The sequence below is a fragment of the Pinus tabuliformis genome, chromosome 7 (genome assembly GCF_031772625.1).
Source record: "Pinus tabuliformis cultivar Carrire ecotype Pingquan chromosome 7, CPIR1, whole genome shotgun sequence".
Taxonomy (NCBI): Eukaryota; Viridiplantae; Streptophyta; class Pinopsida; order Pinales; family Pinaceae; genus Pinus; species Pinus tabuliformis.
In genome coordinates this window covers 21,300,397-21,372,485 of record NC_142293.1, presented here as the reverse complement: position 1 = coordinate 21,372,485, position 72,089 = coordinate 21,300,397, and the positions used below count along the sequence as shown (strand labels likewise).

Sequence of the window (72,089 nt, the reverse complement as noted above, 5' to 3'; positions counted from 1 at the left end):
TCCATGTCTTTATTCAAATCTTCGATGTTTCCATTCAATTTTGCTTCTACACCTGATCTTATTGATCATATCTTCTATCACATTCTTCAAATCATCCCTCCAATTTTACTTACTAAGTGTTTCTATTTTCTTGATTCGAGTCATTATTTTCTTTCTTTTAGGAGCTCGATATTGAATCTATTGTATCTCTGTAATTTAGAATCCCAAAAGGCTGAAATTACATCCTATGGTAGCCCTCTATGTCCTCTTTCCAACCCCACAAGTTTGATTGAGATTAGATTCTCCAAGAAAGAGTTATGCTCAATCTCCCACAATGACATGATTATAGACTGGTTCAGTAGAGCAAACTTGTACGAAGTGCCACGTGTCATTTTTTTGACCTTCGGCCCTGAACACGATAACCAACAAGCTACATCATGTCCTATTTTTTATCTTTTTATGAAATTCAAATCTGATGCTCAGAGAGAATGTTATGACGTTTTTCCGAAGGTCACCTGTTTGGGATGGAATTCGGGAGCTTGCAAAAACCCTAACTTCCATGGATCATATATACGAAAATATAACGTGACAAGATCTGAAATTTGGACACGAACTTCATCGTGATTTCCACTCAAATGTGTTTTAGTTTCAGCTTATGAAACTTTGTATAAAAAACATTATAGCAAAAAATTCCACGATGACCTGTTTGAAGCACCGAAACCCTAGAATCCAAAGCTATGATACCAAATGTTATGAAATCACCTCACAAAATAGAAGAAAAGATAGATCAACGACTTCAAAATAAGCCTATTCAAGGGGGAAACCTACTTTAAATTACACAAATAAACAATTCTTCAATGATACAAATGACAAAACCTCCTTTTTATATATAGGAGTCTAAGGAGTTACAATATAATCAGAGCCGACATAAAAATAATAATGTAAGGGCACAACAATAACAATAGTGGGCTTCCATGGGGAAGAATAATAAAAATATGGGGACTACATGGGCATAAAAATTAAGGGGGTTGCACTAATAACAATAAGGGGCTACACTAGTGGTATAGGGACCTAACAGAACACGAAGAGTTTGTGGGCCCCGTTGGGGTTAGTTGGGCAGCTAACTTCCCGGGGTTGTGACTTTGTCATATTATCTCCATTTGGCTGGTACAATATATTATTGGAAATACCTTTCTGAGTACTATAGGATTTGCGGAGAGCCCCTACCCTTAGCCACAAGCTTGCCGTGGACCTCAAAAAAATGCCATTTAGGGGGTCAAAATTGCTCCGGAAGTTCAAGACTTGAAAAACTGCTAAAAATCGTAAGTGCTGCAATAAACAAGGAAACATATGAAACTGACTAGAGGTCTAGGTGGAATAGGCGGGTGGCCACCAATATCCACCTAAAACATTCCTCCCTCATTAGGAAGCAATGGTCCCCATTGTGTGCAGAGCCTCCATGAGGTGAGGAGAATTTTGTTGAACCTGGTCCCTAGTGAACCACTTTCCCTGGTGAAGGAGTTGGCTTGCTTTGAAAAATCGATATAGTTGGGTCCTCTGTTGGCGAGTGTTCTTGATCTGTGTGTCCATGATATGATTAGTTGTGGCCATGCAGTCTAGGTGTAAGGTCAATTTACTAAGTAAACTAACACATGTGTTTTACTTGTCAATCCGGGTTTGTAAACTTGCAAGCATGTCTAAATTATATGGATTTTAGGTGAAGTAAATTTAGGAATTAAAAATTAAAAGGTTAAAGAAAGTGCATATTACAAATATATTCTAAGTTTCAAAAGACTAAAAAATTTCTGGTTCAAGATGCAGCAAGCAAGAGAAGAGGCTCCTAACTTAGGAGGTCTTGGTTGTCCTTCCTCACAGCACTGTGCCCAAGAAGAGAAACTAAAGAGAAGTGGTTTGTAATCTGTAGATAGAAAGAGAAGAGACTCATAACTTAGGAGGTCCTAGTTGTACTTCCTCACAGTTCTACTCCAATAACATTACCATTCCATCAAATAAAAACTGGAATTCAAGAAATAATACAGGAAATGCAAAAATGATGATTTTAGCTATGATTCATAACTTGATAGAAAGAGAATTAAGTTTAAATTCTTTTTTCTCCTTTCATATGAAAATTTGGCTTTAAACTAACATCATCCAAAAATCACACAAAAAGCATCACACATCTAAATAACTGAATCATAAATTTGAAACAAGAAATACTGAAATTAAAATTATACTAATTTAATCAAAGTGTACTTAGCTTGGTATGGGGGCCCTCCAACCTTTCCTTGTACACTTAAGGAACTCTCAGCTACAACTAACTTATGAAAATATCCACAGCATGAAAAACAACTAGAACAGTAGAAAATATTCTTCAAATTATCAAAAAGTCTCCAATAGTCTGAATACAAATTACATACATGAATGGTTCATAAACTCAGTTTAAATAAGCAAATCATCAACAAACTTTGACACAATGGCTCTAACAATCTTATCTATCCTAATCCATCCATCTAGGTCGAACTCATTAAGTTTGGTTCAAAAATTAGCAAAAATCCAAAAAATTAATATTCTGCCCCTTTTTAATAGGGATTTTTGAATGACATGTCAAGTTTGACCAGCATTGATCGGGCCCGTGTTTGCTCAGTTTGATCGAACCAATAGGTGTTACTCCATCCGTAGTTCCCAATCTTTCCAAATATGCACTCAACTCTCACCCAGGTGTCCTGCACATATGACTTTAACGGAGCTATTACGAGAATTTTTAATGTAGTCCAAATTTACTCTTAAAACCCAATTTTTACAAAAAAATTTAAAAATTAAAAATTTTAATTTAGTTACCTAAATATGAAAAATAAGAGTAAAATGAAGCATATTTAGGTGAAATAGGATGGAATATGGTGGTAAATGGACGGGTTTAGGATAGGAAAAAATGACCAAAAGTGAGGGCCAACATCTCCTCGTTCTTGATGTTCAAGCATGTCCTCATGCTTGCTTCCTCCGTTTGGACCTTCTAAGTGATGATGCCCCTGCTGTACCTAAACCTGTAGCCTCTTCCTGTGTAGCTCGAAGTAGAATGTCAATGCCCTCATGTTCCTCTTCTTTGTAGATGGTCGTTTTTACTTTTTGTTTTTCATATTTATATTGCCATAACTTCTTCTCTTTTAGCCATATGTAGGATTGTTTGGAAATGAACATATTCTGAGTTTCAAGCTTTTTGATTTGCTTGTTCAATTTCTTGTTTTATTTGTACATTTTGTTCTCCCTCTTCAAGTGTCTTTCCATGATTTTTTTGTCCTCTAGCTCACTTGTCAATTTTGCTATTTTCTTCAGATATTCCTCATTGTGCAATTCTATGGATTCTTCCCTTGCCTCTTTGGCATATGAATGAGATGAGGTGGCTCCTACCCAAGCATCCTCAAAATAAGATCCTTTTTCTATGGGCTATTCTCGAACTTCCTCCTCCAATCTCTGTATGATCTCATCAATTTGTTTTGAGGTTTGTGGAGGCTCGGTTTCAATAATTTCGATTTATGGGTCTTTCCCTTGGTTGCTTGGTTCTTCTTGTGATTTTATTCTTGATCTCCTAGGAATGGAAAAAAAGGTTTTCTCTTTCTCAATCATAACACCGTCCTTATTCTTTTTCAATTTTGTCCCAGGATATAAAGGAGAATTCATGATACTTTTTGTGACATGTAATTGCTCAAACCTTTCCTCATTCCTTGTTATTTGTTCTTCAAAGTGATGTTTGGCCAAAAAATCATTCCAAAATATCCCTTTGTTTCTTTCCTGATACTCAAAAAGTATCTTTATTAACCCACAATGATAGATATTAGCCTCTTTAGCTTCTATTTTGTTTTTGACATTTTCTATCATTTTAGTTAAGCTCTTTGAAAAGAAGTAAGGAATATTGATTTTACAGTCTCCCTTGATATGTTGAAGAAATTTTATATGGTAAAGGTAGACTATATTGTGCCTATTGTTAAAAGTAAAATATTTTTGGATGATCAAAACTAATTCTGACCATGGCTCTCTGTACCAATCTCTTAAAATTCCTTTGTCCTATGAAAGGTCCCCTTCCTTTTTTTTCCAGGAAAAAGGTCCATCATTTCTCCTTAAAATCTAAACCTTTGTGATATTCTTCTCCTATTAAAGGAAGTTATAATGCTTGAGATATGAAAGTTGGGTTCACTAGTATAGGAAGTTCACCCACTTTAGTTTGCCCATTTTCAAAATTTTCTATAAATTTTTGTGTGATTCTATCATTGTGACCATTAAAATTCTTAAGGAACTCCAGTAGTCCTACTTGGAATAATTTTTCCACTGCATCCTTACTCCAATTTTCTACTTTGAAGTCTTTGGGTTCAATTTTTGTTTCCATTTGCATATGCTCTGTATACCAATTTATATAACCTTGCCCACTAAATAATCTCATTATGAATATAACAAGCAAATTATTCCTTAATCATGCAGTAATAATCTTGGTAAATGCACTTACCAGATCTCCTTATCTTTGAAAACAAATGAGATTACTTCCTTTGCCTATAAATCTTCAATTTCCTTGACTTCTGCTGCAAATAATATCAACACAAGGTCCTCTGTTTGTAAATCTGAGTGAAGAAAAATTTTGACTGTGTAAAAGACCCAAAACAAAAATCTCCACTGTAAGAAAAATCTCTCACTGTTTTGAAAATTGTATTTAAATCTCTCTCCTTTTGCAAAATTTCCTCATAAAAATTTATGAAAATCCCTCTCTGTTTTAAAAACTGTGTATTGTGTTTTTGAAATAACACTCACTGTGCAAATTTTTTGACAAAAATTGCATGAGGAAATCGTGGTTTTGATACCTGAACTGCAAGAAGAGTTGTAGAAAACTTGTAGAAACTTCTTGTTAATGATTTGTCTTCCTGTGTAAACATATAGTTTCAATTAAACTCATTCTCTAGCATCTCGAAAAATCGTGGATTCTACAGGTGGCAGAGGATTTTGAAGATGACAAAGCATTGAAAATCTAGAACTGAAGTCGTATTTTTCTCTCATTGTGACACATCTTAAACAAAATATGAAGTTTAACTTTTTTCAAAATCGTTTTAGTTGTTGAGGAGTCTTTGGAATTGACACTTACCTTATCATTGGGAGTCACTGCGTCAATTGAGGAATTCTTTGCGTAATTTGTGGAATTTGTTGGAGCTCGGTGCAAAGGAAATATCAATTGCTTTCTCCTTCCTTAAACAAGCAAAAATCCTTTAAATTCTCCACGCAGCATAGGGTTCTTCTTTCCTTATTTCTCCACACTTCTCAAGGTTCTTCTCTCCTTATTTCTCCACGCCGCTCTTTCAATTTATCCACTCTTCTCTTTCACACAATCTCTCCACGGCACAGGGTTTCTCTCCCATGTTGTTACCTTTTCTCTCTACGTTTTTTCCTTTGATCAAGGCTTCCTTATGCTGTGGGTGAATGCACAGTATTTCTCTCTTACTCTGAGCTGAGTTTGGCTATGATGATGAAGGAGAATACACAAAGCATACCTTTGAAATGTTTTGACTATTTCATTGTTTAACTATCTTGTCCATTTTCGATTTTGGCTGCCACTTGTGTTAATGCATCATGGTTCATTTACTTATGACCGTGATATCCTTTGTACACTCCTTCGACACTTGTTTTATGTCCTCTAAGGTTGCATCATAGTTTGTATATTAGAGTTTTGAATACTCATGACCATTAGGACCTTAGCTTATGATTTCGTATTGCATGCACTATGTTTGCTTATCCATCATACTTATGTGCATGTTTCATATTCATGTTTTTATCATTGCAACTTTTGTCCTTTTTCATCATATACTTATGTATTTGATTTTGAAATGACCATAATTTTAGGTCATTTCAAATCAATTTTTCTTTATATTTTTACAATGATACTAACTTCTTGTTCTTGTTTTGTAGATGCATAAACTAATCCTTCTAGTTGTATAGACAATTTTTCCATGATGCAACAATTTTTTTTTTCAAAAGGAGATGTGGCCAACAATATTGGTCAAAAATTGCAAATGATATGGTTGAGTAATGAGATGTGAATGTATGGTTAAGTGATGAAATGAATGAATATGTAGGGTGATGTAGGATAATGTATAATGTACATGGCTAGGAGTATTGCATATTCAAATTTTAAACTAGGCTATCAATCATAGAATTTTTTTCAAAATCAAAGGCTTTAAGAACGCTTTAGACTTACAATACTTTCCTTTTATTTGATAGCTAATTGTCACTGCTTTAACTCTTTTGTCAACACTTGACCTTTTCAAAATGAATTCTTGTCAATACTGGATTGTAGATAGATGCTTGTAGCTGCTTCTCAGGTCCCTTTGACATTGATTTCAAACATGTCCCTTATGTATATGATATTGATCTTGTTCAGGTCCCTTACTGATAAATGTTGATTATGATGTCTCATGTCCCTTATGTAGTACAACTGCTTGATATTAAACCATTGCATGGTTTGTTGATTTATTATGAATCTTCCCCCTTGTTGATCCTAAGACTTGTCCTCAAGTCTTTAAATTTTGGAGGATGATCCTGCAAAAATAAAAATGAAAAACATAAAAGAGAATTCATATTGGCCAAACAAGTTGGTTTTTCGATATGAATTCGAATTTGTATTGTGCTAGTATTTTGGATTTTCACAACCAAACTCCTTTATTATTTTTATCTTTTTTTATTTTTATTTTTATTCTCCTGGAAATGGGAAAGGCATATTACTATGTTGTTCCAATACTTCCATATTGTTTTCCGCTGAGACTCTGTTCAGAAAGACTTCTTTATTGATAGGTTTGTTATAAATTTTGAGTCTATGACCATTAACTAGAAATGAAATTGTTGCTTCATCAATTGTTTTTATCTTGACTGCTCCATTGTTAAAGATTTCTTCTATTTCATATGGACCAAACTAATGAGTAGTGAACTTAGCTTTAAAATCTTTGTACTTGGAGTAAAAAATAAGTGTCGAGTCTCCCTTATGAATTTTTTTAATTTTGATAAATCTGTGATGCCATTTGATTCTCTGTTGTTGTACTAGTGATGTATGCTCAACTGCCTGTTGTCTGATCTCATCTAATTCCTTCAGTTGCATAAGTCTTAGTTGTTGAGCTTCTGACAGGTCCAATCCCAAATTCTGCTGCAAGTTTGAATGTATCAATTTGAAATTCGATTGGTAAAAAAACTTCTTTACCATATACCAGTTGATATGGACTGAATCCAGTAGTGTTTTTCCATGTAATTATGTATGCCCATAATGCATCTTTTAATTTATCTGACCAATCTTTTCTATTCATTTGTATTGTCTTTGTCATGATGTTTTCCAGAACCTTATTAGTAGATTCCACTTGTCCGTTTGCTTGTGGATGATACAGAGTAGAATTTTTATGCTTGATTTTGTATTTTTCTATAAGATCTCGGACAAGTTTAGAAGTGAAATGTGTTCCCTGGTCTGTAACAATCTATCTTGGAACTCCAAATATTACAAAGATTTCTTCAAAGAGAAAAGAAACCATTGTTTCTTCTGTTGCTCGTGCCACTTCTTTTGCTTCAACCCATTTTGTAACATAGTTTGTACATACTAAGATGTACTTCTTTCCATTTGAAGGCGGGTTAATAGGTCCCACAAAGTCTAGAGCCCATTGTTCAAATGGTTCTATAAGTACTTGTGGTTTCAATGGCATCTCATCTGATACTACAGGTCTTCCAGTTCTTTGACAGCTATCACATCTCTTGCAATAGGTCTTTGAGTCTTTGAAAATTGCTGGCCAGTAGTAGCCAAGTTTGAGCACCTTGTATGCTATCCGTTTATCTGCAAAATGGCCACCACATGGTTCATCATGACATGCTTTTAGAATATCAAGAATTTCGTCTTCTCTTACACATTTTCTTATCAAAAGATCAGGACTAGTATAAAAGAGGTCACCATTGACCCAAGTATATCTAGCACTCTGTTTAATTATTTTCATTTTCTGCTTGCTAGTAAAATGGGATGGTAATATTCCAGATGATAAATAATTTGATATATCTGCAAACCATGGGGTTTTAGCTACTACAACAAATAGATGCTCGTCAGGAAAGTTGTCTGAAATAGGGATAAGGTCATTAGGAGAATTAAGTCTTGACAAAAAATCTACCACTTGCTAATGCTTATCTTTTCCTCGTCGATCTAGAACAATGATATTGAATTCTCGCATTAGTAACAACCATCTAGTAATTCTTCCATTAGTAATTGTTTTTTTCATTAAATATTTAATGGCTGAATGATCTGTATGAATAAATACTTGATAGCCTATTATGTAATGCCTAAATTTATTGACTGCATGCACAACAACTAGCATTTATTTTTCAGTTACTGGATAGTTTAATTCTGTCGGAGTTAATTTTTTTCTTATGAAATAAATGGCATAGTTAAATTGATTTTCTTTTTGTCCTAGAGATGCTCCTATAGTTGTGTCTGATGCATTAGTAGATATGTGGAATGACAATGACCAATTTGGTCCTCTGAGAATGGGTGCTATAGACAATTTCTCTTTCAGTTTTTCAAATGCATTTTGACAATTTGTAGTCCATTGAAACTCAATGTCTTTACAAGTAATTTGAAAAAGGGTAAAGCTATTTTGCTAAAGTTTTCAATGAATCTTCTGTAGTAGCCTGCATATCCCAAGAAACTTCTTACTTCTTTCTGTGTTTTTGGTGGCATTAAGTTTACAATGACTTGTATCTTTGTTGGGTCTACCTTAATTCCAGAAGAAGAAATGTGGTGTCCCAACACTATCCCTTCAGTTAACATCATAAAACATTTTTCATTGTTGAGGGATAAGTTTGTCTCTATGCATCTTTTTAGAACTTTTTCAAGTTTGTTTAAACAATCATCAAATGTACTTCCATAAACAGTAAAATCATCCATGTAGACTTCAACACATTCATGTATAATATCTGCAAAGATAGCTAAGACTTCTCTTTGAAATGTAGCAGGTGCATTACATAGTCTGAAAGGTAAAACATTATAAGCATATGTTCCCCATGGACAAGTAAATGTAGTTTTATCTTGATCTTCTAATGATATCTTGATCTAATTGTATCCACTAAATCCATCAAGAAAAGAAAATAATTTATTCTTTGCTAATGAGTCTAGTACTTGATCAATGAATGGTAGTGGGAAATGATCTTTCAATGTTTCTTTGTTCAGTTCTCTATAGTCTACACATATTCTCCATTTTCCATTTTTCTTTGGCACCATAACTAAGGGAGAAACCCATTGACTATCAGAGATAGGGTAGATAAATCCTACCTGTAATAGTTTCTGCAACTCCTCTTTCACTATCTCCTTCATCATTGGATTCATTCTTCTTTGTGGTTGTCTTACTGGTTTGATTGTTTCATCTGTGTAAATGTGATGGATACATGTTTTTGGATGGATTCCTTGCATGTCTGTATAGTCCCAGACCAAAGATTTTGAATATTTTTGTAATAATGCAATTACATGTTGTTCGTGTGATGATTGTAGATTATTACCAATATTTAAATTCTTCTCAAGATTGATTTCAATGATTTTGCTTTGAGAATTGGCAATTGAGTTGACAGGAAAAATGATTTCAAATGAATTTTGTAATGATTGAATAGTACAATTTTCCTAGAAACATTGATTTAGAAGATGATTTTCAGCTTCATTTTGTGTTTGTTAATCAAGGTTGTCATTGATGTCAATATGGCAGTGTTTGTGATGGAAAATTCTTCTGATCATCATGTTGCCCATGAAGGACCCAAGGACTGAATACAACATATGGAATGAATATATATATACAGACATAATAGAAGCAATAGACCCAAGGAGGAAAGCCATTAGGGAAGCCATTGGAAGACAAGAACAAGAGCCATCAAAGAGTAGCCATTAGAAATCACAGAGAAGCCACAAGAAAGCCAAGTCAAGAGTAAGAGCCATATCAGAGATCACATGAAATATCGAAGGAGCTAACATAATGGAGGAGTTAACAACGATATCAGAGGAGTAAAGAAGAAAACACTGGAGGAGTCATATTGGAAGTGTCACATGTAATATATGCCCAAGAAGAACCGATAGGAAGAAAAAAACAGAGGAGCATAAATAGAGTTATCGAAGGTCACAGGAAGATAAGCCACAGGAGCAACAACTATTGGAAGAGCGGAAGAGTGAAGAGAAGTCACAGGAGATTAAACCCAAGTGCTTGCGGAAGAAGATTGGCGGAGGAATAGATTTGGATCGTCAGATCGACAGATATGTTAGATCGACGGTGATTAGCAACTGCGGGGTAGGAAAGTACGGATTTCCTTGATCGTGGCTGAAGTCCTGCACTTAATCCTAGCCGTCGATCTCATATTGAACTCTTAGATCACAGTCAACTACGGGGGTTAAGGCTATTTTAATCCGTGTGCCAGTCGAAGTCCCGCAAACCATAGATTGCTATATAATACACGGACTCGATGCTCCAATAGAACACGCCCTAATGTAATATCGTGTCCGCCTCGTCGGAAGTCAATGTCACACTAAAACTGCGATTGCGATAATACATGCAGACCCAAACAGGTTATAGTAACAACCCTAATATAACATTGCATCCGCCATATCACAAGTCTTATAGGGTTGTCACGGTAAAACCTCCGATTGCGATATAATATTGCAGACCTGCTGCACCATTATAACATGACTTTATACAATTTCGCATCTGCAGTATCACTAGTTTCTAAGGGATGTCAAACCGTCGATTGCGATAAGGCTGTGGACTCGACGAATTTATTAACAATTATTTAATATCATATCGCATCCGCTCTGTCAGTAGTAGGGGAATCATCTATGTTATGTGCAAACCTCCGAAAGTTATGATTGTAGGATTAAAGGAATAACTCCCATTTTCATGAAGGTTGCGATTGCGGGGGTAAGGTGATGACGTGGAAGGCCCTTCGATATATTTTAATATACCACCTCATGCACAAGTCGGCCCCTTCACCTTTGAACGAGTAGTTTCGATTCATTGGAAAAAATCATACACACACACACACACACGTATATATAAGTTGAAACACTTCACTTCTGTGAGGCGTATCGGGCATCTATCACAGAGAACAAGGAAAGTTCACAAACTCATGAATTGGAAGAAATAGAGGAAGCCGAAGGTACGGCAAATGCAGAAGGTACAGTAGAAGCTGAAGGTCTGGCAGATGCAGAAGGTGCAGTAGAAACCGAAGGCCGAGCGAAGAAGGAAGCTGAAGATAGAGTGGGAGGACAATCTTTTGACCTAATTCATCTTGAAAGATAGGGTCAGAGCCCTTGGGGTTGGTGCCTCAGAATTGGAAGGATTGTTGTCCTTGGAGTTGGTCCTCCTAAATCTAAGGTTGGTGCCTTGACAAGATAGGGTCGAAGCCCTAGAGGTCGGAGTCTCATCAAAACCAAGTTGGAGCTTGGAACACATTTATATTGTATTTATTATTTTACTCAATAAAATTATACTTATGCATTTCTCTATTTAAATTGTGAAGAATTAAATTGGTAATAATAACAATTGAAAGAAAATACTATTTCACCCCCCCCCTCAGTATTTCCAACAGTTGGTATCAGAGCCAGCTTCTTCATATCAACCTAACAACTAGAAGAAGGATTCTTAGTCACAATGAGAAATCAAGAAGTGTCAAGAAGACCTCCTTTGTTTGATGGAACAAATTTTGGTTTTTGGAAAAAAAGAATGTCCTACTACTTAATGTCCCTTGGACCTGAAGTTTGGCATTCGGTTTTAAATGGGTACACAGCTCCTTCCACTCTTCCAACAGATCAAGATGAAAGGAAAGCTTACATTGCAAATGCAAAAGCCTTAAATTCCATCACTAGTGGAATCACTGATTCTGAATTTACAAAAGTCATGAATTGTGACTCGGCCAAAGAAGTATGGGATAAGCTCGTTAGCTTATATGATGGGTACTCCAAAGTTAATAAGCCAAAGCTTCAAACTCATAGAAGACAATTTGAAAGTCTGAAAATGGATGATGAAGAAGATATTGCATCATACTTTCTTCGAGTAGCTGAAGTGGTCAACTCTCTTAAAGGATTGGGAGAAAACATTGAAGAAAGCACTATTGTTCAAAAGGTCTTAAGATCTCTCCCAGACATATTTGACTCCAAAGTAAGTGTTATAAAAGAAATGAAAGACCTAGATACTCTCAATATGGATGAAATTCATGGAATCCTCATTGCCTATGAGATGAGAAAAGGAAGACCAAGTTCCAAAGATGCAGCATTCAAGGCCTCAAAATAAAAAAAGGGGAAAGATTGGAATACCAGTAGTGATGACTCCGATGTTGAATCTGAATTGGTGCAATTTGTATGAAGACTAAAGAAAGGATCTAAGCTAAAAGGTAAGTACCCTCTTATTTGTTTCAAATGTGGAAGAATAGGTCATTATGCTGCAAAATGTCCTCTTAAGCATGATAGTGATGGCGAGGAAAATTCTAAAAAGATGGTATACAAAAAAAAGCATTCAATAAGAAGAATTTCATCTCTAAGCAAGATGAGTCTGATGAAGATGAATTTGTACTCATCAAAAAGAAATCAACTAATCATTTCCCTCATCACAAAGGAGGTAAGGATGAATCAAATGAAGAAAATGACTATGCTGGAAGCCAAGAAGTATTATTCATGGCATTCACAAATGATGATGATTCAGGTCTACAAGGAAATGTAGATGAATTGATAATGAGTGCCATTGAAGAAAATGAGAAATTACAAAATAAAATGATTTCTCTCAAGGTAGAAAAGGAGGAAGCAAAAAGAAGGAAATACCTCTTGAAAAATAAGGTAAAAGAAAAAGAATAAATTTGTGAAGAATGTGAAGCCAAAATAGTATCTCTGAGGAAGGAATTGGAGCAAGTCAAAAAGGGTTGGGAAAGCTCTCAAATACTTGACATTATCCTAAATGATCAAAAACCTCAACATGACAAATTTCGGATAGGTTTTAAAGGAGAATCATCAAGTATTAAGAATAATGTGAAAAACTATGTTAACATACTTTCCAGCAACCCAAAAGAAGAAAGATTATTTCATCAAAGGCCCATATCAAATCCAAATAATGAAGAGAGAGTAACTCCAAGGAAGAATTTTGATTCAAATCATGGCTATTACAATAGGTACAAAACTGTTTTTTTTGGGCATTGTTTTTATTGTAAAAATTTTGGTCATCAAGCTAAACATTGCATGGCTTGTAAGAATGAAACACCAAAATTGAAGGATCAAACAAACAAACCATATGGTGTCAAAGGGCAAGGAAAAACCAAGACCTACAACTCTTTTGATCCCTTGGCCAAATTTGATCCAATTTGCTCATTATGTAATGATAATGGACATAATGAAAAAAATTTCCCCCTCAAAAGAAGAGAAGAAAAAAATGAGAATCCCAACACGGATAAATGTGGCCTAGCTCTATGTGCTCATAGTGATGAAAATCATTGGTTTGTGGATAGTGGGTGCTCCATACATTTGACAGGTGACAAAAGGAAGTTTGTCTCATTGAACAAAAAGGAAGGAAATGTATCCTTTGGAAGTGGATCTGCCAAAATTTCTAGAAAGGGAATTGTTACCCTTATTAATGGAAAAGGAAAGGCTCAAAATTCTTTGCTAGTAGACGGGCTCAAACATAATCTCCTGAGTGTTAGCCAAATATGTGATCAAGGACATAATGTTGTCTTTAGCACTAAAGATTGTGAAGTAAGGAACTCTTCCTCAGGGGAACTTGTGGTGAAAGGAGTTAGAACATCAGATAACTGGTGAGCACCAGTATTGTAGCAATAATGCTACAACTCTTGGGTTGCCTACTTTACTCTTATCAACCCAGTAGTTTGTAACAAACTTGGAAGCGACGGTGTTGTATGCATAAGTACTAGTTCTTACTGCACGTTGTCACTTGGTCAGCTGGCACAAGATCACTAGGAGCTAAATCCAACTTCTATGGATTTCAGAAGAAGCTCTATATGTGATGAAATGAAAGAAAGATAGATGCTATTCTAATTGCAGAAAGGAGAAAGACTGAAATGTAAAGCAAACCAAGTAAACCCTAATTAACCAACTAACCCTACTTTTGCAGAAATCACTATGAAAACCATGAAAAGAATGCCATTATCTATTCAAAGAAGTAAACAACATCTAACTAAGCTATTTTTGGAAGTAAATGAGCAAAAAACATCTTTTTGGATTTTTATGTATTTTTATGTGAATTTGACATGCATGTAATTTATTGTTTGTGAATGTGGCAGCGAATAGGTGGTGTTGAAGGGCGGTTTTGGGACTTGAGAGGATGTAGGATGGTGTGGTTGGGTCCTAGGAGGTCTCAGGTGGCCTTCTGGAGGCTTTTCCCAAACTCAGCCTTCAAAAGAAAGCCTACAGGAAAATCTACAGGAGGACACATGAAATCTACAAGAGGAAAAACAACGTTCTACAGGAGGCCTACAGGAGGAGGTCGAGAGAAGTTTTGGCTATTTTGAAGGTGTGAGAGTGGGTGGAAAAGGTGGATGAAGGTTGGAATGAAGTGTTAGGGCACCTAGGGTCTACCAAGAATCATTAGGAGAGAGAAAGATGATTGGATTTGCTCAAGGAGAGAGGAAGAAGTTCTATGGAAAATGTAGGAAACTAAGGCAGAATTGAGGGGAGACTTGGGTGACTTGTAGGGCATGGATCAGATGGAGGATGGGATGGCTGATAGGCTAACCTACTGCTAGAAGATATCTGCTGCATAACTGACATTCAACCAATGAGATCAAGCAAGCAATGAAATAAGTGCATCTAGAAAACAGAGTTTTACATCAACTAGTCTAAACTATGATCTATGAAAGGAAATGCTTGAGAAATTCCGCAAGAAAGGAAATCATGAAAGATACCTGTTGTAAATAAATAAATGAGCATGATGGAGAAGTTCTGAAGCAAAGCAAACTAGTCTATTAACCAACTAAAAACACTGCAAACACTAGAAGTCCTATGAATGAGGAAAATCTGTGTTTTTGGGGCAACAAGAGGGTCTTTGCCTCAGATCATGGTCCCAAAGGGAGGAAGAGAGGCCAAGGCACTATTGCTAGCATTTTGAATCTTTTCTTTATCACTACTTAACCTTCTATAGAAAGCACAAATGAAAGCAAACTACCGAATCATCAAAAGTAACCTATTCTTAACCATAAAAGAAATACATCTAACAGCAATCTAATCTACAACTGAAATAAAACATAAAAATACAAGTAAAGAGGATCTTGGCTACTTGGATTGGGCCCTAACCCAAGAGATTCAGCCCTCTGAGGTAACTCAGTGCTAACTCCAAAAGGATTCTATCTTTATTTCCAAAATAATAACAAGATTACTTGAAACTGTCAAAATAATAAGCTCGAAGTTGAGCAAAGTTTACATAAGCAAAAGTACAACAAAAATCCGACCCTAGTGAGGCCCTAGGCCTCTCTACTTATACAAATGAAGCTACTAACAACTTCCTTAAAATCAGGGAGGCTTGGCTCCCAAAACTCGAGATAATCATCAGTCATCCTCCACTTGCTTGACTGCCTTCTAGTGCATGACTTGGCTACTTGTACTCCAAGCTGAATGAAGGGGAATTCGAAGTGAGGAGTGATAAATGAGGGGGATTCCCTCCTATAATTCCTCTCCTTTATCCACTTCGAGTTATTGCTTCCTTTTGTCCACTGGATCCTTGACTTTGACCTCAAAATTCAATAATAATCTGCATTAAACACATATTAGACCACATGGCATCATACCTAACTCAACTCACTCTATAAGCATAAATATAATAAGAAAATCATACAATAAGCTAAGAGAATGGTTGATTTGACTAGGTTAAGAGGTAAAATGAGCCCATATAATTACCCATTTATGAGGCTCATCAATAACGTCTACATTCTGAACAAAATTCAAGAAGATAAATGTTACTTAAGTCAAACAGATGAAAGTTGGCTGTGGCACAAGCGACTTGGACATACAAGTTTCGATAACTTGATCAACATCAACAAGATTAATGCAGTACGAGACATCCCAAAGTTATTCAAGCCAAATCAAGGAGTATGTGGTCCATGTCAACATGGAAAGCAAACTAGAACCAGCCACAAGACCGAGGAGTTTTCTACATCAAAACCTTTGGAGATCATCCATGCTGATTTATGTGGACCAACTAGAACTCCGGCACTCCAAGGAGAAAGTTACTTTGCTTTATTTGTTGATGACTATACTAGAATGATGTGGGCATATTTCATAAAATATAAATATGAAGAATTTGAGTGTTTTAAGAATCTTAAAGCTCTTGTAGAAAATGAAAAGGATTCTAAGATTAAATGTCTTAGAATAGATAGAGGAGAGAATTCACATCAAAAGAATTTGATGAATTATGTAAAGTACATGGAATCGAAAGAGAACTCTATTCTGCCAGAACACCCAAGCAAAATGGGGTAGTTGAAAGAAGAAAGCGACAGTTCAAGAAATGACAAGAACAATGTTAATAACAGCTGACTTGTAGCCAAAATTCTGGAGAGAAGCAGTCGGGACAACTGTTTATACCTTGAATCGAACTCAACTAATACCAGATAATGAGAAGACTCATGAATTATAAAAAGGAAGACCTGCTTCAGTAAAATACTTCAAGATTTTTGGAAGCAAGCGCTTCATAAAAATCAATGATGACTCACCAGGAAAATTTGATTCTCGGGTTGATGAAGGAATATTCCTTGGATATTCTACAAGGAGCAAAGCCTACAAGTGCTACAATAATCGACTGCAGAAATAGTGGAAAGCATTGATGTGAAGATTGATGAAGACCTTCTAGAAAAAGAAATTGAAGATCATGAAGTTGACCCTCTCATTGAAGAAAACGAAGAAGAACCTGAAAAAGAGGAAAAAGATCAAGAAAAACAAAAGGAAAAAGAACCATCTCAAAGCCCTTCAAAGGTGAAGTTTCACCAAAAACATCACCCAGAAGAGCAGATTATTGGCAATATAGATGAAGGGATGCAAACCCGAAGAAGGATGACAAGTACACCAAAGAAAAATGTTGTTGCTCTCCTATCTATGATAGAACTAGAAACATTTACTCAAGCAAGTACGGATCCTCATTGGGTAAAAGCCACGGAAGAATAAATGTCTCAAATCGAGAATAATGAGACATGGGAGCCGGTACCTCGTCCAAAGGATAAAAATATAATTGGAACCAAGTCGGTGTTCAAAAACAAAATGAATGAAGATGGACAAATAATCAGAAATAAGGCAAGGTTTGTTTGTAAAGGTTATTCACAAATTGAATGAATCGACTTTGAAGAAACCTTTGCACCAGTAGCTCATGTGGAAGCTATAAGGATGTTCTTGGCATTTTCTTGCTCAAAAGGATTCAAAATCTATCAAATGGACGTAAAATCAGCATTTCTGAATGGGGAACTCAAGGAAGAAGTCTACATGGAGCAACCAGAAGGGTTTAATCTAGAAGAAGGAAAATACTTTGTTTGTAAGTTGAAAAAGGCATTATATGGGTTGAAACAAGCTCCTAGAGCTTGGTACGCAAGATTGGATCACTATCTACAACAACGAGGCTTCAAGAAGGGGGTGGTAGGAAGAAATCTCTACATAAAGATGGATGAGGATAATTTACTAGTCACTCTTGTCTATGTCGATGATCTGATTTTTGCTAGTAATAATGATGCTCTCACCTAGAGCTACGCATTTCTTTCATGTATTGTCCCTCCTTAATTTTGAGTTGGTATTAGAACATCAGGTGAAAGTTGGGTGAGTGAGTTTGAGTAGAGGGAGGCTGCTCTCTAGAGGATTTCACAGTCATGGATTTGTTGTTGTTGGGAGAAGCACTGATTGGTTGATGGTGTATTGAAAGGAGAGGTCATTTTGTTCGTGTTGTTTCGTTGCAGGGAGTTGTCATTGTCGAAATCCGTGTACCGGAGAAATAAAGAGTCGGCCTTTGTCCAAAGAGAAATGAAATTGATTCTAGCAGTGAACCTAAGCTAAAGTGAAGCCTAGGAAGTGGATTATAAGTGCATGTGGAAGAAATGCTGTGGTATTAGAGATTTTCGAGGGAACCTGTGTAAGGAGTGTTCAACAGAGCCTATGCGTGGATTGAGCCTGGGAAGTCCGTTGAATGTGGAAGTTGGTTTAAGTCGGTCATAAAATGTGAAGTCTACGTAAAGGAATTGAAGTCCGCTTGGTGTGCGCCAAAATTCTTGAATTCTTTCATAATTTCTTGTGTTTTGATCCATGTCACCATGGGTTGCACTGTGTAATCACAAGCTCGCATTTGATTTAGGCCTCCATTTCAAGACACCAGAAGATAACCATTGTTTTTGTACACTCTCTTGGGTGACAAAACGATCTTCGGGCGGACTTGTGATTTCTGGGTCAAGAATGTCTGAGAGGATTCATTGGGATTAGTGAAGCTGTAGGTTTTAAACCTGTACAGAAATTACCTGCATACGAATTCTAAAACACATAAAATAAACAATGCGAGAGCATAACACATAAAACACATATACACAGAGATTTTCCCCTGGATCCCAAAACCGGGACTACCAGCTTGATTTTTCATTATATTCCTTTCAATGTTACAATATTTGTACATGCCGAAGCATCCAATACCATGGACCGAAAACCATCACGTCCAAAACCATGGACCGAAAAACCATAGGTAGGTTTGCCCAACCTAATATAGCGTCCAAAAAAAAAAAATTCGTGGGACGCTGCCCTGGACCCCGTAGAGGGGGGCTACCCGCCCCCCCTCAAACCCCCCGGACAGGGGGGGCTGCCACCCCCCCTGTGACCCCCGCGCTGCGTAATCGGCGCAACGAAGGGGGGGCTCCGCCCCCCCTCTAACCCCCCGGTTCACTACGTAGGTTAGTCGTGGAAAGAATATAACACAACCCAATAATCTCCCACTTGTTGTTTTCTTTCCATAGGGGGCCACAGGAGAGCTTAGTCATTTTTCCAGCCCTCAAATACCCATTGTTTCTCTACACCAAGAGAACTTCTCAGAGCTCACAGATTTTGTCAATGCATCTTTAGTATTCTCCAAAGTGTCCACCTTTACCAGCAACACCTTTTTGTCTTCTATCATATCCATCACAAAGTGATACTGAACATCAATGTGCTTTGTCTTTGAATGATAAGCAGGATTCTTTGCCAAGAAAATTGCACTTTGGCTGTCACAGTCTATTCTTATAGCTCCCTGTAATAACCCCATACTTGAACACAATCTCTGCAACCAAACTGCTTCCTTGCTTGCATGAGTGGCTACCATGTATTGTGCCTCTGTAGTTGATAGTGCCACTACAGATTGTTTCTTACTCATCCAACTGACTGCACCTCCAAATAGGTTAAACACATACCCACTTGTAGATCTTCTCTGATCCAGATCTCCAGCCCAGTCTGCATCAACAAATCCACGAATATCCAACACTCTGTCCAATCCTGGTCTTCCTTGGTAGCACACACCATAATCACTAGTGCCACGCAAATACCTGAAAACCCGCTTCACTGCTGTCCAGTGCTCCTTCCCTAGTTTTGACATAAACTTGCTCAATACTCCCACTGCATGTGCAATGTCTGGTCTAGTACAGACCATTGCATACATCAGGCTACCGACTGCACTCGCATATGGAACACGGGACATGTCCTCTTCCTATTCTTGTGTCTTGGGACACTGTTCAGCAGATAACCTCACACCTACAGGAATAGGAACCTTCACCGGTTTAATATCCTGCATATTAAACCTCTGCAGTATTGTCTCAACATACTTCCTCTGGTTTAACCAGAGCTTCCTCTTTGCCCGTTCTCTTTTAATTTCCATGCCCAAAATATAGTTTGCAGCACCAAGATCTTTCATGTCAAATTTGGAGGACAATTGGGTCTTCAAATCCTGGATGATTTCTTTGTCATTTCCAACCAACAAAATATCATCCACATACAAGACCAGATAAATAACACAGTCACCAATTAATTTAAAATACACACAGTGATCTGATTTGCTTCTGGTGAAGCCAAGTCCCCGTATAAATGTATCAAATTTCTGATACCACATCCTTGGTGACTGTTTTAACCGATACAGAGACTTCTTTAACTTGCATACCAGTTCTTTCTTACCCTTCACTGCAAAGCCTTCAGGTTGCTTCATGTGGATTTCCTCTTCCAAATCCCCATGAAGAAATGCTGTCTTCACATCCATCTGTTCTACCTCAAAATCAAAAGCAGCAATAACAGATAAAAGTAACCTAATAGAAGTTACCTTAGCAACAGGAGAAAAAAATATCACCAAAATCAATTCCCAGCACCTGCGAATAACCTTTTTCTACCAACCGATCTTTGTATTTCTCCACCTTCCCTTCTGCATTTGTCTTCTTTTTGAACACCCATTTGCTGCCAATGGGTTTCCTTCCAGCCGACAACTCCACCAGATCCCAAGCCTCATTTTTGTGCAAAGATGCCATTTCATCAACCATGGCCTCTTTCCAGAGTTTTCCATCCTTTGAATCCACTGCTTCCTTCACAGTTCTAGGATCATCATCAGTAACAGACAAAGCAAAATTTGAACAGAAAGCAGATGGACTATACCTTTCTGGCTGCCTTCTTTCTCGAATTGATCTTCTCAGAGCCGGAGTTTGTGGCTCTTCATCTTCTGATTCCTCCTCTGTTGTAGAGTCTGATTCTTCCTGCTTTAGCTCAACCTCTATCTTCTCAGGTTCCTTTGGTTGGACTTCATGTTTAATAACATCTTTAACCTCTCTGAACACCACATCTCGGCTGTACACAACCTTCCTTGTTACTGGGTTCTAAAGCTTATAACCCTTTAAACCATCCTTATACCCAATATAGATGCACCTTTCAGATTTACTATCCAACTTGGTTTGTTTCTCCTTTGGAACATGTACATATGCATCACATCCAAATACCCTCAGATGTGAAAGAGAGGGTTTCTTACCAGTCCATACTTCTTGTGGAGTCTTATCCTCCAATGCTGATGAAGGTGACCTGTTGACCAAGTAACATGCAGTATCCACTGCCTCTGCCCAGAATTCCTGTCCTAACCCGGCACCACTGATCATGCTTCTTGCCCTTTCCATCAATGTCTTGTTCATTCTTTCTGCGACTCCATTTTGCTAAGTGTATATGGAGTAGTATTCTGTCATGCTATACCACACTTCTTACAAAATTCTTCAAATTCCTTGCTGCAAAACTCTCCACCATTATCTGTCCTCAGCACCTTTATCTTCTTCTCTGTCTGATTTTCCACCAGAGCCTTAAATTCTTTAAACATGTCAAAGACTTCAGATTTCTTCTTAAGGAAATATATCCATGTATTCCTTGAGAAGTCATCTATAAATGATACATAGTACACAAACTTACCCAGTGATGGAACCTTCACAGGTCCAAACACATCATTGTGCACAAGCTCTAATATCTGTTTCGCCCTCTTAGCACCAGAGGGGAAACTCACCCAATTTTGCTTCCCATATACACAATTTTCACAGAAATAAAAATCCAGAGAGCTATTACTCATACCTTCTACCATACCTTTACCATGAAGTATTCGAAGGCCCTTCTCTCCAATATGTCCAAGCCTTTGATGCCACAACATGGTCTTCTCTCCAGAGACCACTAGATTTTTAGCTCCACTTTCAGGAACCACAGAACTGTTGCACCCATCAACAACAGTGCTACCTTGTAGCTTGTACAGAGTTCCAGTCCGAACTTGCAGGTATCCTTCTTGAACACTGTTTTTACACCTGCATCATCCAACTTGCTTACAGAAATCAGATTTCTGGCCAATGCAGGAATATGCAGAACACCTGGAAGTGTTCTAACCCTTCCACCTTGCAACTTCAACTTTACTTTTCCGCGACCAATGATTCTAGCCTTCCTATCATCTCCTAAGAAGACATCACCACCATCGTATTTCTCATACTCACAGAACCACTCTCTATGGGGAGTGAAGTGAAAGGATGCACCTGAGTCAATCAACCATGCCTCATGATCTACATGTGTACTTGAAGAAGCCAAGTACACATCTCCACCTTCATCTGAGGTGGTTTTCGCCTCTGCAGAAGGAGCATCATCTGATCCCTTTTTTTTATCAAGAGCTTTAGATTTACAGTCCCTTTTGAAGTACCCTTCCTTTCCGCATTTCCATCACACCACCTTTACAGGTTTTCCTGGAGATTTAGATCTCCCTCTAGATTTAGATCTCCCACTCGATGACTGATTTTTGTTTCTATTCTGGGACCGTCCTCGTATAGACAAGGCATCACCATTCTGGCTCTCCATATTTTTCCATCTCATCTCCTCTGTCAGAAAGGCTGAGACTATTTCATCAAACTGCAAAGCAGTTGCATTGCTACCTATTGCAATAACCAGACTATCCCACGAATCTGGTAGAGAACACAACAAACTGATGCACTTATCTTCATCTAAAATTTTAATATCAACAGACGCTAACTGACTTACCACAGTATTAAATGCGTTCAGATGCTCTGTCACTAAGTCTCCATCTTTCATCCTCAAGTTATACAGCTTTTTCCGCAGGAACAGTTTATTTACCAGAGACTTAGATTGGCACAAAGTCTCTAACTTGTCCCACAAAGCCTTCGCCGTAGCTTCCCCTGATACATTCAGCAATACTGAATCTGAGACACACAATCATATTGTGCTCTTTTCCTTCCGATCCAACTTCTTCCATTCTTCATCAGTCACTCCCGTTGGTTTAGTACCTGGATCTACCGCGATCCACTGATCTTTATCCACCAACAGATCCTCCATCTTGAGTTTCCACAACTCAAAACTCTGACCATTGAACTTCTCGATCTCTATCTTTCCGCTGCTCGCCATCTTCTTTCACCACCAGAATCAATCTCGCAGATCTCCCACTGAACAGGGTCTACCACAGGCTCGAGCGAAACCCCTCAGCAACAAAGGCATCCCCTTGAAGCCAAAACAGCTCTGATACCAAATGTAGGTTTTAAACCTGTACAGAAATTACCTGCATACGAATTCTAAAACACAGAAAATAAACAATGCGAGAGAATAACACATAAAACACATATACACAGAGATTTCCCCTGGATCCCAAAACCGGGACTACCATTATTTCGGCATGTATAAATATGTTACAATACATATACATATTTATACATGCCGAAGCATCCAATACCATGGACCGAAAACCATCGCGTCTAAAACCATGGACCGAAAAACCATAGGTAGGTTCGCCCAACCTAATATAGGGTCCAAATTTTTTTTTTTCCCGGGGCGCTGCCCCGGACCCCGTAGAGGGGGCTATCCACCCCTCTTTAACCCCCCGGTTCACTACATAGGTTAGTCATGGAAAGAATATAACACAACCCAACAGAAGCAAGAAGGCAGGCCCTTGGGCATGCGAGGTCCCCATAATTATCCCAGTGCAGTGAGTTGAATAACGCACGTCCAGACCAAGATCATCAACGTGGCGCGTATAATCCAAACCTGGGTGCGAGAATGAGGAAGAGTAACCGATGGATGCCTGAATTCTCAGGCTTGATCTGACCCCCTGCCACCAGGCATTTCAATCCCATCTGCCCTCGCCCACCTTTGGAGTTCCCCTTCTCAGTCGCGGGCTCTCCTTTGCACATTTCCACCACCCATACCTTCCTCTCTTTTCATGTTTTGCATACTCCTATGGGTTCGAACCGGGGTTTACGAAGAGCTGAAGCCAAGCCGTTCGTTTTATTTCACCCGAGACCTCGCCGGTGTGACATCACAGTTTCGAAACTCCACCCTCATGCAAAAAACCTACATCTCAACACCTCCGCCATTGCGAGTCTCCAATAAATCCCATCTATTTACAACACCATTGGTTCAGACTAACAATCCAAGCCTTGCAAAATGTCAACTAGGCTGAGACGAGATGCCTTCGACAGTTAATGCAAAAATGAATGTAGAGTTTAAAAGAGTTCTGGATCAGTCCAAATCTGGGGTGAAACGATGCTTGAATCTGCTGTGTTTTTGCAAGATGTGTGCATAAGAGATGCCTCCAGGTGCTCAATCAAATTCATTGAAGACTGCCTCTTGGGATGAGGCTTTTAGAAACCTCGTAAGTTGGACCGTTGTGCGAAGAGCTGCGCTGACCTCACGCTGATTGGTGGATGCTGCAAAGTGCTGGAGAGTTTTCCAGGAGACAATTGTTTGAAGAACGAACATTTTCCAGGAAATTTGCGTTAACGTCCATATTATTGTCTAAAAGGGACTTGCCTAAAGGTATGCACCAAAACAAAAAATTTCAAACGCATTTTCCCATTATTCACTTATGGTGAATGTTTAAAGAAAAAGTTTAATTCACTTTTTTCAAAGTGATTTAAAAAAATCAAGGAGAGATAAGTAGTGTTTGCTTTTTTTTTAATGTAACTTATATTTTGAAGTGATGGAGAGATAAGGTGTAATAGTTTTAAACATAAGTTTTTTTTGGAGGTGTAATAAGGTGTAGTATTTTGTATGAGATTTTGGGAATGGAGTTTAAATTTTATGAAATTAAAAATTATTATTTTTTATTATTGTGGAGATATAAGGTGAGGAGTGCTAAATGTAAATATTTTAATTTGGACTCATAAGGTGCATCTTTTTTAAATTTGGAGCGATAAGTGAATTTTTTTAGGTGAAAGAAATTATTGTAATCCAAAGTAATCTTTTACTTTGAGAGTGATTGAGTCACTACAGGCAGTGTTTTGAAGACAATTTGATGCCAAGGAGTTCTCAGTCTGTGCTTGAGATGCCTCACTAAAGACATTGTCATGATGATGTATCTTGAAGGTTAAAAAAAACATCTCTTTTTGTGGTGATCATGTCCTAGATCCACCTGAAACTGAATAAGGGGATCATAGGTACACTTTGTCTCGTGAATGTTCTTGCATGATTTGAGTCAAATTTGTAAAACACTCTCTTTATTATGCTTAAACAAAACAACTACATGCACATAAGAAAGTTTACATATACAAGTCATCTCATCAATCAAGCTCCTGAAATCAAAGCTCCCATAATCAATTAAGTTCATAAGCACAAAGCGTCACATCATCGACCTGATAAAAGTAATATTCTGCAACAACTTTTCACAACAACTAATTCTCGCGATCAGGTTAAGGACTCTACAAAATCCAGCATTTGAAGCCAAGACGACATCAACATAATCAACACTTTTTGTATCACTTGCAGATAAACATTTTTTAATTGAATTGTATGGGTGCATTCTCGGTTGTGACCGACACCCTAATTTGAGTTGTTAAGGTGAATACATTAAGTCAAGTAAGTCTTCAACTGAGTCATCAAGATTGAACTTGTCATTTGTATCTTGGGTGCATTTTTGACAGTGTTCGACACCCTTCCTTTTTTAATCAGCACATTTAGTGAGTACATTCAAGAAAGCACAAAGTGTCAGTAACCAATCAAGTAAGTGCAAGCAAAGCAAGCGAGCGTGTCATTCAACCAATCAAAGAAAGCGAGCGTGTCATTCAACCAATCAAAGTAAGTGAGCATGTCATTTAAACAACAAAGCAAGCAAGCGTGTCAAAATCAAGCGTGAAAGTTCAAAGCAAGACATCTACAACAAACGAGCCAGTGTGAAGTTGATTGAAGCATTCACAAAGTGTGAGTGAAGCATTCAAGCAAAGCGATCGTCATCAAGCAAGCGTGACATCAAGAGTTCAAACAACCAAGTTATAAAACTCTAGCAAGTAAAGCATCAACAATAAGCAACAGTACAAGCGAGCTCGAATTCAAAGTGAGCAAGGCAACATGGCAACACACATTCAACTGTCCCAAATTCTTAACAAATTGATTTTATCATCAGCTGGTGACATGGTGCACATCAGCAAAACCACTCTTGCTGACATTCAAGTGCATATTCAACATGCACATGAAATGATTGAGTTCCTTCAACTGGAGTCGCCACTGCAGAGAAGCGTGTTGCTTCCAAGTCTTTGACCAATCCAGAGACAGTTGATCATTCGACTTCATTCATCCAACCAGCTTCAAGTGTTGGAGTTGTTCCAGTTCAAATTTCTTCCAAACCCATCATCAAGCCATGGGACGAAATTCAAAGTAATCGAAATCGACGCAGCTTAGGATATGTCAAAGATAACGACAACTTACATATCCCTAATTATTCAAAGCCCATTCAGTCCGCCAGTGCTGGATTACTTGACCAAATCACCTCAGTCAGTTCTCTGCAACTTACAGACTAACATCAATGCACACACACTAAAGTTGTAGACAAACAGAAATGCACGCAAACTGAAGTTGCAGTCAAACCAAAATGCCTTCATTGTCAAAGACCCGGTCATCTGGAAGATCAGTGTTTTGATCTCCATCCCTGTCACCATTGTGGCAAGAAGAATCATTCATCAAAGAAATGTTGCAAACAAGACCAACCGGCCAGATTGAAGATTGATTATTCATGGATTGATCCCTGGGAATGGTCATCCACATCTAGAAGATTGTACAAGTTTTACAATCAGATTCACTTACACATATTGCAGCCAACAGTCAATTGAATATGGTACTCTCATGCACCTGAAAGCGGGAGTACCACAGTGAAACTCTCCTACACCTGAAGAGGGGGAGTTCAGAGTTCAGATATAATTTGGAGAAGATTGCCTCTCCTTTTAGTTGACAAAGGGGGAAAATGTCAATGAAATTGACAAGTGGTTGTGAGACTGAAAGTCTTGTCAACATCCGCGAAGCAGCCAGTGGACATCTTCATAAGCTAGTGGGCGATCATCATCAGCAAATACGCCAGTGGGCGTTCATCAACTTGTGTCAGTGGACACCGGATGTTGTTTTCAAGCAAAGGACAGTTGGATCCTTTTGCAGCTTGGCACATGATGGAGTTGTCAAGCGACATTTAGAGATGAATCAGTCATGCAGCTGACTCATGGTCTCTTCATATTGTAGTTTCTTCAACATCCAGCTTTGGTGGTTTTTCGGGCAAATTTTTTGAGGATAAACTTGAGAACTTGGAAGATGGTTCCTTGTTCGTTTTGGATTTATCATTGGGGGGGGGGGGGGGGGAATGTTAGCCTCACTCTCTTAAAAATCAATAATAAATCCAATTATTAAATTAAATTAATAAAATCAAGAGAATTCCTCAAACTAAGGAGTTTAGTTTGGATGAGAGATTCTCTCCAACTAGCTCTCCTAAATTAGTGTGTAAGTTGAGAAATTGTCTCAACCAAGTGAGTCTAAGATAGACGCACTATCTTAAGACCACTTACTCATGTATTTAAATGTATTATTAAATTTTTTGAATAATGAGAATTACATGAGCATGAGAGACCACATGATGGCTCTCTGCCTTTTCCACTAGTTTAATTTTTGTGTGTTAATTTGCTGTGCATATGGTTATAATACTTTGTGATTCTTATTCAAGATGAGCCATGAGTTTGCTCAAAATATGTCAAAAGAGTTCGAAATGTCAATGATAGGAGATTTATCTTACTTCCTTGGACTACAAGTATCTCAAACCACGGCAGGCATGTTCATATCTCAAGCAAAATATCTTAAAGACATGCTTAAAAGATATGGAATGGAATATTGTGCACCCATGAGCACACTTATGACCACAGATTGAAAATTAAGCAGAGATGATGACTCTCCTCTGATAGATGCAACTCATTATAGGTCAATAATTGGAGCCCTCCTATACTTAACTGCTACGAGACCTGACATTATGCAAACAGTAGGAATGGTGGGAACATTTCACACAACTCCTAAAAAATCCCATTTGTTGAATATAAAAAGAATTCTCAGATACTTGAAAGGAACTCATGATTTTGGTCTTTGGTACCCTAAGAGCTCAACTCTTATTGTGACTGCATACACCAATGTTGATTGGGCTGGAAGTGTCGATGATCGAAAAATTACTAGTGGAAATGCATTCTTCGTGGGAGATTGTCTAGTATCTTGGCTCAGCAAAAAAAAACATCCATATCACTATCTACAGCTAAAGCCGAGTATATAGCTACTGCAGATTGTTGTACTCAAATATTATGGATGAAGGAAGCTCTGAAAGATGTCAACATAGATACCAATCAACCAATCACCATATATTGTGATAACACAAGTGTTATCAGTCTTAGCAAAAATCCAGTGATGCACTCAAAGACCAAACATATACCAATAAAGTATCATTTCCTTTGTGAACAAGTAGCTGAAAAAAACATAAACTTGGAATATATCAATAGTAAGGAGCAAATAGCTGATATTTTCACAAAACCTGTTCCTCGAGAAGCATTTGAACATCTTCACCAAAAGATGGGGGTTATTTCTCTAGCATCACATTAAGTTGATTCATAAAGATGTTTCATGACAGGGGGAGCAGTTTGACAGGGGGAGTTCTTGTGCACATTTTTACCATTGATGTCAAAGGGGGAGAGAAGAAGAATATTACCATCAATGACAAAGGGGGATATTGTTAATCAAGGTTGTCATTGATGTCAATATGGCAGTGTTTGTGATGGCAAATTCTTGTAATCATAATGTTGCCCATGAAGGACCCAAGGACTGAATACAACATATGGAATGAATATATATATATATATATATATATATATCTATATATATATATATACATAATAGAAGCAATAGACCCAAGGAGGAAAGCCATCAGGGAAGCCATTGGAAGACAAGAACAAGAGCCATCAAAGAGTAGCCATCAGAAATCACAGAGAAGCCACAAGAAAGCCAAGTCAAGAGTAAGAGCCATATCAGAGATATCGCATGAAATATCGGAGGAGCTAACATAACGGAGGAGTTAACAACGATATCAGAGGAGTAAAGAAGAAAACATCGGAGGAGCCATATCAGAAGTATCGCATGTAATATATGCCCAAGAAGAACCGATAGGAAGAAAACAACGGAGGAGCATAAACAGAGTTATCGGAGGTCACAGGAAGATAAGCCACAGGAGAAACAACTATTGGAAGAGCGGAAGAGTGAAGAGAAGTCACAGGAGATCAAACCCAAGTGCTTGCGGAAGAAGAATGGCGGAGGAATAGATCTGGATGATCAGATCTGTTAGATCGATAGTGATTAACAACTGCGGGGTTAGGAAAGTACGGATTTCCTTGATCGTGGCTGAAGTCCCGCACTCAATCCTAGCTGTCGATCTCATATTGAACTCTTAGATCACAGTCAACTGCGGGGGTTAAGGCCATTTTAATCCATGTGCCAGTCGAAGTCCCGCAAACCATAGACTCCGATATAATATGAAGACCCGATGCTCCAATAGAACACGCCCTAATGTAATATTGCATTCGCCTTGTCGAAAGTCAATGTCACACTAAAACTGTGATTACGATAATACATGCAGACCCGAACAGGTTATAGTAACAACCCTAATATAACCTCGCATCCACCATATCGCAAGTCTTATAGGGTTGTCATGGTAAAACCTCCGATTGCAATATAATATTGCGGACCCGCTACACCATTATAACATGACTTTATACAATATCGCATCCGTAGTATCTCTAGTTTCTAAGGGATGTCAAACCGTCGATTGCGATAAGGTTGTGGACCCGACGGATTTATTAACAACTGCTTAATATCATATCGCATTCGCTCCGTCGGAAGTAGGGGAATCTGCTATTTTATGTGAAAACCTCCAAAAGTTGTGATTACGGAATTAAAGGAATAACTCCGATTTTCATGAAGGTTGCTATTGTGGGGGTAAGGTGATGCCATGGCAGGCCCTCTGATATATTTTAATATATCACCTCATGCACAAGTCGGTCCCTTCACCTTTGAACGAGTTGTTTCTATTCATTGGCAAAACTCATACATACATATACACACACACACACACACACACACACATACATATATATATATATATATATATATATATATATATATACAAGTTGAAAGTGAGGCGTATCAGGCATCTATCACAGAGAACAAGGAAAGTTCACAACTCGTGAACTGGAAGAAACAGAGGAAGCCAAAGGTCTGGTAGACGTAGAAGGTGCAGTAGAAGCCGAAGGTCTGGTAGACGTAGAAAGTGCAGTAGAAGCCAAAGGCCGAGCGAAGAAGGAAGTTGAAGACAGAGCGGGAGGACAATCTTTTGACCTGATTCATCTTGAAAGATAGGGTTGGAGCCCTTGGGGTTGGTGCATCAGAGTTGGAAGGATTGGTGTCCTTGGAGTTGGTGCTCCTAAATCCAAGGTTGGTGCCTTGACAAGATAGGGTCGAAGCCCTAGAGGTCGGAGCCTCATCAAAACCAAGTTGGAGCTTGGAACACATTTATATTGTATTTATTATTTTACTCAATAAAATTACACTTATACATTTCTCTATTTAAATTGTGAAGAATTAAACTGGTAATAATAACAATTGAAAGAAAATACTAATCCACCCCCCCCCCACCTCTCAGTATTTCCAACAGTGTTATTCGTAACTACTCAGAAATATCAGGTTCTGAGATAAAAAGGTCTATTAAATCCTCATTTTCTTCTTCTTCTCTAAAATTAAAGGCTTGATTAATGCTTAAAACGGGTAGAGTTTATTCCTGTTGATCATCAAGCCATGATAGTAAAGAAGGTGATTAAGCAGGAGGATAGAGTGTGATATGTTTCTTTTCATCTCCATGTCCTATGATCATGCTTCCTGATCTCCATCCAATGAAGACATCTGTTTTGGCTAACCATGATCTTCCAAGAATTAAAGGATGGCCTCCTAGATTAGTTTTTGGTTGCAAGATTAGAAAGTATATAGGATATTCCCATAGATCCAAAGAAACTATGATGTCTTCAAGTATTCCTTCCAGTATAACTTTAGATCTATTTGCTAGTTCTAAAATTGTAGTAGTAGGTCGGATATTTGGCAGTTTTAAATACTTCATAGTTTCTATTGTCATGACATTTATAGCAGCTCCTAGATCAATTAAAGTTTTAGGAACTGAAAAATTATTGATTGAAATGGTAACCATAGGTATCCCTGGATCAATATATTTTTCAATTGTTGTTTTTGCAGACATGAGACTAGCTAGTTTGCCAATGACCTAGATTGTGGGTGGATCTCTTTTCTTTCTGCCAGTTTTCTTAATACATAATTCCTTTATTGTTTTTGTATAAATTGGAATATCTTTGATAGCTTGCAACAAAGGAATTTTGACATAAGAATTCTTTAATTCATCTATGATATCAAATTCAGGAAGAGAAATTGAAGTTTTCTGATCAACTAACCTTTCTGGGAAAGGTGGTGTTTGAGTCATAATAGTTTTTCTTTTCTGAATTTGATTCCTTGGATTAGACTTTTTAGATTGTTCTCCTTCTTCAATTTGTTCTTCTATGATTGGTGGAGAATATTTTTATAGAACTTTTCCTGACCTCAAGTGGATGTCTTGAATAGGAAGAATAGAATATGTAGGAAATAATGTTGTTTCTTCCACATTATAGGCTGGCCTCTCCACTCTGTTACTCGGATTTGCTACTGGCTGAGATGGTAATTGAGTTGGTCTGGGTGGTGGTTGGTTAGAAGGCAGCTGAAGCTGCTAAGGTTGAGTTAGTGTAGGCATTGATTGTTGTGTGAATGGATTTGATTGAGGGGATTGTTGGAATTGTTGATATGGAAATGATTGTTGAGGATATGGCTATTATGGATAGGATTGATATTGTTGAGGGTAAAATTGTTGGGGAGGTTGGGCTCCATAAGAATATCCTCGCCAACTTTGTGAAGGTTGGTTTTGGTTTTGCTGAGGAGGCCAAACCTGCCATGGCATAGGAGTATTCCATGAATTTTGATACTGAAAATTCTGGGGAATTTGTTGAGGAAACTGTTGAGATGTACCTGCAAAACATGGTTGCCAAGATCTTCTTGGTGCCATATAATAAAATCCTTGAGTTTCTTCTAATTTACCTGCTTGCAACTCTTTTAATGTTGGACAATCATCTGTAACATGATTTTCTGTACAAAGTCCACAAACATGTATATTATCCAAAGGACATTCTCGTAAAAGATGCTTCTTCCTACACTTAGGACAAAAGATTGACATTGATTTTTCTTCTTCTTCTTGTTTCTTCTTTTCTTGTAATACATCAACTTGTGTTCCTAAGGTGCTCAAAATATATGTTTTAAATTTTTCTAACAAACTCCCTATTTCTTCTCTTATCACTCCTCCTGTTGCTGATTTAGAAGCTCTAGAAGTTATATCTCTTTTTCCTGTTTTAGCTCTACCTCTAGAGTACTTTTGACGTATATCAACAATTTCATCAAATGGTAAGTATGAAATATCTCCTTTACCCATCACATTGAGAATATCAAGATACTCATCTCGTATTCCTTTGAGAAAAGTTATTCTAATGGTATCAGGATTTAGAGAATGTTGTTTGGATTTTTGCAGGTTGTAAAGAAATCGTTCTAAATATTCTTCCAAACTCTCATCTTCTTGTTGAGACATTCTAAAAATATCTTCTTTTGAATCTCTAGGCCTACAATAGGCTTGATATTTCTTAAGAAAAAATTTCTTCATTTCTTCCCAAGAAGTAATAGAGTGTTCTCGTAATCCCATAAACCATTTTAATGCAACTTCTTTAAGAGTAGCAAGAAAAAGACGAAGCTTATGTGTATCATCAGTATAACCATAAGTTCTACATAAGATATCAAATTAAAACATGAATGAATCAAGATCTTTAGAAGACATTCCATAGAAATTTGGTAAAATTGAAGGTGGAATATTCTTCATTTTTACCTCTTCTCCTAGAATTTCTCTAGTATCTACAATTGGAAATCCAAAAGTAGCTTCTTCATCATTTTCTATTTCTACATCTTGTCTTCTCTTATGATCATATTCTCTTTTGGCATCTTCTTCTCTTTTCCTTTCTGCTTCTCTTCTTGCCTCTTCTTCTCTTCTTCTTTTCCATTCTTTTTGTTGCTTTTCATATTGTAACCTTTGTTCTGGAGTGAGGATGTTAGATCCTTTCCCTTCTTCTGCCATATCTTTTTCAATAGTTTCAAATGTTTCAGTAACAACTTGAGATTCAACTTGTTTTATTTTTTCAAAGATAGGCTGATCTATTTGTTCAAGAATAGGCTGATCAATTGGTTTTCTTGTCTCTCTTTGTTTTCCTATGGAATATGTTCCTATGTGTTTTTGTTTTCTCTTCACTTCATAAGCTAACAAAGTTTGTCTTTCAACAAGAGTTAACCTTTTTCATGAACGTTGTTTTTCATCTAATTCTTCCAAAGTTGGGTTTCCAACAATTGGTGTTGTTAATTCAAATGGAGGTAGTCCTGCTTGGTTTAGTAGTTGGGGGGTCTTGTTTTGTGTATCTACCCTTTTCATCTCTTTTTCTAGGCATAAATGACCATAATGAAAAATCCTATTTACTTTTATGTTTTTTTTAAAGCTTCCTATTTTGATTAACTCTGAATATGCTTCCCCAACAACGACACCAAAAATGTAAGGTCAATTTACTAAGTAAACTAACGTGTTTTACTTGTCAATCCAGGTTTGTAGACTTGGAAGCATGTCCAAAGTATATGGATTTCAGGTGAAGTCAGTTTAGGAAGGCAATACTACAAGGTTAAAGGAAGTGCATATTACAAATATATTCTAAGTTTTAAAAGACTAAAAAAATTTTGGTTCAAGATGCAGCAAGCAAGACTCCTAACTTAGGAGGTCTTGGTTTTCCTTCCTCATAGTACTGTCCCCAAGAAGAGAAACTAAAGAGCAGTGGTTTGTAATGTCTAGATAACAAGAGAAGAGGCTCCTAACTTAGGAGGTCTTGGTTTTCCTTCCTCACAATTCTACTCCAATAACATTACCATTGCATCAAATAAAAACTAGAATGCAAGATATAATACAAGAAATGAAAAAATGATGATTTTAGCTATGATTCATAAATTGATAGAATGAGAGTTTAACTTAAATTATTGCTTTTCCTTTCATATGAAAATTTTATTTAAACTAACATCATCCAAAAATCACACAAAATCATCACACATCTAAATAACTGAATCATAAATATGAAACAAGAAATACTTAAATTAAAATTATACTAATTTAATAAAAGTGTACTTAGCTTGGTATGGGGGCCCTCCAACCCTGCCTTGTACACCTAAGGAACTCTCAGCTACAACTAACTTATGAAAATATCCACAACATGAACAAGAACTATAATAGTAGAAAGTATTCTTCAAATTATTAAAATGTCTCCAATAGTTTGAATACAGATTACATACATGAATGGTTCATAAACTTAGTTTAAATAAGCAAATCATCAAAAAACTTTGCTACAATGGCTCTAACAGTATTATCTATCCTAATCCATCCATCTAGGTTGAACTCATCAAGTCTGGTTCACAAAATTAGGAAAAATCCCCAAAAATAATATTCTGCCCCTTTTTAATAGGGATTTCTGAATGATAGGTCAAGTTTGATCAGCGTTGACCGGGCATGTGTTTGCTCAGTTTGACCGTACCAATAGGCGTTAATCCATCCGTGGTTCCCAAGCTTTCCAAATATGCACTCATCTCTTGCCCATGTGTCCTACACATATGACTTTAATGGAGCTATTACGAGAATTTTTAATGTAGTCCAAATTTACTCTTAAAGCCCAATTTTTACAAAAAATTCTCAAAATTGAAAAACTTAATTTAGTTACTTGAATATGAAAAATGAGAGTAAAATGAAGCATATGTAAGTGAAATATGATGGAATATGGTGGCAAATGGATGGGTTTAGTATGGGCAAAAATGACCAAAATTGAGGGCCAACACTCGGTTCAGCTCTGTTGGTGTGAGTTTTTGTGCAATGTCGGATGTGTCCAACAATGGTCGAAAGTATGGCCGCAGGTGGTATACATTGAACACTGGGTGTAGGCCAAGGAAAGGTGGAATGATGAGCTCGAAGGCATTGTCCCCTACAACATTGATGATGATGTATGGCCCATATTAGGGAAGGCAAATCTTGCTGTGGGGTCCAGTGATGTGCTCCTACAAATGTATCCAAACTTTGTTGCCCACCTGGAACTTGTGCGACACCCGATGTTGATAATGGTGCTTCTTGTACTTAGCATTGTCCAATATATCATGGACCTATTGGCGGATGTTTTGAATCCACTCAATGAAGATGTTAGCCTTGTCGATTTAGTACTGGACGTGAGCCAAATCTATAGGAGTGGTTGCAATTGGAATGGCCAGATCAATGGGACATAATGGATGAAATCCCAACCCTACCTGAAAGGGGTTGTGGCTTGTCGAGCTATGGAGAGATCTGCTATAGCTGTGTTGGACATAGGGGAGACTTTCATCCCATGTGCATGGATGCTTCGAGTTGTACATGTGCAAAATGTGTACGATCATCCTGTTGACGATCTCTGTTTGGCCATCAGTTTGGGGGTGGAAATTCATGGACTTAGTAAGTTTGGTATCCAACATCGACTAGAGACTTAACCAAAATGTACTTAGGAATCTGCTGTCCTGATCTGAGACAATGGGCTGTGGGATCCCAAAGTGTACCCACACTCGCTCAAAGAAGATCTTAGCAGTGGCCTCTGTTATGATTCTCTTCTTGTAGGCCGCCATAATGGCCATCTTAGAGAATCTGTCGACGACCATGAAAACGCAGTCGTTGTCGTGCTTTGTAGAAGGAAAGCTCGACATGTAATCCATGGAGATGGATTCCCAAGGTCGACTAGGAGTAGGAAGAGGAGTATATAGGCCTTTCTTCTTGATGGTTGGTTTGGCCATGGTGCAAAAAATGCAAGATCGAATGTAATTTACAATATCTTGACGAAGGTTCAACCAATAAAAATACTTCTGCATTACTACCACTGTTTTCTCTACTTTGAAATGTCCAGCGACCCGAATGTAGTGTGCCTCCCAAATAATCTTGGCGCGCTCACTTGCAAGAACATAGATGTGTTACAGGTGGCATAACAGTGCATCCTAGAGGTGAAAATTTGAACTTTCTTACCTTCCAAGAGTTTATGGTATGTGTTGCTGACTTCTAGATCGCTCTTATAAAGATGCGGCGACCCCGAAGTCTCATGCCCACAAGAGTCAGGCATAGTGATCAGTGCCATGGCTGGTGGTCGACTGAGGCATTCTACAACATTATTGGTGCTTACCTTCTTGTACTTAATGTTCAAATGGAACTGTTGCAGGTATGTGGACCATTTTATATGGCGATCATTCTGCAACTTCCCTTGTGTCTGTATAAAGTGCAAGGGTTGGTGGTCTGTGTGGATTACCGTTTCCTTCCCCAGAATGCATTGCTTCCATTGACGGCATGCCTGCACAATGGAATAAATTTCTTTGTCATAGGTGGGATACTTCGGACTGTGTCTGAAAGTGTCTCACTGTGGTAAGTCACTGTGCGCCATTGCTGAGTAAGAACTACACCAATAGAATAGTCGAAGGCATTTGTCTCAATCTCAAATGGTTTCTACAGGTCTGGTAATGTGAGCACTGGTGTAGAGAAGAGGTGATACTTCAACTCAACAAACACCTTATTTTGGGTTTTGGACCAAAAGAACTTTGCTTTCGCTCCGCACTTGAGGCAATAAGGAAGGCGACACTGCTGGATTACACAGATATCTCATCCTTGGTGAAGCCACTCGATGGTGTACGACTGCAGATGTACTGTAGTTGGTAGGCCCAACTAATTCACGAGCTCTGCTGAAATGAGGTTCCTTTGGCTCTTGTTATCGACAATGAACTATAGCAGAGAACCCTTCACTCACATCTATGAGTGGAAGAGGCGTTCCTCCTCCTATGGATCTTTAGGCTCATTCTTCTGAATCTTGATGGTGGCCACGGTGGCACTAGGCTCCACATCAATGATCTATTTCCCTTTGTGATTCCCCTTGTCGAGTTCTGACTTAGAGTCAGAACATGCGTCTGATTCCGAAACCTTCAACTCGGCCACCAGTGATTGCTTAGCCCTACACTCACTTGTGTTCTGAATGGAGTTCTTATGGAACTCACACCATTTTCCCATTTCCTTCTTTGTCTTTGTTATATACCTAGGGGGGGTAATATGGGGTACCAAGGGAGGTACCCAAGGTAATAATGTAATAATGGGATGGGCCATAGTAATAAATAAGGTGGTTAACCCATATCATGTAAGGGACCACAAGTAGTTAATAATAATGTAATGGGCCCATGGTATTAGTTGATGGTATGAGGGAACCATGGTAATGACCCATGGTATTGTATGTATGAGGCCTATATAGAGGCTAGAGACTCCATGTCAAGGAATATAGTGAAGGATTATTGTATGAACAGGCATATGGCTTGTGGAGTGTTCTCCTTCCTTAAGGAGTGAATGTATGGTGTTGGCCTACCTTAAGGGTTTTGAGATTAATAAAGAACCATTTCTATCTATTTCTATCTTGTTATTATTGGGTTATTCTCTATTCTCATATATTTTTGGATCAGATCTATAACAAGTGGTATCAGAGCACTTTCTTGGGCAAACAGTGGAGAATTGTTTTTTTATTTTTTGTAGGGATTTTTGGGTGGCGAGTTTGCAGATCAGATCTGTACGTTTTGGTGAAAGATCTACAAAATCTAATTGTAAATATATATTCTTTGTGGAAAAATAGCCGATTTCAAAAAAAAAAATCGGTTGAATCGGAGTCCGGATGAAGGAGATATCGCTGATTTAAAAATTAGTGGGGTTGCAGACAATTTTCAGGACAGCGAGTTTGTGGCGCAGATCTAGATGTCCTAGTGCAAGATCTACAAAATATAATTGTAGATCTGAATTGTTTGAGAAAAATTACCCAATTTCAAAAAAAAAATCAGTCGAATCGGAGTCCGGATGAGGGAGATATCGCTGATCTAAAATCAGCTCTTTTTTGTAGAAATTTTGGTGACGGCGGGAGAGTTGCAGCGCAGATTTGGAATTCTAGTGCCTAGATCAGGATTTCTATCACATGGGCAGATGCAGAATGGTCATTCCATTTCCGAAAATAGGTCATAATAAATATTCTGAGCAATATTGACTAAACTGTGGCCACTTTAAATTTTCGCCAAGTGAGTGAATTTTTTCAAAACCCTTTTCATGGCTTCTAGCAAGCAATATTTTACAGGGAAAGATAATGGTCTTACTATTTAAAAATACATAAAACAACAAAAGTCAGCATGGGCAAAAAATTGGAGGGATTCAGTGTGGTTTGGTTTCAAAGATGAGGCTTACAAATGGTATCTCTCACTTGATGACAAACAGTTGACCAAACTCTCAGATGCAGAGTTTGAAAAAGTCCTTTTAGACAAATGGTCTCGTGCTAGAAAAAAAGAGAATGAGCCACGTAAGGGGTTATCTTCTACTGGTGTCTCCTTATTGCAGGTTCATGGATTGATTCAAAAGGAGAAGATCATTGTGTCTATAAATCCTAGTTGCAAGCATAATTTTATCAATGTTAATTTGGCAAAAAAATTGCCAGTTCTAGCAAAACACATTGAAAACACACAGGTGAATGATAAGGATGTTCAAGTGTATAAGGATTTGAAGATTTCTATGGATAAGTATGTGTTGCATGGTGATTTTTATACTTTAGAGATGGATAATATGGATGTTGTTTTGGGATATCCTTGGATGGAATCTGCGGGTACTATCAATATTAATGTGCAGAAGAAATTCCTGAAGCTATGGTATAAAAAGAAGAAAATTACATTACAGGATATTTCCATCCATAAACAGGTAGAGCACATGGAGGCTGAAGCAGAAGATGTTCCAGGGACTAACATATCAGATGATGAGCCTTTGATGATCAACAATCAAACACAAATAGAGGCTGAAGAAGAAAAGGTTACAGGTGATGATACATCAGAGGAGGGCTCAGTGGTTGAAGTCATATTGAAAAAGAAGACACCACAACAGCCACCACAGCAGGGTGAAGTAAAGAAAAAGCCATCGTGGGTTAAAACTTCAACATATCATCACCCACATCACCCTGCAAGACAACCATCAAGATGGAAACCAATTAGCCACAACCCCCGCATGACAGATCGAGAGGAGCGAAGATCCACCTACTACACATCCACATAGAAGAGCTACCATGGTCAACTTCCATCTCAAGCGAGCGAGGCACCAGCGAGATCAAGGGTTCACCTTTCTCTTGGATGGCTAGATGCACGTGCATGGTACCAGTGGACTACTCTTTTGAGTAGATCTTATTATTTGTGTTCTTCCCATGTTTCGGGGACGAAACATGCTTAGGGGGGTGGAATGTTATATACCTAGGGGGGTAATATGGGGTACCAAGGGAGGTACCCAAGGTAATAATGTAATAATGGGATGGGCCATAGTAATAAATAAGGTGGTTAACCCATATCATGTAAGGGACCACAAGTAGTTAATAATAATGTAATGGGCCCATGGTATTAGTTGATGGTATGAGGGAACCATGGTAATGACCCATGGTATTGTATGTGTGAGGCCTATATAGAGGCTAAAGACTCCATGTCAAGGAATATAGTGAAGGATTATTGTATGAACAGGCAAATGGCTTGTGGAGTGTTCTCCTTCCTTAAGGAGTGAATATATGGTGTTGCCCTACCTTAAGGGTTTTGAGATTAATAAAGAATCATTTCTATCTATTTCTATCTTGTTATTATTGGGTTATTCTCTATTCTCATATATTTTTGGATCAGATCTATAACAGTCTTCATGGTGTTGTTCTTTTCTTGCGACTTTGGTGGGTTGTCCTAGGTCACCCTACCTTCTTTTGTTTAAACTTCTGCTAAATCTTGATAGCTTATTGGTACACTGTGCTGAGCAAGATGTCTAGGAACTCCATCTCATCCTGGATGTACCTTTGTAGGAAGCTGCGGTACTTGAGTACCAAATGCCGCTCAGAATCCTTGATACCCAACTTCATGCGAAGGGTATGAAAAACATTGGTAAACTCAGGCACGTCTTGGTCCCTTCCCTTCCATAGCGTGGTCTAGTTTATGTATTTATCCTCATAGCTATTGATAAGGTAGTACCGCTCCTTGATGGCATCGCGGAATGAATTCCAAGTGGGTGAGAATGAAAATAGTGAGGGTGTACTTTCATCCTTTTTCTTACAGTAGGCTTCCCACTAGTCCTTGATGTGGGGGGCAGCTTTGAGAAGTGAAAAAGTAATATTTTCCTAGCTAGAAAAATCATGAACAAAAGAATACCCTTCTAGCAGATTTAACCATTTATCTATGGTGACCGCATCTATCTGACCTTCAAATATGGGGATGTCAAATTTTACTTGTACCTTAAAGGGTGTGGCACTTCTAAAGTAGCTATTGGAAGAAGATGCGTCGTCTTTGGGTAGCCGTTGAAGGATTTGGGCAAAGTTGTCCATCTCCGCGTTCCTCTATCGGTTGAGGGATTCTTCAAGCAATATTTTGAAAAGATCTCTTGTAGGGTATTTCGTCTCTTCCACCATGGGAGGCCGTTGATATTTTTGAGGCTGGTCTTCCAAAGGTTTGACTAGTTCGAGCCCTAACTCCTTAAATCCCGACCTCGTTGGGGACATGCAAAGAAAAATAGAGAAAGAGAAAATTGCTCTTATACCACTGATCCAAACTTAAACATGAACACAACAAATTACAGATATAACCATAATTACAGATATGCAGTAGAAATAACACTTCATTTCATTAATATCAAATACTAAAATATACTTACAAACAAAATGGAAATAAAACTAGCCCGGGCGATGGTAGCTTATCTCTGAGAAGAAATGTGGCAGCTACATGCCTCTAAACTATGTTACAATGAGGCTCAAGGGCCTATTTATGATTGAACAAGGGAAAACCCTAAACAACCAAAACCCTAACCCCAGGAGATGGAACGCCAAGAGTTTGTGGGCCCATTGGGGTTAGTTGGGCAACCAACTTCCTGGGGTCATAATTTGGTTATATTATCTTGGTTTGGCACATACGATACTTTGTTGGAAATATCTCTCTGAGTACTAAAATATTTGTAGCAAGAACCTACGTACGACACTGGGCTTGCTGCGGACCTCCAAAAAACACCGTTTAGGGGGTCAAAACTGCTCCGGAAGTTCAGGACCCGAAAAACTGCTAAAAATAGTAAATGCTGCAATAAACAAGGAAACAGATGAAACCAAATGGAGGTCTAGGTGGAATAGGCGGGTGGTCACCAATATCCACCTAGATAAACTCTTTCTTTCAGTTTTTCAGTTTCCTTAATTGTAGAAAAATTTACTATTTTTGGCAGTTTTTTGGGTCTTGAACTTCCGGATCTATTTTGAGGCCCTGAACGATGTTTGTTTTGGAAAACAAGCAAAAGTTGTTTCTCATGTTTGTAGTTGAAAGTTGTATTCCTTGGATAGATCTTTCTAATGAGGTATTGTACGCATCAAATGGAGATCTTATGCCAGAGTTACGACCCCGAGAAGTTGATGTACCAATTTACCCAAACAAGGCCCACAGTTTTGGCGCTTCATCTCCTAGGGTTAGGTTTTTGGATGTTTAGGGTTTTCCATTGTTTATCAATAATAAATAGGCCTTTGAGCCTCATTATAACTCAGTTAAGAGGCATGTAACTGCCACATCTCTTCTCAGAGATAAACTACCATCACCTGAGCTAGTTTATTTCCACTCTGTTTGTAAGCATATTTTAGTTCTTTGATATTAATGAAATGAAGTGTTATTTCTGCTACATCTCTGCATCTCTGTATTGTGGTTATATATGTAATTTTTACATTCATGTTTAAGTACAGATCAGTGGTATCGGAGTGATCTACTCTTTCTCTATTTTTATTTGCATGTCCCCAATGAAGTCGGGGTATAAGGAGTTAGGGCTCGAACTGGTTGAACCCTTGCAAGACCAATCTCGCAAACCCTGACGACTTCCCATGGTGGAAGAAAAGAAAGAAAAGGGAGTAGTATATCCTTTCAAAATATTTATCGAAGAAGCCATCGAGCAATAAAGGAACATGATGATGGACAACTTTTCCCAGATCCTTTGGCCGCTATCCACAAGCGACGCATCTTCTTCCAACATCCACTCTGGGAGAGCCACTCCCTTTAAGGTACAAGTTAACTTTGAGGGTTAGATAGATGTGCATGCTGTAGATAAATGGTTAAATTTGCTAGAAGGATATTTCTCGATTCATGACTTTTCCAATCAAGAAAATATTACTTTTGGACTCCTCAAAGCCCCCCCCCCCGCATCAAGGATTGGTGGGAAACCTACTGCGAGAAGAGGGACGAGAGTGAACCCTCACTATTCTTAGCCGCACCTGCATGGAATTGTTTCTGAGACACCATCAAAGATTAGTATTACCTTGTCAGGAGCTATGAAGATAAATACATAAAGCGGACCACGCTATGGTAGGGAAGGGACCAAGATGTGCCAGAGTTCACAAATATTTTTCATACCTTTCGCACGAAGTTGGGTATGAAGGATTTTGAGCGGAATTTGGTACTCAAGTTTCACGATTTTCTACACAAGTACATCCAGGATGAGATGGAATTCTTGGAAATCTCCTTGCTCGGCACTATCTATCGATGCACTGTTAAGATCGAGCAAAACTTTAAACAGAAGATGTGAGACTTTGGATCTATGAATCCAAAGCAAGGGAAAGATGCTCCCAAGCCATATAACAAAGGACAAATCCAAGGCGGGGCAACCTAAGATAACCTGCCGAAGTTGCAAGCAAAGAAAAACACCACGAAGACAAAGAAGGACACAGGGAAATGGTGTGAGTTCCATAAGAGACACACTCACAATAGAGGTGAGTGTCAGGCCAAGAAGTCACTAGTGGCCGAGATGACGACTTCCGAATCAAATGCATATTCTGACTCTGAGTCAGAACCCGACAAGGGGAATGACAAATGGAATTAGATTATTGACACAGAGCCTAGTGCCAACATTGCCACCACCAAGATCCAAAAGAATGAGCTCAAAGATCTAGAGGTTGAGGAGCACCTCTTCCACTCCTATATGTGGATGAAGGGTTCTCTGTTGCAGTTCATTGTCGAAAATGAGAGCCAAAAAAACCTCATTTCAACAGAGGTCGTGAAGCGGCTGGGCCTACCGACCACAACACACCTACAACCATACACCATCGGGTGACTTCACCAAGGGTGTGATTTCTGCGTCAACCAACAGTGCTACCTTCCCTAAAACATCAATCCTTTCGTAGATGAGGTACTGTGTGATGTTTATCCTCTTGAAGTTTGTGATGTATTATTAGGACAACCATACTTGTGGAAGCGACATGCTGTGTATGAGTCTAGGCCCCACACTATTATTATTACTTTGGGCAATAAGTTGTACAAGATACCGGAGGTAGCACTACCTACCATCGTCTCTTTGATGACTGCGAAGCAATGTAGTAAGATCATTTCCCATAATGGGAAATTTGTTTTCCTTATGATTTTCCCTCAGAGAAAGAAGAAGATTGTGGCCATGGCCTCCAGACAGGTATCCTCCACAAGACAAAAGCATATGGACAAAATCGTGGAGGAGAACAACGACATCTTAACCTCACCCACAGGGGTACCTCTACACTGTCAGGTCAAGCACTCCATTGATCTGGCCCGAGGTGCACCACTGCCCAATGGAATGATCTATCAATGATCTATTTTAGAGAATGATGAAATCAAGAGGCAAATTCAAGAATTGTTGCAGAAAGGGCACATCAGGCCAAGTTCATCACCTCGTGGTTGCTCAATTGTGTTGGTATAGAAGAAGGATGGGACCTGGAGACTCTGTATCGACTATTAGGTGCTAAACGAAATCACTATCTGGAATAGGTATCTAATCCCACAAATTGATGACCTTCTAGACCAGCTCAAAGGGACCAAATATTCAGCAAGATTGACTTGATGTCTGGGTATCACCAGGTACCAATTGAACCCTCTGGTGTGTGGAAGTGATCTGATATTCACCCTATGAGTGACAACAGTTAAAGATTTATTAAACTAAGGTATTACAGACTCATGTGCTGGTGTGTGTTCTGTGTTATTTAAGCAACGGATCGATCGGATTTCCAATACACAGACATTTAAATGGAAAGACATCAGAGAAATATAGTAAGAAAACACAAAGACACAAGAAATTTAATAAGGAGTTCACCCTATCCTCCAGGGCTACATCTCCACTCCAGATTTTAGTGGTGGCCTTATTTTATTGTGTCTTAAGCAGATAATTTACAATGAAGGAGCTCAATATGAGACACCTAAAGCAGGTTTTGCTTGGCAGGGTGGTCCTTGGATTCTGCAAGTGTTATAGCTCCAAATCTCACTCTTGATGTTTGTGATGCTGCACTCATGGCCTAGGGCAACCCCTCCTTCCAGACCTGGTCCAAATACTTAAAAAACAGTGTTTTACTCCCTATACACGACATTGCCCTGAGCTAAACGCATGTGTACGCGGGTTTGTGTATACCCAACCCGCGTATATTTCTTAAAACACTTAAAAAAATTAAATCTCCTTAATTTCTGGCGGAGATCATGGGTTTTACCTGTTGTTTACCTATTAGAGCCTGTGGCCCAACTGTTCCCAACGAATTCCCAACTTAAAACTATTTTGGGAGAAGTATAAAAAGGCTTCAATGGGAAGGCCAAAGGGAGGAGAGAATAGAGAGAAAAATCACTCTGTTGAGATTATCCTAGATTAGGTATGAAGATCCTTGTGTTTCCAGCACTTCCCCCCATTACAGGAAACCCTTGTTTCCTTGAGTTATGATGTCTTTTTGTTGAGATATCCTTGAGTGAGTTATGGAAGGACCTTGCTGAAGGCTTGAGATTGGACAAATCCAGAGGACGGTTCCACTTAGAGCTTGCAAAAGGAAGACTCAGGTGAAATCATTCCTTTTTGTACTTTAGTTATCTATAATAAAAGAAACACTTGCCTTGTTCCTGATATGAATCTTCTTCATGCTTATGATATCAATGTTATGATTTACATATGAATGGTTGTTCTAATTGCATAACTAACTACCTTTCAATATGTTATGAAGTTGATTTCTTTATGATGTTTAGTCCATATACTGCTGTACTTTCTTGAATTGATTGTTTTGCAGGTTGAAGGAGCAAAAGGAACTCCAAGAGGGTTTGGACCCTAGCTGGATCTTCCCAAACAAAGGACCCCCAGGTGCACCCCTCTTCGCGTAGTTTGTTTATATTAGCATCATGGCTGTGTGGAATGCTTGTTTTTCTTTATAGATAACCCCCGCTCTACTAGGGTATTAACCCAAGACCCTAGGGGACATTCTCCCTTAACAGAATTGGTGACTCCACTGGGGACAACAGTATTGTTGTTCCTCGTTTGGGTTTTTTCAAGCCAATCAGGGCTCAACTGTTTGATTGCTTGCTGTGACTGAGTAGTCTATTCCTCTAGGAACTTGAATTGTAAGTTTGATCAGTTTCTTCAGACTGTTTTTTGTTTTTTTCTTGAAATCTGTTATATACGTTGTTTTTCTAGTTTACAGAAGCGTATGTACGCATGTTTCCTCAAGCCAACCCGCGTATACGCAGGTTTCCTTGATCAGAATAGCGTATACACACAGCTGTGCACTAACACAGTCGCGTATACCCTAAAATTTTCAATATTTTTCAAATATTTTTATTTCTGAAGATCTGTTTGCTGGTCTGAATCTGTCCTGAACAGTTACTTTTCTGTGTCAGTCTTTATTTTTACAACAAGTACATGATTTCAAACTCTCTCCGGTTGTGGAAAGTGTTGGTCTTGTTTTGTTTTGTTGCAAGCGTCATTGTTTTTGTTTAAGCACACAAGATTTCTTGCTAGGAATCTTGGCTGCTCTGGTCTTCCAGGGCAGAAAGATTGATCTCAATCTTTGTGTCAAATCTTGTTTTGGTGACCTTTTTGTTTGCATGTCAAAACTACATCTTTGTGACCATCTACTTTTCTTGCTTTCCGAAAGTTGTTGATTGACACTTTCTTGAAAGTTGTCTTTTTGATCTTTTGGTCTTTGTTGCCAAGCTCTTATTACTGCTTTTGATTGTTAAGAGCATCTTGAAACACATTTTTTTTGTTGAGTTTTCATCCATTTTGTGTTGTCAACTTGCAAAGTGTTTTATTGCTTATTTCTCAATCATAAGGTTTCAGTCTTGTTGAGAGCACTTTTGAAAAGACATTTTTGTTTTTGCTTTTGAAGAAAACTTCTTGAAAACTTGGTTTTTCTTTCTTGAACTTTGTTTTGATTTAGTTTCTTTTTGTGAATGAAAGTGCATTTTTGTTTGCCTTGAAACTTGCTTTTAGTGTAGAGACAAAAATGAGCATTAGCAACTCATATTCCATCTAAACATTTTAAGTGGAAAATTAGTATTGATAAACAAGTTACTTTCATTTCTTGATTTAGAGTAGTCTTAAGTTTTGCATCAGCATGTACTCATTGCATTAGGATAAATTTGTGCATCTTTTTAGGGCATCAATAGTTTTGTTAATTTTTGTGAGTGTGAAGCTTGAGTAAACGAAAAGAAAAGAAAAAATTGTTGCTTTCTTAGAAGTTCCTCTGAACCTAGTAGAAATTTCTTTCATAGAAGAACAAAAACAAGTGCATTTGCATATAGTTTGGTTTTTATTAATTTCTTTTGCGTCAAAACACCACAAGTTTCATTTCCGCTTATCCCTTGACTTAAAGAACAACCCATTTAAAAACAAGTGCTAATTAAAATACACTAAAACTTTTTTATAATTGTCAAGTTAGACACACCAACAAGTTTTAGGATAATTTAGGGCCTTGGATTAGGCGAGTCGAGAGAAAACTCTCCAAGGCCATTTAAATTGTCAAAAATAGGAGTCTGAATAGTGAGTGAAAATCCAATAGCGTTAGGAAGACCAAGAAAGCTCCAGATCCAGGAGTTAAGCACGGGGGTTTTTGAAGATAAGGAAGAGAGATACCCCCTCTCCTACTTGTTGGATCTTACCTCAAGACTGTTCCGCCTAGCTTCTGACACGAGTTGGTAACTTTAGTTGCTTCTCCTAGGGATCTACATAGGTGGCTCCGGAGGGGAATCCTCTGGCACCTGAGGTCGACGTTGTATCACTCTCAACAGTACTACTGGAGGGCACCCTTGCAAAGTTTGGGGGCTTGCACCAGCGCAGGCTGTTGTTAGGAGGTCAGCGTAACTTCCTCTATTACCTTTGCTGGTAGGACTGGGCCGTCATTATCCCAGGCTATCTTCGGAAGGCCCCTTTACTTCACTTTCTTATATTTTGGCATCTGGTCCTCATCACCCGAAGCGGAAATACTTGAAAGTTGTTTGACTGGATGACATCTTTTAGGGACTTTTTAGTGTGTGCTCTGTGCTCTTAGTTGGCCTAGCTTTAATTTTTTCTTGAGTCTTTAATTAGATCTTATTAAAAAATTCAAAGTGGCTGACCGATCGCCTAGACGGTCTCGAAGACTTCGTGGTCTTTCACCACCAAGTTTAGAGCCTTCTCCTAGAAGGCATAGAGGTAATACTGCCAGTCGGTTTCATTCCGTGGCAGCTGATGCATCGGGGATTGACCCTCCCCTCAGGAGCATTAGTGTTCAAGACAGTCCTGGTACTTCCACAGAACAAGAGAGGAACACTCCAGTTCTTTCTCGAGTTCTCTTTCAATCGGAAGATAACATAGAGGTAGAAGAACTCCAAGAGTCGCTAGCGGCTCCGAATTCTCCCCTACCTTCTAGCCATCCAGACGTATTACAATACATTGGGACTCCAATGCATAGACCGTCAAGTCCAGGTCATATTACGCACTTACCATCGATGACCACTACTGGAAGCATGGCTTCTACCACAAGTGCTACAACTATGCAGACTCCAACATCTGTACAAGGGGGAGGAACTATTTCCATCCCCTCTGCATCTTTATTTTGTTAGAAATTAATGGAGAATAGGTTACTTAGTTAAATTAATGGAGAATAGGTTACTTAGTTATGATTTCCTCTTTATTTGACATTCAGTTCCTATTAATTAGGAATATGTTTTTTGCCTATGTATCTATTTAATTCCTGATGATTAATGAATAAGTGAAGCGAATGCATTTGCTGGAGGGAGCTCCTGGTGATCTGCACCTGTGAGCTCCCGTGTGTTTGTCTAAACTTCTGTCTTCTGCATTTCTTATCATGGTATCAGAGCTTCAGGGTTGCTGATATTGTAAGCTGAATGATGGCAGTGACTGTCTCCGTGATTGCGGAGATCTGGTGTGAAGGAGGCCATAGTTGAGACCGGTTTTATTGTGTTGATCGGAGGAGATACGGAGGTCGGATCATCAGGAGGTGCGGAGGCTAGGATCACCAGGAGGACGGATCGCAGAGGGATCAAAGTGAGATTGCCGTAAAATTCGGCTGCGTGGTGGCTGAAGGACTGTGGTGCGTGAAGGACTGTGCGTGGTCGTGGAGAACAACATTCCATGGTGCTGGAGGAGCCCGCGCGTAGAGGAGTTACAGGACCGATCGCCAAACATAGGAGCAGATCGTGGCATTTGGTGGTCGCCTAGCAGAGGAGCCCGCTGTCGTGGCTGGTCGGTGGCCCTGCGTGGCTGAATCGAACTAGGCGCACAGCATGTGGTGAGTGCCTGTGTCGAGGAGCCGTTGATCAATCTACAGTGACTACCAAGGTTGACTGTAAGGTTGCTTCTGCTATTGACTAAAGAAGCTGAAGGCAGGTTGACCTGCTTCAATGCAGTGTAAAGGTTGCTAATTTAAGGGTTGTGTGAGTCGAGTAAATCCTGGTGGCGGCTCCATTGATATCTGGGGGGGTCACGATTCCCTTCCAGAGGTTGCACAGTGGCTGAGATCCACAGATCGACAGTCATGAACAGAGCCATGATCGGTCAATTGGGGATTCATAGTGATCGATCAATTGGGGTTTCTAATTGAAGGGCTTTTGTTGGAGTTGCAGGTATGGAGGCAATGTTGATATAATGAAACTTGCAGAAATTATGACAATGGCTTCAGAGTTGGAGATGTATGTTGCTCTGTATAATAAGGAAGGGAAGATTCTGCCGTTGAGTTGAAGTTTTGAGTTTGCTTCTGATTGTGAAAATTCAAGAATGCAAGAAAGAAGGTTATGTGATATGTTCCCTCAGTTGAGCGTTTGGAATTCTGAGGGTTTCAAAATGCTTTCGGTCACCATCATTCGTTTGTCGGTGTGAGTCACCAGAAGGCAGGCCGGTTGGCTAGCCAACCTTGTCCAGTTGCCAGATTTGTCTTTAACCGTTAGGAAAGAAGCAAGATTCAAGAGATTCAAGATAGACTCTTCTGCGTGACAGAGTGGACTCGCTGTTGCAGGCCAGCCAGAGGAGTTGCTACTGATTGCCAAAGTGGGCCTTCGCCTCTGCCTTAAGATTTTTTTTTCAAGATGAATTCTCAGATGGCAGATTATTTAAATGAAAGCAGCAAATTGGATGGTTCCAATTACATAAATTGGAAATTCAAGCTTCAGACTTTGCTTGAAGGTCAGAATACCTACAGCATTGTCATCGGTGATGAAGGTAAGCCAACTGTTGCAAATGGTGGAACGAATGCAACAACTCAAGAATGGGAGAAAAGGGAGCTGAAGGCAAGGGTCCTACTAAAATTGTCAGTTAAAGATTGCATCATCCCTCATATTCGGGATTGCAAGACAGCGAATGAGATCTGGACAACTCTCAAAGACATGTATGAAATCAAGAACACCAACCGAACCTTGTTCCTCAGGAAGAAGATCCTATCAATCAAGATGGAGGAGAATGAGTCTGTTTCATCATTCTTATCTCAGATAAAGGAAGTTAAAGATAAACTATCTGATATCGGTCAAATCGTGGAAAATGATGATCTGGTGACAATCACCATGAACAGTATGACAGATGACTATCAGATGTTTATAACTGGATTGAATGCAAGGGAAAAGCCTCCAAGTTTTGAAGAGCTTACTGGAATTTTGCTACATGAAGAGGAAAGGAGGTTGTCTCTCAAGCCTCAAGATCCAGATCTTGCATTGATAACAAAGTTCAAGCCAAAAGGGAGAGCAATGGCTAATCAGAGGAGGGGCAACACATCAGAAATGACACCACAAGGTATGACCTCGTATAGAAATGACTCTGCTCCTGAATGTTTTTATTGTGGTAAGATAGGCCATATTGCTAAATTTTTCCGCAAGAAGAAGGCAAATCAAGAGAGGTACAATCAGAAAAGGCATGCAGGTCATTTGGCAGATGCAGATGCAGATACAGACCCAGATCAGAATCTGGATGTTAGACTACTTATGGCCGAGGGTGACACTGCTATTGAGGAGGATGAATCAGATATTTGGATCGTGGATTCTGGAGCCTCCTCGCATATGTCAGGTAAAAAGCAATGGTTCAGAAATTTTAAAGAATCCAACACTGGAGTAAAAGTCTATCTTGGAGATAATAGTGGGTACGAGATCAAGGGACATGGAGATGTCCTTGTTACTCTGCCTGATGGTAAGATCAAGAATATATTTGATGTGTGGTATGTTCCTGGCATTAAGAAGAACCTGACTTCTGTGTCCAAGATTACAGATCAGGACCTCAAGGTAGAATTTTTTAAATCTTATTGCATTATTAAAGATTTGTTGGATCAGATGAAGCCCATTGCTACAGGTATTCGCATAGGAGGACTCTACAAGTTGGATGTGAAAAGTATGCCTCAGCAAGCCTTGATGACGTCAAATAAGTCTGCAAATGAAGACAGACTCTACAAGTTGGCTCAAGAAATAAATACCTCAGAAGTTTCTTCTATATGTGAAGACGGAAATGAGTCTGCCTTTGTGGACATTAAGCCGATCGATGATGTTGTTAAGGCCAAACCTGTGGACACCCCTATTGAGGTCGATGGTGGGACAGACGATTGTTACAAAACAGAGGATGGCGCCGGACAGTTTGACAAACAGTTGTCTGCTCTGGAATCATATCTTGGGTTGTCTGAGTATTCTATTGCTAAAGCAAATCTGTGTATAGAAGATGCAGGTCGCTCTGCGGGCTCTGAAGAACAGCTCGTGCCCTACAGCATGGCAGATCTCGGCTCCGCCCTGCCTACTGGTTCTGCAGCTTTAAGTGCTGAGGACCGTGCTGGTTTGGTCAATGCTTTGAACGATAAGTTGCAACATCTTGCTGGACAGCAATTTGGTTTTCTTGATTCTCTTTCACCCGTTGTTAAAAACAGAGTGTCAGCTTTGCAAGAGATTCAGAGCAAGCATGATGAACTTGAAGAAAAATTCTTTGAGGAAAGAGCAGCGTTGGAAGCTAAATATCAGAAGTTGTATGAACCACTATATGCAAAGCGTTTTGAAATTGTAAATGGTATCAATGATGTTGAAAGTAAGGACGAGTATGAGAATAATGCTTCAACTGATGAGAACAGAGAAGAAGAAAAAGGAGTTCCCGAGTTTTGGCTCACTGCAATGAAGACCAACGAAGTGCTTTCTGTACAGATAACAGACCGTGATGAAGGTGCTTTGAAGTATCTGAAGGATATTAAGTGGTGCAGAATTGATAACCCCAAGGGTTTCAAGATTGATTTTTACTTTGACACGAATCCATTTTTCAAGAATTCTGTGTTGACAAAGACTTACCACATGATTGATGATAATGAACCCATTTTGGAGCGGGCAATAGGGACAGAGATTGACTGGTATCCGGAAAAAAATCTAACACAAAAGCTTATGAAGAAGAAGCCAAAGAAAGGAGCACTTGCGCCTACACAACAACAGAGAGTCCTCATGGAGCTTGAAGCTGATCCAAAGCTTGTTTATCACTGTGGATTGTCTCCACGTTGTCTCCCGGAATTGGTTGAAAACAATCCTGTAATTTTTGTTGAAGTGCTTCTGAAGTTGATGAATTCAGTACATATAGCAGACTATTTCAAAGTATTTGTCAATATGGACATGAGCCTGCACTCTATGGAGGTTATTAATAGGCTTACAACTGCTGTTGATCTTCCCACACAGGAACCACAATTCACTAAGCCACTAGGAAGACTGAAGTTTGATTTGTTTAGGGACATTTTAGGTGTGTTTAAAAATCCCTTTCTCCATTAAGGGGGGATGTTAGAAATTAATGGAGAATAGGTTACTTAGTTATGATTTCCTCTTTATTTGACATTCAGTTCCTATTAATTAGGAATCTGTTTTTTGCCTATGTATCTATTTAATTCCTGATGATTAATGAATAAGTGAAGCGAATGCATTTGCTGGAGGGAGCTCCTGGTGATCTGCACCTGTGAGCTCCCGTGTGTTTGTCTAAACTTCTGTCTTCTGCATTTCTTATCATATTTGGGTCTTTTTCTAGCACATCTTTAGTTGGGTCTACCTCCATTCCTTCTACGAGTGGAAATTCCCAAACCAATGTTTTTAGTTCTGGATTCTTCCCGTTTGGCACCCATTCACAGGGTATTCCGTCAGTTCCTTTCAATGCCTCCACATCCATGATGGGTGGGTCAGCTTCATTTCAGGGTTTTCCTTTTGGAAGTGGTCATATACCACATTCCAACCCAACGATAGGATCTATTCCTTTTTCCGCTACAAGACAAAGAAGTAATCCCTTTCAAGGTTGGACTAACCTTGCGGTTAGTGGCATGGGAACTGGGAATCTGTTTTTCGGCCAACAAGGGAATAGGCCATACTCCAAAATTAACGCGTTTCGAAGTATTCCTCCCCTAGCTTCTGATTGGAATCCTTATCAGGGGTTATCAACTCCTTATAATCCTTTAGGAGGAAGCTTCGCCGGTTATGGAGGTTTTTAAGCCAGAGTTGGTCAAACTCCAAGTTTTGCTGGATCACAGGGTACGCCTTTTCGTTCAGCTGGTTACTTCGGGCAGCCTGGTGCCTTCCAAAATCCAGGCCAATCTTTTCAGAACTTTGGGAACTTCGCCCAGTCTGGGTGGAACCCCCAAGGTCCTCCTAGGCTTCCTTTTCTGGCAATGTTGAACTTGCCATATCTCATGAAATTAACAAACGATCCAATAAAATACAATCTGGCCTGGCCTCCGGTCCCGACCAAACTCCCTTCGGACATTCCAAAGTTCGAGGGGAAGGGTGGCGAAGACCCGGGCGACCATGTAACCACATTCCATTTGTGGTGCTCATCTAACTCCCTTATCGATGACTCGGTTAGGTTGAGACTTTTTCAATGTACCTTGACTGGTAATGTGGCCAAGTGATATATAGAGTTGCCAGGGGGCAGCTTTACATCTTTCGCCGACTTAGCTAATATTTTCCTAAATCATTTCCAGTTTCCCGTCTGTTATGATGCCGGAACTGAACTTCTGGCCAATTTTCGTCAGGACACGACAACTCACATTTCTGATCATATTCAGGAATGGAGTCGGAGAAGAGGCTCATTAAAGCTGAAATCCCTCCGGAATACCGTCGCGAATGGTTTTTGAAATCTTTACAACCTAAAATCTTTAACGATGTCTCCCTGTCCGGAGTTTATTATGAGGAGCGAGCTATTTTTAGGGCCCAACAATTAGAATTGATTTATTCTCAGTCTGGGATTCTACAAAAGATCTTGCCAGATGCTCCTGGGACTAAGGTTGATATAGCCAAGTTGAAGCCAGGTCCCCATGCGGATGGTATCGTTGGATCCGTAGACACAAATGCGGTGAACCTGTTGAGCCAATTGCAACAGTTGTCTTTACAAACTGCTTCTAACAATTAGGTCACATCATCTAACCCTTCGTCTTCCCAACTCTCTTCGGTTAATGCCGTCCAATCTACCAACCCCAAAGGAAATCAAAATTCCAATGGGAAAAAGAAAGGATGAGGTAAGAAAAAGAGTCAAGATGGGAAGGCTGACGCAAATAAATCTGGCAATAATGCTGGTGGTGGTGGAAATGAGTCTAGAAAGAAAGTCAAGTTTCCATGCAAGTTATGCAGTGGAGACCATTTAACTCATCTCTGCCCAAAGATTCAAGATGCTTAGTGCTTGTTAGGGCAGCAAGGGACTTCTAGTTCTCAAGCTGTGTTAACCAACCCTTTTCCCCAAGGGCAACAACTTCTTGATAGCGCGAATTCAAACCCTGGTACCTCCGCAGGGGGCAACCAGGAAGGGGAGAAATCATCAAATGTTTTCATGATGGGTTCTAATGTCCATGTGGCCACTCAGTCGCATGATTATGGTGAAGCTGAAACATCCAAGGACAAAACTGCTCCCGGAAGTACCGACCTTCATATTGAGCGACCCCCTGTCGAGACTATACCACAGATACCGAAAGGTTCCACTAAACGCGCAAATATCAATCCAAATGCTAGGGCCGCCCAGAATTACTCCATTGTTGAGGATCTGGCTCAGAGTCCACACGCTATGTCCGCTTTAGAGGTTCTCCAGTCATTTCCAGCTCAACGAAGTGCTTTACTTTCGGCGATTGGGGCAGTAGATATAAATAACTCTTTAGTGCTCGCTTTCGACATGCTCAATGCCAAAAAGCGACTCCCTCATCACATGGCTTTTCAAATAAAGTCTACATACTGGAAAGTTAACATTTTTCGTACCGTTATTGATGAAGGAGCTTCCACATGCATCATGTCGATGTCATGCTGGAAGGCCATCAGATCGCCTTTGGCTGTTCCTTCACCTACCCTCCTAACTGCATTTGATGGACATTCTCATAAGCCACATGGGATTATCCCGGCCTTTCCCATATGTGTTGGGGGGAAGGTTGTTCATATTGAAGTAGAAGTCATTGATGCTAACCTAGATTACAATCTCCTCTTAGGAAATACGAAATGGACACCATTGTTTCGACTCTGTTTCGTGTCATTTGCTTTCCTCATGAAGGGAAAATCGTTAAGGTTGATCAATTGGATTATTCCCCAGTGGATCCTCGAGGAACTTCAGACTCTACTATTCCTTTAGTGGATAAACCTCGTTTGCCTACTGAGAATCTAGGAGTTGGGATGTATTCGTCATTGATGGGTACCTTTGATCTTCCCTCTCCTATCGCTAAAATCAATGTCGTTTCATCATCCAAGGAGTCTTCATGAGAAGGGTTATTCTGAACTCATTATTTTTCAGACCCTTGGACCTTGCCTTCACCTACAACAACATTAGCTGAAGGACAAGTTGGTGGAATGGCATTCCCTATGTCTGCAGCAGAGCTTAGATATCAGTCTATCGTCAACTCTGCAGACAACCATTCTACTCCTTTCTCTGAAGTGGAGCTAGATGGTGATGTGGCCCAGCCTAGACCCTTGATTCTACCTCCGCTATGGACTCTTTAGACAAGGTTTTACCATCCGAGGAAGCAATCCTAGAAGTAATGATGGGTGTACATTGACCTTGGGAAGATTTACACCATCGTTCATATTTTCTTCCTCCATTGCAGGAAGTAGAATCTAGGTTCTCCGAGCTCTTTACTAGTGATGTTTGTACGGTATCAAATCGTTTGGCTCCAGCACACTTTCGTGCTGAAGGTAATATGTTGGTGATTTCAAAAATGATATCTATAAACATCTCTAGGAACCCTTGCATGATCAAGAATCTCTTCATCAAAGCCGAGTGTTCCCCTGAAGAAATTCAAATTTACACCGACCTTTTTAAGGAATTTTGAGATGTATTCGCTTGGTCTTATGAAGAAATGCTTGGCATTGATCCATCCATAGTTCAACATGAGATCAAGACATATAAAAATGCCAAACTGATTCGTCAAAAGCTTCAGCCGGTTAATCCTAGGAAAGCAGCAGCCATTAAAGCTAAAGTAGAGAAGCTGCTCAAGGTGGGTTTCATATACCCTATTCCTCTTACGGATTAGGTTTCTAATCCAGTCCCTGTGGATAAAAAGGAAGGAACAATCCGAGTGTGCGTTGACTTTAGGGACCTAAATAAAGCTTGTCCAAAAGATAACTACCCCATGCCATTTATTGATCAGATTATTAATGAGTGTACAGGTAATGAGATTTTCTCCTTCATGGACGGTTTTTCCAGTTATAATCAGATCTTTATCCGTCCTGAAGATCAGCATAAGACAGCTTTTATATGTCCCTGGGGTACCTTTGCATACAGAAAGATGCCTTTTGGTCTTAAAAATGCTGGAGCTACCTTTCAGTGGGCCATGTCATATGCTTTCCACGACATTAAACATATCATCAAAGCATACTTGGATGATCTAGCTGCTCGTTCTCGAAAGAGAACTGATCATCCTAGTCACCTTCGACTGGTTTTTGAGCGATGTCGATTTTACAAGATCTGGTTGAATCCCAATAAGTGCGTTTTCGTGGTTACATCTGATTAGTTATCAGGGTTCATTGTGTAAAATGAAGGGATTCGGGTTGATCCCTTCAAGGTTGAGGCAATAATTCAGTTGCCTCCCCCGTCCTCAATTCGACAACTTCAAAGTCTTCAAGGGAAAGATAATTTCTTGAGAAGGTTTATAGCGAACTATGCCAAGATCACTAAAGGATTTGTGCGTTTGCTACGTAAAGGAGTTCCATATGTGTGGGATGACTTTGCACAGCGGTCATTCGATGCCTTGAAAAAGGCATTAGTCTCTGCCTCGCTTTTGAGTCCACTGGATTATGGTAAGGACTTCCTTTTATATCTCGCAGCAGCAGAATCAAATATAGTTATGGTTCTCATTCTGGAAGACTTTGCTCTCATGGAGCATGTGATTTAGTATTTGATCCAAGGCTTGATAGGTCCTGAACTTCACTATTCTCCTGTTAAGAAGTTGGCTTTGGCAGCTGTCCATGCTGTCCAGCGGCTCCGCCATTATATTTTGCTACACAAAACTTTTGTCTTAGCGACAGTCAATCCATTTCAGTTTGTCCTCAGTAGGTGAGTGATTGGGGGCAAGTATAATTGATGGATAGTCATTTTGCAAGAATTCGATCTCGAGTTCTTGTCCACTATTTCTAAGAAATCTATGGTTTTTGCGGAATTAATTTCTGAGCTGCCTTGTGGAGAGGAAACTATTTATGAGGAAAGTTTTCCCGACATACATTTATTCCTCATCTCTTCACTCGACCCTTGGTATGGAGATATCATTGTCTATTTCCAGACTTTGAAGTTTCCCTCTACCTTCTCTAAGGATGAACGTTGAAAGTTACATCACCTGGCTAAGAACTACATCATCATTGGTGACACATTATATCATCGAGGGGTTGATTCAATCCTTCGGCGTTGTTTAACCTTAGAGGAAGCAGAGTCAGTGCTTAATGATTGCCACAGTGGATCTTGTGGTGGTCATCTTTTAGGGCTTGCTACAGCCCAACGGATCTTACGTGCCGGCTATTTTTTGCCCTCGCTCTTCAAAGATTGTGTTGAAGCGGTCAAACGCTGTCACCCCTGTCAAATCTATACTTGGAAGATGCGCGCACATCCAGCTCCTCTTTTCCCCGTTGTCACTGTCGGTCCTTTTACTAAGTGGGGTATTGATTTTACAACTTGTAATCTGCCTTCAGCAGCGAATCACAAGTACATTATCGTGGCCGTAGACTACTTCACAAAGTGGGCGGAGGAAATGACCACTTATAAAAACGATAGTGAAACAATGGCATTGTTCCTTTTTAATCAGATTATCTCAAGGTTCGATATCCAAAGAGAGATTGTCACTGATCATGGCAGTCATTTCCAGAACCAACTAATGTCTGAATTGGCTCTTAAATTGGGTTTCCGGCAGGAACACTCGTCTCCATATTATCCTCAGGCCAATGGACAGGTCGAGGCAGTGAACAAAACCCTTAAGACGATCCTGCAAAGGACGATCAACAAAAATCAGTCTAATTGGCATCTTATGTTGTATTCGGCTCTTTGGGCATACCAAACCTACATAAAGACTGCTATAGGTTTTACACCTTTTCAATTAGTTTATGGGATGGAATCTATCTTTCTTGTTGAATGTGGAATTCCATCTCTTAAGTTAGCTATTGAGATCCTTCCAGAGACCTCTAGTCTCAAAGAGCACCTCCTTCAATTGGAACATCTCAATGAGCATCGTCGAGATGCTACCACAATCAATGAGGCTCATAAGCAAAGGGTTAAAACTCAGTATGATAAAGTTGTCTATCCTCGAGTATTTTCTGAAGGCGACCTTGTATTGGTCTATGACCAAGATAAGAATGCCTTGGGGGCAGGCAAGTTCAAACCTATGTGGTACGGTCCTTTTATAATTAAACGTGTTTTAGAACAAGGGGCATATGAGTTAATCGATTTTGAAGGAAACAAGTTGGCGGAGCCCCGAAACGGGCTCTACCTCAAGAAGTAATTTGCTTAAGTAGTAGCTAGGCAATGGCTTCTTTGTAAATTTTGTATATTTGTACATATTTCATCGAGAGTTTTTGATATCGACACTTTTTGGTCTGCCGTGGCAGGTGTTGATGGATGACTTGGTCTATTTTGGATTCGCCAATGGTGCTAGTCGGCACACTCGGAACCTTGCTTCCGCAACTTGGGTAATCTACCATCCAACTGGTCAATTGATGGTGTCAAGGGGAGTATGCATTAGTCCCACTTCAAATAATATGGCTGAGTATACTTCCGTCATTAATTTACTATCCGAAGCAATTTCTTATCAAATCGATTCGTTGGTAGTCTATCTTGATTCACAATTGATAGTGTCACAATTGAATAACATCTATCGGGTAAGGGATCCATGTTTATATCGCCAGTATCACATTCCAAGATCTCATAATTGGTTAGCTGATTTATTACTAATCAAGCATTAGACTGGCATATCATTCATTCATCACAATAAAATCAAGCATCAAAAAGTCGAACTGTATATATATATCATAAAATATCTCGAGTGTACATAAGTGTGTCCAAAATATTATACAAAAATTGGGACTCAAATACCCATAATCATGTCCAGTACATCTAGTGCCCCAGCTTAGGATGAGCGGCTAAGTATGCAACTACTGCTTTGGCCACACGCCTAAGAGTGTGAACCCAGTCTCGTGGCATGCCAACCACATGACGCTGCATATCTATAGGGAGATCCTCTACGGCCTCCATCGGTACTCGATGAGTTAGTCTCACCAAGTGCTACTGAACAGTGTGTAGAAGTTGCTCTGTCTCTGCAACCGCCTCTTCGGCCCCTCGGTCGCGACGTCCATGCTGTGGGAACCCATCTGGTTGCACCAACCCAATATCTGGAACATGATCATCATGTTAGTGATTTGAATCCTATCAAAAATATTTTTCAAAATTCATTATTATATTTGAAAAATCACAAAAAAACATAAAAATCATAAAATTAAAAATATTTGTTACCTATTTCACCCCATGTTGTGGTTGGTGGCAAAGCTAGATCTGGATCTCCTCGGAAGTCCAACCCAGCATAAGGGTAGTCATCTACGGCAATGATTTGCTGCTCCCACTAGGAGAAGAAGCCATCGTCGAAAGTAGTCTGTGGGACGTCCCCACCTCCTAGACGTTTCATCAAGTCAGCCCACCTGCCCATTTGTGGATCTCGTGGGGTGCTGATTGAAACCGGTACTCTAGGATGAAGTGTTGGGACCCTCTCAAAGAAGAAAGAGCATAAGATAGTTCCATACCCGAAGTTTTTGGTATGTCCCTTCTTAATAGAAGTAAGCTGGCTCTTCAGGTTGGCGAGAAGAGGAGTACACCAATCGAATATGGTGGTGAGACAATCGACCACCAAGCTCATGGCTAGCTGTGATGCCTGGTGCAAAGAAGCTGATCCGTTCACTCTAGCTATGGTGAACAGGATTATTCTCAACGATAGACTCTCCACATGTTTGATTGGAATTTGACTTCCAACCTTTTCAGGATGACCCGGGAAATAGATATGTACGTAGTCCTTGATCGAGAGACTGCCTCGTGACCTGCCCATGGAATGTACCACCTCTCCCCTCTGGGAAAGGCCAGTGATGAAATAAATATCTTCAACTTCTATTTTGAGTGGCATTTGATCAATCATAAACGCATCATCCTCGATGCTCCAGTAGTGAATGAGCATGTCAAGTAGGCGGGTGTTTGCTTTCATATTTGGCATTTTAAAGAACTTTAGCAAACCACACCCTCGTAAGGCATCCAAAGCATTTGGATCATTCATAACCTCATCATCCACTAAGGTATGCTCTGTGGAGGTTTTCCGTTACACCAAAACCCGTAGGTTTTAGTAAACAGACACATTTCTAGTGTTAAGCACATGCCACGAAACACACAGGGAGCATTGGATTAACACCGCCATTAACGGGGAGCGCAACAATCTCCCCCCTCAATGCGCGCCAAGTGTGTTTCAAACTCGAGACCTTTGGCTCTAATACCACTTGTTGGTGTAAAGGCAATCGTGACTCCAACAAGTGGTATTAGAGCCAAAGATCTCGAGTTCGAAACACACCTGGCTCGCGTTGAGGGGGGAGATTGTTGTGCTCCCTGTTAATGGTGGTGTTAATCCAACGCTCCTTGTGTGTTTCGTGGCATGTGCTTAACACTAGCGATGTGTTTGTTTACTAAAACCTGCTAATTTTGGTGTAACGACAAACCTCCACATGGTATCAGAGCTTGGACCCAGGTTCGATTCCCCCGAGTTGCGTTTGAGGGGGGGTGTTGGAAGAATCATCGCACCTCTATAGAATCCGTAATTTCCACTCTGGGGATCCTAGTTATTGGTTTGGAATGTTTACTAACACCTGCAGGTTTTGGTGTAATGGCAATCGTGACTCCAACAAGTGGTATCAGAGCCATAGGTCTCGAGTTCGAAACACACCTGGCTCGCGTTGAGGGGGGAGATTGTTGTGCTCCCCATTAATGGTGGTGTTAATCCAACGCTCCCTGTGTGTTTCGTGGCATGTGCTTAACACTAGCGATGTGTCTGTTTACTAAAACCTGCGGGTCTTGGTGTAATGGCAAACCTCCACATGGTATTAGAGCTTGGACCCAAGTTCAATTCCCCCGAGTTGTGTTTGAGGGGGGGTGTTGGAAGAATCACCGCACCTCTATAGAATCCGTAATTTCCACTCTAGGGATCCTAGTTACTGGTTTGGAATGTTTACTAACACCTGTGGGTTTTGGTGTAATGGAAATCGTGACTCCAACAAGTTGTTCTCTTTCCCTCCAAGTGACTGGCATCCTGAAGAAAAAATGAATTTGGACCGTTAGATTTTTTGTTTGAAGTTTTTGCGGCATATACGCGGGTCCCTTTTACACACAGTCGCGTGTAGGGCCTGCGTATACGTGGGTTTCATATATCCAATGCACGTATATGCCATGAATTTTTTTTTAACAATAATTCGATAGTGGAACTTAAATTAAAAATTCTAAAACCAATCACAATGGAATGCAAGTTAAGTTTAAGGGCTACCTAGTGATTTTGGAAAAATTTGAACGGTCGGTTTTGGCGAATGGCAACGCTTGCTCCTTTTGCTCCACTTCTTTTCTCTCAAACCAAATGATGATAATGGTGAGTCAAAAAACTATTTATAAGCTTTGAAAATGCAAAAAATTTTCAAATCTTGATTTTGTTTTATCTCATGTAACTTTTAACTTGGGAGCTTGGAATGTCGAGAATGGTTTGATTTTCAGGACATTTTGGACGCTTTTTCGATAGTTTCGAGACGGTTCCATGACTGCTGACCCATCATGGCAGGTATTGTTTTTTACTGGCATATAGGTTAGGGAAGCCATTTTTTCTGTTGCATTATGCATACTAGCCTCCATTTGCCAATACACTTGCCATAGGGTCGATCCCATCGTGTTATGGTTCGTAAGCCACCTTCACTCGCCGATTTTTAAATCATGACATGATGGTAGAGCCATCCTTTTCATGGGCATCGTAGTTAGCACCTCACTGAAATTTGTTGCCCATGCTGCTTTGATCTGAGTAGGCTTGGGAGTCCTCTGTAGTCCTGCCATGACTTATGCACTGAAGACTCATTCCTCTTTGCTTCTCCGCTTCATTCTGGCCTTATACCCTAGAGGCTCCTTTGTGTTGAGTTGTACTACTGCATTGCATTTTGACCATTTGCACCTTTTGGCCTTGAGCCGACTTCACTTGGACTCGTGTTTAAGCCAACTTTTGACCATGACGACTACAAAGTCAAACTTTCATGCCCTTGACTTTTACAACTTGACACACCTTGATCCGTGGAAGGAACGCACCTTTGAGTGTCTTTGACCAGTTTTTCACCTCCCTGCATTGAGCATAGGAATGTTCCAATCCCAGGAACTAGATCATCTGTTTCACCGACACTTGTTCTTTCCACTATACTATAGCATTCTTTTATTCTTTTTCCAACTTAAAGAAAAAGACGAAAAAAAATTATATATTCCAAAAATAGCGAGAACGGGACAATGTTTCCACTTATTGTTGGCAGCTAGAGTCAGTTGTATCGCCCTTGAACAAAGCACTCAAAACAAAGTCTCCTCCATTTGGGCGTGATTTAGTTTGACTTAGGTATGCCTCAACCTTGTTATTGAGTCAGTTCTCCCCCGAATGGTTATCGCTTCCAATCATATGGAGAGTTAGTTCATGCCTCCTGCATGGTGGACTTATACAGAGTCATCATATGCTGCCACATAGTCACATTGAGTCGTGCTTTTGTTCAAGGGAAGTTAGCCTAAGTCGGCCTCACTGCGGTGTCTCTTGAATCATTTTTCAGTCGGCCATCCCTGGTTGTCAGTGTCTTGTCTATCATCACATCAGTTATATTGGTCCTTTACTCGTTCCAGTTTGAGAAGGTCCCCATTGACTTCTTGCTGGCGGGTCTTGTCCTTATCGACGACGACATCTTGCTCTGAGGGCAGGCCTAGAGCTGCACCTTGGCCCTATTTCCATTATAGATAGGTCACCTTGTGCTCAGCATTGATCAGTATCATGGGTCTTTGACTAAGTGGTTTCCCTTATGTTCGACATCAGCTTACACTATCACACATTGGGATTCATGCAGTACCTTGGTTTCCATTTGATCCTATTGGTGGATACCTCGCCTCTGTGTCAGCTTTCATTATTGGTTAGTTCAGAGGGTTTCTGTCATATGCTAGCCACATTTTGTGTATGCCGGAAATGTGCTTCAGTTGGGTTACTACATCTTTTTTCGTCTGATTCCTTCCACATTATTGGCCTACGGGTTACACTCGCGCTAGATTGATGAAGGATGCCTTAATGCCTTCCTTCTAGTGGATCTTTCCCTATCGACTATGATTCATTGCTCTGGGGCAGAGATCTAGAGTGCATTTGACAGTACCTTGGGGTTTGCAGTCATTAGTGGCAGATCCTTCGCTATCAACAGTGGGAAACCATCATTGTCTCCTGATTGATAGATTCTTACAGGTGTTCGACTCCAGCTCATCTATTCACACTTGTTAGATTGTACTGGGTACCTTGACGCTCATTATCATTATCGGTGAGTAGTCTCGCTTTTGTTAACGGTATAAATCAATGACCGATAATCAAACGATTTCTCACATGGTCGACTTCAGATCATTTATTCCCATGGTGTAGAAATGTACCACGGCGGTCGGTGAAGACCTTAGGTTGTATCAACATTCATTGGTTCACTTGACAGTTGCTCTTGTCGCTGCTAGTTGATACCACTCCACCTTATATGTTGCAGTCATTCATGGCGACATTCTATATGCTGGCACCCGAGTTTGCAGTTTAGTACCATCTTACTCCATCATGTTCATTTGGTACCTTTGGGATCAGTCTTTGATATCAGTGATCCGCTTCATCCTTCAGCATCATTGACATTCTTATATGTCATATTCATACATGTACTTGTTCAATCGTGATCAGATGATCCATTATCTATTTTCCAGTGCTTATACTTGTATACTTAGTGGATCCACTTGTACTTGATATGCGAGCATGCTTTACTTTCTCTGAGCATGGGTATGCCCGCCTCAGACACTGTTTCTTTCTGATCTCCTTTTGTGGCTTGGCAGGCTGAACTTTGGTGAAGTCCTTCTCAGTTTTTGACAGGGTCCCTTTCCATGTACTTACATAATACATTTCGGCCATCATGTACCCCTTTTGACCTCATATATTAGGGGGCATCTGTTATAGCTCCAAATATCACTCTTGATGTTTGTGATGCTGCACTCATGGCCTAGGGCAACCCCTCCTTCCAGACCTGGTCCAAATACTTAAAAAACAGTGTTTTACTCCCTATACGTGACATTGCCCTAAGCTAAATGCGTGTGTACGCGGGTCTGTGTATACCCAACCTGCATATATGTCTTAAAACACTTAAAAAAATTAAATCTCCTTAATTTCGGGCGGAGATCACAGGTTTTATCTGTTGATTACCTATTAGTGCCCGTGGCCCAACTTTTCCCAACGAATTCCCAACTAAAAAACTACTTTGGGAGAAGTATAAAAAGGCTTCAATGGGAAGGCCAAAGGGAGGAGAGAATAGAGAGAAAAATCACTTTGTTGAGATTATCCCAAATTAGGTCTGAAGATCCTTGTGCTTCCAGCACTTCCCCCCATTACAAGAAACCCTTGTTTCCTTGAGTTATGATGTCTTTTTGTTGAGATATCCTTGAGTGAGTTATGGAAGGACCTTGTTGAAGGCTTGAGATTGGACGAATCCAGAGGATAGTTCTGCTTGGAGCTTGCGAAAGGAAGACTTAGGTGAAATCATTCCTTTCTGTACTTTAGTTATCTATAATAAAAGAAACACTTGTCTTGTTCCTGATATGAATCTTCTTCATGCTTATGATATCAATGTTATGATTTACATATGAATGGTTGCTCTAATTGCATAACTAACTACCTTTCAATATGTTATGAAGTTGATTTCTTTATGATGTTTAGTCCATATACTGCTGTACTTTCTTGAATTGATTATTTTGCAGGTTGAAGGAGCAAAAGGGACTCCAAGAGGGTTTGGACCCTAACTGGATCTTCCCAAACAAAGGACCCCCAGGTGCACCCCTCTTCGCGTAGTTTGTTTATATTAGCAATATGGCTGTGTGGAATGCTTGTTTTTCTTTATAGATAACCCCCACTCTGCTAGGGTATTAACCCAAGACCCTGGGGGGCATTCTCCCTTAACACCAAGCCACTTGAGTACACAAACTTCTTCTTCCTACCAGCTCTATGACCTTTTGGTCTACAGGGGAAAGAGCCAAATGTGATGCTCAGTCCCGGAAAGATTCCTCTATGGGATGGCTTGAGTCTTCAAGCTCTCTGGTGCTCAATACTGCCTTCGATCAGCTCGGCCCTCTGTCTCTTCTGCTTCGCTTTACTGTTCTCTGTGTTCAGTCCTCCCTTCTGGGTTCACTATTCCACTTCTTCCATCTCTCGACTTCTGTCCTTTTTCCCCCTTTTTATTCGACTGTATTTGTTCATGGCTTTAGCCATTCGATCCTGATGCCTGTTCGGTTCCTCTTCCGCCTCTGTCTCTTCACATTCTGCAGCTGTGCTTGGAATTCCAGGCTCAGCGTCATCATGAATGCTCAGGAAGTGGCCACTTGTCCTCCTCTAAATGGCGCCAGCATGCTTCGTCGATTCATTTCTTTAGTTACGTCGTGGATGAAGTCTTTCTCCATCGTGGCAGTCAAACGAATTCCAAATCCCTTTAAAACATGGCTTAATTCCCTGTCGGTTCTGCTTCCTCCATCAGGCGAGATCTCAGCCGTCTGATCTGAGCCCTCTAGATCCGACGCCATACACACGTTTCGCACGGTTGAATTGCTCGATAGATAGCGTGTGATCAACGGTGGTTTTCTCTCACCTTCGCCTGCCACACATCGATCGATGTATGGAATCGCTCCACTCTCATACAAAACCTCTTATCGTTTAAGGGCACCCTGATCAATACTGCCAGTTTTCCCCAGAGCGCGAGTCCCGCCTTATACGTTTAGCGCCTTTTCCTTTTTCCGCCCGGGGTCCTCCGGTTCCTAACGTGACCGAGTGCTCGGGCTTCCTCCATTTCAGCCCTGTTCGCCCAGCGATGCGCGATTAGCGCTAGGCAAAATCCACCTCCGTTTCCCGATCCGAGGCTCCCATGGCTACTTTGACCTCCCGCGCAGTCTCCATGGGCCTCGGTCAGCGCACTTTGACTGAGGTCCTTGTCATTCAACGCTGGCTGCCATTGCCACTGGTTTAGGGTGTTTTTGATCGCTGTTTTGGATTCTTTCGAGCTTTTCTCCGACCTGATACAGTCATGGTTCTTTGACAGTCTTCTATGGATCCAATTCAGATCATGGCCTTCCCATTGAAAAAGCTTTTGGACCACCAAAAGTTGGTTTTCAAGCATCGACTAAGTGAGGGTATTGCTTTCTCACTTGTCCAATCTCAATCCACTTTGCACTGCTTGGCTTCGAACCTTTGAGTCCAATCCTGAGGTACTCAACATCTCCCCTGCGTGTTGTCCTTACCTTCCTGTCCAGCACTGTGTATTCCTATAATTCATTAAGATATTCAGGTAATAGGTCATCTATAGAAGGCAGTTGACTTTGCTCTTCAAGGTCCTCAATCATCGAAGGTTCAAACAATCTCAAGCAATATGCATTTACGACTGAGTAGATGTGCATGTAAGCTGGTAGATCAAGGCGAAAAGCATTTTCACCAATCTTCTCAAGTATCCTAAAGGGTCCATACCTGATAGGCTTTAGCTTTTTACCTTCACCTTGCATCCTGTCCTTGCTGATATACAGCCAGACTTGGTCTCCAACTTGAAAACTATGCTCCATCCGATGCTTGTCATGCCTAGCCTTGTACTTGGCCTGGCTCTTTTCCAGCTGTTCCTGTACTGCCTGGTGGATCTCCTGGATCTGTTCAATGAACCTAGTTGCCTTGTCCACATCACTGTGTCCATCAACCATGGTATCTTTACCAAAGACAAAATCCAAAGGAGACCTTAGTGTGAAACCAAAACAGGTCTCAAAAGGAGATCTCTGTGTAGAAGAATGCTTTGCTTTGTTGTAAGCATGTTGCAAATAACACAAGTGTTCATCCCAAAGCTTAGGATATTTGCTACAATATCCTCTCAGTAACTGGATCACTGTCCTGTTAACTACTTCTGTTTGGCCATCTGTTTGTGGATGAAAAGTTGTGCTTTTCTTCAGTTTGGTGTCCATCAGTTCCCACAGACTCGACCAAAACTTCCCCACAAATTGGATGTCTCAATCAAATACAATGGAAGTGGGTAATCCAAAATGAACCCATACATGTTCAAAGAACAATTTTGTGGTCTGTTCAACTATGAACCGTTTACTACAAGGTATCAAAATACACATTTTGCTGAACCTATCCACAACGACATATAGATAATCATGACCTTTCCTAGATTTAGGCAGTCCTCCAACAAAATCCATGGAAACACTTTCCCAAGGGTGAGAAGGAACTGGAAATGGAGTGTACAAGCCTATTTTTCTGTTGCTGGGCTTGCTTTTAGCACACATGGCACACCCTCTTACATATCTAGAAACTTTCTCATTCATTTTCGGCCAATAGAAGAATCTTTGCAGCTGTGCAACTATTTTACTTACCCCAAAGTGACCTGATATTAGAGAAGTGTGTGCTTCCCTAATTATCTTTACTCTCTCGATTTGTGGAATGCAGAGTTTCCCACAATGATATAAGAGTCGATCCTTCACATGATAGTCCAATTCTTCTACTCTTTTGCCTTGACTCAAAGTTGCATATACATCTTTATATTCCATATCCTGAGCATATTGTTCAATGTAGCTTTCATGTAGTACAGAATTATGCTTAAGTATGGTGGATGCATTTATAATGGGTCTAGATAACATGTCTACAACTTTGTTATGTATGCCCTTTTTATATCTGATGACTAAATGAAACCGTTGTAGAAAACCCATCCATCTGTAATCTCTTGATTGCTGCAACTTAGTTTGGGAGTGTAGATATTGAAGTGGTTGATGATCAGTATGTATTACTGTCTCTTTGCCCATTAAGTAATGTTTCCACTTTTTCACACTCTGAACTAATGCATACAATTCCTTATCATATGTAGGATAGTTAACTACTGCAGGATTAAAAGTCTCAGAATGATAACATATGGGTTTACCGTGCTGTGTCAACACTGCTCCCATGGCATAGTCACTGGCATCAGTTTGGATCTCAAATGGTCTTTGTAAATCTGGCAGTGCTAGTACATGTGTTGTACTAATTTTCTCTTTCAAGGTGTCGAAGGATTTCTGATGTTTGCCTCCCCACTGAAACACCTTATTCAATCCTGTTAAAGCATGTAAGGGAGCTACAATTGAGGAAAAGTTGGAAATGAACTTCCTCCAATATTGTGCTGCTCTTAAGAACCTTCTCACTTCTATAGCAGACCTAGGTTTAGGCCAGTTCACAATGGCTGCCACTTTAGAGGGATCTATTTTCAATTCACCTCCCCCTACTATATGACCCAAGTAGTTTAGAGATGTTTTGCCAAATTCACATTTTGAGAGTTTAACATAAAGTTTTTCTCTTTTTAAAACATCTAATGTCTGCTTAACATGCTTTAAATGTTCTTCCCACGTTTTACTAAAAATCAGAATGTCATCCAGATACACAATAGCAAAATCATCAAGAAAAGGTTTGATTACATCATTCATTAATCTCATGAAAGTAGCAGGAGCATTAGTTAAGCCAAAAGGCATAACTAGCCATTCATACAATCCCTGCTTTGTTTTGAAAGCAGTATTCCATGCATCTTGCTCTGCAACTCTGACCTGATGGTATCCACTCTGCAAATCTAGCTTGGTGAAATAAACAACTTCCTTTAATTGATCTAAATATCATCTATGCGAGGAAGGAGATAATGATTTTTGATAGTTATCTTATTCAGTGCTCAGTAATCAATGCACATTCTCCACGAGCCATCTTTCTTTCTCACCAAAACGGTTCATGACCCACATGGTGATGTGCTAGGCCTGATGAAGCCCTTCTCAAGCAACTCCTGCACTTGCTTCTTGATTTCAGCATTCTCTAAAGCAGACAACCTGTACATCCCAATGTTAGGCAATGGAACATCTTGCTGCAAAATAATATCATGTACTATTCCCTTTTTTGGGTGGCAGACCTTTAGGTTCTTGAAATAAGACATCATACTCTGAAACAACCTTTTCTATATCAGTTTGTTGTTCAGAATTACAGCCCTCAAATACATTGGTTTTATCAGGTTTCTTTTCCTTTACAACCATCAGTAAGAATTGTTTGCATGAATTTATCATTCTTTTCATCTGTCCTGAGTTTATGAGAGTATAATTATTCTTGAGCTTATGAGCTCTTACAAAGTATTTGATTCCATCTTTAGCGAGTAGATACTTGTTCTCAGCTCTATAGAAAATAGCCTTTCTATCATACAAGTAAGGGCTTTCTAAGACAATTCCACATATATCCAAAGGAATTATGTCTAACTCAACATCATCTACAAATGCTGGCCCAAAAGAAAACTTGAGTTTGCACTTTCTAGTCACTTGTAGTTGTGATTTATCATTCAACCATCCTAATGGGTATGGTTTCTTGTGAGGTGTAGTTGCTCATCCCAATTTCTTTACAATTGCCTCAGAAATCAAATTTACTTGTGAGCCACTATCAAACAAAGTATCAATCTTTTGATTTTTGGAAATAACTTGAATATGGAAAAGCTCATGTCTTTTTCTCTCATTTTCTTCATCAATAACAGATTGAGTAGAATTACTAGTAGATGCTTCAGAATTCATACCTTTTATACCCGTGGCTGCTATAGTTGTTTCATCTCCCGAGTCTAACCCCAAATCTTTCTGAATAGCTGCAGCAGTCTTCTTCTTCTTGCCCTCGGACTTCTTAGGTCTCAGCTCTGGATGCAGAATCCAACAATGCTCATCATCATGCCCCTCCCTTTTACAGTGAGTGCATGAAGTTTTGGCTTTCTATGCAGTTTTAGCCTTCCTTGCTTTCCACTTCTGCTTTCTTTTCTCCTTGCTCTTGCTTGCAGTGGGTTGGGAGGGTCCCCCAACTTCTGGATTTCCATTCTTTCCTCTAGCTTCTAGTTGAGTAGATTGTACAGATACCTCATCTATACTAGTGGGATTAAACATGAGGATGGTATAGCTGTGTAGACCACCAATGTACTTCAAAAGAGTCTCTGGTGAGTCTGATGAGATACCCAACATCAATGCTCTCTTTCTGAATTCTTGAGTATACCCTTGCACACTTTTCCCCTTCAACTGTCGAAGAATTTTCCAACTCATCATGGCTTGTTGCATGTAGGCCAATGGATAGAACTGCTTTTTGATTGCAGAAACAAAGTCACTCCAGACAGAGATGGTCTTACCATGTATTTTCATATCAGCTTGGGTTCTTCCTTCCCACCAAACCAAGGCAATGCCTCCTAGGTGTAGGCTTGCCAGCTGAATCTTACTCTTGTCTAAGTTTATGTTCTGTACTATGCAATACACATCAATTTGTCTAATCCAATTGTCCAACTTTTCAGCATTTAGCTCTCCATCATATATAGGAAAATCAAATTTAACATCTAACTTGATCAAATATTCTTTCTTATTATGCACAGGGCTATTAGGAGGTGTGAGAAAGCTTTCCTCTTTCCCTTTTCCTTTGGAGTGGTCATGGCAGTGAGACTCATCTTCTTCTTTATCTTGTTTAGAACTTGATGAATCTTCAACCTTATGCTTTCTAAAGTCCCTATACATTTCTTCCACCATGGAATTTATAGCTAGGAAACTTTCTATGAATTGAGGGTCTGGCCGCACAGAACCTTCCTCTGACATTGTCTTCCGAGGATAAACTCTCCCAATTTTAGGATTAGTTTCCACCAACTCTCCTTCTCTTGATTTGAGCTTTGATCTTGTGAGCATTCATAGCTAAACCAACACAAGCTTGTCTAACCTTATAGCCTAGAGCTCTAATACCACTTGATCTGATATTCACCCTATGAGTGACATCAGTTAAAGATTTATTAAACTAAGGTATTACAGACTCATGTGCTCGTGTGTGTTCTGTGTTATTTAAGCAACGGATTGATCAGATTGCCAATACACAGACATAATAAATGGAAAGACAGTAGAGAAATATAGTAAGAAAACACAAATACACAAGAAATTTAATGAGTTCACCCTATCCTCCAGGGCTACATCTCCGGTCCAGCTTTCAATGGTGGCCTTATTTTATTGTGTCTTAAGCAGAGAATTTACAATGCAGGAGCTCAATATGAGTCACCTGAAGTAGGTTTTTCTTGGCAGGGTGGTCCTTGGATTCCCCAAGCCACTTGAGTACACAGACTTCTTCTTCCTACTAGCTCTGTGACCTTCTGGTCTACAGGGGAAAGAGCCAAATGTGATGCTCAGTCCCGGACAGATTCCTCTATGGGATGGCTTGAGTCTTCAAGCTCTCTGGTGCTCGATGCTGCCTTTGGTCAGCTCGGCCCTCTGTCTCTTCTGCTTTGCTTTACTGTTCTCTGTGTTTAGTCCTCCCCTCTGGGTTCACTGTTCCACTTCTTCCGTCTCTCGACTTCTGTCTTTTTTTCCCCCCTTTTTATTCGACTGTCTCTATTCATGGCTTTAGCCATTCGATCCTGATGCCTGTTCGGTTCCTCTTCCGCCTCTGTCTCTTCACCTTCTGCAGCCGCGCTTGGAGTTCCTGGCTCGGCGTCATCATGAATGCTCAGGGAGTGGACACTTGTCCTCCTCTAAATGGTGCCAGCATGCTTCATCAATTCATTTCTTCAGTTACGTCATGGATGAAGTCTTTCTCCACCGTGGCAATCAAACGGATTCCAAATCCCTTTAAAATGCGGCTTAATTCCCTGTTGGTTCCGCTTCCTCCATCGGGCACAATCTCAGCCATCTGATCTGAGCCCTCCAGACCCGATGCCATACGCACGTTTCGCGCGATTGACTTGCTCGACTGATAGCGCACGACCAACGACGGTTTTCTCTCACCTCTGCCTGCCACGCGTTGATCGATGTATGGAATCGCTCCGCTCTCGTCTAAAACCTCTTACCGGTTAAGGGCACCCAAATCAATACCATCGGTTTTCCCCAGAGTGCGGGTCCCGCCTTGTACGTTTAACGCTTTTTCCTTTTTCCGCCCTGCGGTCCTCTGGTTCCCAACGCGACCAAGTGCTTGGGCTTCCTCCATTTCGGCCTTGTTCGCCCAGCGATGCACAAAATCCACCTCCGTTTCTCGATCCGGGGCTCCCATGGGCTACTTTGACCTCT

At 39.8% G+C, this 72,089-nt stretch overlaps 1 pseudogene; it reads left to right on the top strand.

Annotated features, from left to right (window-relative positions):
- Nucleotides 1-50,998: 50,998 nt before the first annotated feature.
- Nucleotides 50,999-52,042, top strand: LOC149244925 (nucleosome assembly protein 1;4 pseudogene; annotated as a pseudogene).
- Nucleotides 52,043-72,089: the final 20,047 nt, after the last annotated feature.